This window comes from Herpailurus yagouaroundi, unplaced genomic scaffold, assembly GCF_014898765.1.
Source record: "Herpailurus yagouaroundi ecotype Mexico unplaced genomic scaffold, PumYag 28, whole genome shotgun sequence".
NCBI lineage: Eukaryota > Metazoa > Chordata > Mammalia > Carnivora > Felidae > Herpailurus > Herpailurus yagouaroundi.
This window is the reverse complement of record NW_024412376.1, coordinates 35,978,918-36,043,949: the sequence shown is the minus strand read 5'-3', so window position 1 is coordinate 36,043,949 and position 65,032 is coordinate 35,978,918. Positions and strand designations below refer to the sequence as shown.

General features: G+C 41.0%; 1 protein-coding gene across 3 annotated transcripts; it reads right to left on the bottom strand.

Moving 5' to 3' along the window:
- Positions 1-4,425: 4,425 nt before the first annotated feature.
- Positions 4,426-52,062, bottom strand: RNF175 (ring finger protein 175). Of its 3 annotated transcripts, none has more exons than XM_040472000.1 (9): positions 51,976-52,058; positions 42,362-42,399; positions 38,940-39,081; positions 24,085-24,239; positions 19,210-19,317; positions 16,209-16,329; positions 10,710-10,843; positions 7,359-7,460; positions 4,426-5,202 (listed from the first exon to the last, which is right to left on the bottom strand). In XM_040472000.1, the coding sequence occupies exons 1-9, from the start codon at positions 52,039-52,041 to the stop codon at positions 5,082-5,084; spliced, it is 987 nt and encodes a 328-aa protein (XP_040327934.1). In that variant the 5' UTR covers positions 52,042-52,058; the 3' UTR covers positions 4,426-5,081. The 3 variants fall into 3 exon arrangements, with proteins under 3 accessions (XP_040327934.1, XP_040327952.1, XP_040327942.1); XM_040472018.1 differs by having other exon boundaries at positions 38,940-39,122; positions 51,976-51,992; XM_040472008.1 differs by lacking the exon at positions 7,359-7,460 and having other exon boundaries at positions 51,976-52,062.
- Positions 52,063-65,032: the final 12,970 nt, after the last annotated feature.

The window sequence follows — 65,032 nt, the reverse complement described above, 5'->3', positions numbered from 1 at the left end:
ACAACGATGCTGTCATTCTCATTCTTCTGGAGCCCATTGAGAAAAAGACCATCCCCCAGCGTTTCTGTAAGCTGCGGAAGATAATGAACACCAAGACCTACCTGGAGTGGCCCACAGACGAAGCTCAGCAGCAAGGGTTTTGGTTAAACTTGAGAACTGCAATAAAGTCCTAGGTTCCTTCATTAAAGGCCAGTCTTGGTCTGGTGGTGGTCTTTATATCACTAGTTGTAGCTGAGTCCATTCTGACAGTTATAGGTGGACCACATAAATGCACTGTCATTTGAAGGCTTGCTTACTAAAACCACTAAAACTGTTCATATTTTGTCTAGAGTGCTGGTTCTTTTAAATGTTTTATTATTATTTTTGGGGGGGGGGGGGAGGGGCGGGGAGAGAGGGAGAGAGGATCCCAAGCAGGCTCTGTGCTGTCAGCACAGAGCCCAATGTGGGGCTCAAACTCACGAACTGTGAGATCATGACCTGAGCTGAAATCAAGACTCGGACGCTTAACTGACTGAGCTGCCCAGGTGCCTCTAGAGTGCTGTTTTATAAAAACTACCAGATTAAAAATTAAATGCTCTTGGCTTTTTATTAATCCTATGAGATGATCATGATCTGAGTCCATTATCGACATCTGAATTATCTGTAGCAATTGGTTTAGTTCATTAGGAAATAGCACGAAGGAACAGATTTCCCATGAATGTGTTGGTCAGTTTTCTGCAAGGATATTCATGCATGTCTGCAGATGGCATTCTCTACCCCACTTAGCTGTTTCCTCACTGTGTGACTGCTCTCAAGAACAAGAAGGCAAAAGGTTGGTGCACTCAGCCAAACTTGTTGCTGTTCCTAGAAAGAAGTGCCTTGAGTCCGCATTAAACTTTACAGTATGCAAAGTACCTAGATGGTGTATTTTCACATGAACTGGGTCTGTCTTTCTGGGTGTTTGATAGGTTTCTCCAGTCATAGTTACTTGAGAAAGTATATATAACACAATATACAGTAAATTGTGGCTTCCCATGAAAATTAAACTAATGAAGTACAGTTGACCTAGAACAAGGCAGGGCTTAGGGGCAGTAATGTACCCCCTCCCTCTGCACACTCAAACATCTGTGTGTGTAACTTTTGACTTCCCAAACCTTAACTACTAGTCGTCTACTGTTGATTGGAAGCCTTACTGATAACATAAGCAGCCAATTAACACACATATTGTATGTTATATATATTATTGTATGTGGTATTCTTACACTAAAGTCAGCCAGAGAAAAGAACATCTTATTAAGAAAACCATACATCTGAGCATAAGTAGACCCATGCAGTTTTAACCTGTGTTGTTCAAGGGTCAAGTGTGAATGAAATACTTAGTTTAGAAGACCACGAAGGAAGCCTCCCACATCCCTGACTCTAATCTTCCTTCAGCCTTTACCTCTGGGTGAAGTTCTGATTAGTGTCTAGTTACTCTGACTCTCGGTCCCTGTCTTCTCATCCATTTCTCCTGCAGCATCTTGCTTTTTTCTTCTGAAAAAGTCTTGTTTCTGATTCTAAAAAAGGCTCTCTTTTCCTCTGAACATTTACAAAAGCACATGTGAAGTAAGTAGATCTTTAAACAAGTATATGCCTAGCAATTCCTCAGTGTGACTCAAAAAATATTTGGTACACAATAATTTAAAAGATAGATACTACTTCCATATGTTAATTTTTATAAGCTAGAGTTAATACTACCTTGCATTTAATGCAATGAAATAAATTAAGCTAAGAACTATTTGCTGATTCGACACAAATTTCTTAAGTTGGGAACCACATGTGAAAGGAAGCTAACCTCCTCTGACCTGCTCAGTTCTTTTTTTTTTTTTTTTAATGTTTATTTATTTTGAGAGAAGGTGAGCACGGGAGGGGCAGAGAGAGAGGGCGAGAAAGAGAATCCCAAGCAGGCTCTGCACTGTCCGCACAGAGCCCCATGTGGGGCTCTGACTCACAAACTGTGAGATCATGACCCGAATAGAAATGACCGAGTAGAAATGACCTGACCTGCTTAGTTCTCAGCCAGGACTGGGTTCATGTGCTTCATTGAGCTCTGGAGTCAGAAAAACCTGGGTCAGTAGATGCGTATCTTTGGGCAAGTCACTTAACCTGTCCCCAAATATTCTCCTGCCCTTAGAATAGGAACAGTAATATCTACATCAGAGGGTATGATGTAGGTCTGAATGTACAGCAGGGTAAGTAAACCAATGAGTGCATGCCCCTTGGTTCCCACTCCCTCTGGAGGGGTGAGGGGGGCAAGAGGACCAAACCTCTGAGAACGGGAACCATGGAAGTTTGCGTCGGGTAATAGGGATGCCGGTAGTGGATGTTAGCTATTATTTTTTTCCCCAAGAAGTGATTCATCTTACAGATTATAGTTTATAAATGTATATTTTTCTCTTATGGGTACTAGCAGTGATACAAGGGACCCTGTTTGTTTTTGTTTTGTTTTTGTAGAAAAATATCCCAGAGAAATAAATTCATGAAGTGCATAGCAGATTTTAGGCCTGGGGAAACTCACAGTGTTTCTTCTCTCTCATAACAACTCCTGGGAAGTATGAAGGAGGAAACAGTAGCTAGTCTAAGAAAAAAATGGACAAATTCAGGAGAAGGAAACTTGAGATGCTACGGAAACCAAAGGCAATTATGGACTATTTGCTTTACTTCTCTATGTCCTCCATTAAGTACAATGTTAATTATCATGAGAACCAGATAAATTTAACATGGACTTGGTCTGTAGATTTAATTTCAGTAATTTAAACAGCAATAGAAATAGCTCCATGGTTAATTGCTAGATTTGAAGTAATATAAAAATAATCTTTATTTTTCTCATTGCAAATGTTAAACATGTTCACTGTAGAAATTTCGGACACGAGGTAAGAGCATAGAAAGAACGAATCCACTCTTCCCCCTTCACCTTGGGATGACCACTGGTAACTGTGTAGTGTATAGTTCTCCATAATTTTTTCAACGTATATATACATATTCAAAAAATTGGGATGAGGTTTTCAATGCCTAAACTATGAAGGGAATGGCATCTTTATTGTTTTGTGTGAGCTTGTTTAGTGATTATCCAACATTTCTGAACTCTGAGGGTCATTTAGAATTCTATGCAGACACATATGGTTTACTCTCCCTGAGTTGCAAAGGGTTCTAAAGGCTATCCTCCTGCAGCTGTTCATAAAAGATAAATGGGAAATGCATCAGAGGTCAATTTAAGGGCTCCTTTTATAGAAGAAAACACTTTAAGGTAGTGCTTTATCCAACAGTGACGTGTTTTTATTTGTCAATAGACTATAAGCTCAGGAATCTTGTTTTCTCTCCTTAATCGTTGCCCATGCCTGGTATGGAATAAGCATTGAATTAATGAAATATTTGCTGAATAGGGAAATAAATCAGAGTTCAATCTAATAATCTGGATGGTGAGTCAATCATAATACTGAAGCATTGGGAAGTTTCAAGAAGGAAAATTACCAACAGGTAGAAAAAATCTGAGTGTGAGTTTTTTCATTATGGTTGTGATAGAACTTTGAATAGCATTAAGAACATGGCCTACGTTTTTGATAGTAGGTGTGTTTCCTTCTACTTCATACAAGTATAATGTCTTCAAGTGTGCAGAGTAGATGTCTGATATGTGTGTGGTGGTCGCTGTTCAACAACTCACCAGCAATTTAAAACAAATTAATTTGGGGAGTCTATCGTTCTTGAGTTAATTCTTTTGGACAGTTCTTTCCTATTCCATTAATTTTACCCCCTCCTGCTGGATTAATTTATTCTTTCAGCAAATAATTACTGAGTGCCTATTATATCCAGCCAGTGCTCCAAGTGCTGGAGATACAACAGGGAACTAAATAGATAAAATTCTCTGCCTTCCTGGAAGGGGAGACAAACAATAACAAACAAATGTATGGTATGATTTCAGGTGTTGATAAGTGCTATGAAGAAAATAAAAGCAGAGTACAGCAACAGTGATGGTGTGTGCGCGTGTGTGTGTGCATGCGTGCATGTGAACAGAGTGGCACAAAAGAAGAGAGTGGTTTTCCTCCACTTTAATGCAACCCTTGGATGGGTCAAGTGCACTTGGCAGGCCCGGGAAACGCAGTGCAGCTCAGGCCCTTTGAATGGGCTGGGCTGTGGCACCTAGTGCTAGACATTTTGGGAATAATGCCCTGTACACAGAGGCCTTTATGGTGCCAAAGCTGCAGTAATCTCCTTGAACTGTAGATTACTTAACAACTCTGCCTACGTCCTTGAAGATGTTGAACTGGTTAGAAGATACCAGTTGTAACTAAATGTTGTATGTAAGAAGTACATTATCAGCCAAATTAGAGGTAGGATGTCCATGGCGGGTGCTAACAAATGGGCTGCATGCATCAATTAGAAAATGATCACAAGGGGAAAGATGCAAAGTGTGCTCTATTTGTTTATTCTGTTGTTCATGTTAAAACCAAACACAAACAGAGGCCAGACTTGAAAACTCCTTCAGTGGACAAAACCAGGTTAGTCATACAAGCAAAGCTTAATTTAGCTTAATTTGCGGAACAAGCAAAGCTAACTTGACCGAGATCACTTCTTGCTTACACCTCTGAAAATCATAAGCAAAACTTAAATTGTTCTCCCCAAATTGAGATGAGGTGATCACTAACCAATTCCCTTTCATTTAAGAAAATTCCCGTATTGTAACCAATCACCATGAAGAATAAACAGTCACTGCCTCCACACTATATAAGCTGCTTTATAACATATAGCGCTGAGCCTCATTCTGTGTTTTGGTCTGAGTGCTCCTGGTTTGCAAACTATCTTTTAGATGTGTGCACAATAAATTTTTACTAATTGCTACTTCACAGATTCATTGGTTTCACTTTTGGTTTTTTTCTGAACTTTTGACATTCAGCTTCTCTCTAAATTCTTTCCACATAGACAGACTGCTTAGGTAAGGCTCAGTTCTCTAAACTCTTGGGATCACCTCTGAAATTAAAAAAAAGAATATCGATATTAAGTGTAGGATCAAGGATTTAAAAATATTTCAACATGCAACACATTGCTTCTGGAGTAAGTCTGCTGTACTATTCCAGCCCTAGTGAATAATTAATGCCTTGAACTATTCCAATCACCACGGGTTGCCAGGCCACCAAATAACGAAGCCAATCCAGGATTTGTCCATATAAAAAGTGTGTGCGCTCCCAGCTAAATCTCAGTTAAGGAGGTTGCTCTATATACAGTCAAGTAGCACAAATATTCATGAATATCATTTGCAAATGTAATCAACAATGCAATGAGTATTTCCTTTCCTCTTAATTTTGTATGCTCATTTAAAAGCCCCTTATGTGATTTTTATAGCATTTGATTATCACTGTTATTTACATTACACCAAATTTCCAACAATAAAACAGATTACAATAAAATCTCAAACTATAAAACAACAAAAGGCAAGGGTCATATACTAACAGAGAAAGGAAGAGGAAGATGACGACACTGGAAACCAAGGATCATGGAAACTTCCTTAAGTGAGCCAAAACAGCCTTCGGCACTGTATTGAAAAGAAAACCATCACAGATAAGATATGCTTTTTCCGGTTTCTTTGATAAATTGTGCTAAGGGGATGTAATTAACACATAATATCTCTAATAGCAATGTTACATACATAAAGGCAAATATTCCCCAAGAAGCTTTTCTTTTTACTGACTCTCAATAAAAGGAGTACATGTAATATTCAAAAGCTTATTCTCTCAAGACTGTATGGAGTAACCGATGGTCCTTTGTTATTTAAATGAGCATTTAAGGTGACATTTATGATCATATCATCACCAACATTATAACAAAGCTGCATATATTTTAGTTTTATAGGTTGTTAACCAAAAGCAGTTCGGGACTTGGTTTCCTCCTATCAGAAGGGAACTTCAGAGAGAGCGGATGCACTGGAAGGAGGGGGGAGCATCACACACCAGAGGGAGCTGGTGGCCACAGAGGTGCTCTCTTGTTGTGGCATGGCCCTGAGACAAAAAGATGCTCCCTCCTCTGCTGCCCTAATTGCAAATCTTTCCTTGATTTGCGGTCATCAGAGAGGTGTGGGCATTGCCCCTGGCAGCCATTGTTAAAACTGTACATTCAGGGTTGGTAAAGAGTAGGAGGAGAGGGAACAAGGGAGGTGTCTCCTTCAGCACTGTAAAATTTAGGTGACTGGTACACAGAAAGTCTGGAAAGGCTGTCTCTTACGAGGAGAGACAGTACTTGGCAGGTTGATGCCAACCTCTCAATGTTTGCTGCTGAAGGTGGGGCTATGTTTCAATCCCACTTAACCCCTGGAAGAGATATACAGTAAAACCTTGGACTGTGAGTAACTTGTTCTGTGAGTGTTCCGCAAGATGAGCAAACATTTCTAATAAGTTTTAGCTTGATAAACGAGCATTGTCTTGCAATACAAGTAGTACGTGACACTGAACGTGACATGATCACAACTGAGCCAATGGTTCTTGAAATTCACTTCGATATACAAGTGGTTTGGATTACAAGCATGTTTCCAGAATGAATTATGCTTGCAAACTAAGGTTTTACCATATTATGGTCTTGAGCCAGTGGGGTTGAGGACTAAGTCTTTGTGGTCAGCTCTGGATGGGGCCACTGAGGCTTCCTGTGGCCTCAGTTGGAGAACCTTGGGGTCTATAAAAATCCTAGCTGCTGCCATAAGCTGTCTGTAGTTCCTCATTTTCTTTCAATATTATTATCACTAGGGTTTAGCCTAAGACAAGATGAGGCATGGCAAGGAATTTAAAAGACCAAATCCAGGGGGAAAATAACCTTACTCATTCTGGAAATAATAAACTATAGTATATCTTAAAAATACTTTTCTATATACTAGTTCACATTTGGGGATTTTAAAATTTCATTTCCCGTCTATATATTTATATACCCACCCACTCATCCCATCCACCCATTACCTGTCATCCAACTATCTGCCTACCTATCCATCCATCCACCCCCCACCCACCCATCCATCCATCCATCCATCATCTATTTATATAGCTATCATCTATCTATCTAATCCTTCCATGTATTTACCCATCTCTTGCAATATCCCATCACATTCCCACTAAAGCCCTTATAGTAGAATACATGGACTATAAAGAGTATAATGTATCTTTTTTGGCATTTAAATTCCTAGCCAGAGTAGTAACATAGGCACAGGGGAGAAAAGAGACTAGTAAGTCATTTTGAAATAGATACGGGAAAACAAAGCTTTCAGCTAAAACTGTAATGAAGATAATGAATATTTAGATTTAAGAATGCATTACCAGAACATTTACATAATATCTCACAACTTTTTTTTTTTTTTTAAAGGATACGGGTTACTGATCATCCTCTTCAAATCAACCTTCTCTTTGCAGTAAGGGCAAGTCTGCTTTTTACCAACTATACACCAACCTCGGATGCAGAATTCGTGAAAGCTTAAGCATCTCGTTAGGGAAGTTTCTAGATAGTAAGAGGCAAGGTCTGCTTCATGACGGCATAATGGAAATGATCCCATCTGCAGGATGAAGTAGAGGGTGAGAATGGAGGTGAGTCATGACTTGAGTGTGCACATCACTCTCAGGAAGATTCTGTAGGCCAATGGAACCCCAGGACTGTGAGCTTGCAGTCAGAGCTGTAACAGCTTTAGGAACTTGCGAGGTTTACATAGCTTCTTGGCCTTACCTGTTCTTCTTGCTGCACTAGATTCTCCCAAGAATTAAATTAGATAAAGAATATGAAAGTGCTTTTTTACAGCAATATTTAACATCGCACTGTATTAATACATCTCCTTGCCTCGCTAATTGTGCATTTCTCATAGATTTACCATAGTGTTTCCTTGTTCTATGCTTTGTGCCTTACTCATTACCTACTACGTAATCACACTTGTCTTAGGCACCTAGACAAGCTTAAGTTACTTGTAGTCATAAACCATAAGTTTATGGAGATTTCTATTAGCTTTATGAGTCTTAAGATTTTTTTGTTACTGATAAGAAGGCATTTATTTTTAATAGAATATAAACCTAATAACATTCTGAAATACTAGGCATTTATAAATTCATTTGTATATATTTCCCTGACTGGAGAGTTTGGCCCTTTGCCCCCAAAGTTGAGAGCAAACCCTGTCTTTTCCCACAATTGCTCCCATTAGAGCTCCTATCACACTGTAGCATGACATTCCATGTATATCCATGTCTCTCCTGGACCACATGAAACCTGTGGGACCAGGTCTCATTCTTCCCTGTCCTTAGCACCTGATACAGTGCCTAAGTGCCTATTTATTAAACAAATATTTGAGTGAATCACGCAAAACCAACTACTTTTGCAGATATATTTTCTCAGGTTCCACAACATTGTAGATTTGGGCAAAATGAGTAACAGTAATGAGATCCATCCTATTTATTTAGTTATTTTTACAATTGTTGATCCCAGTGTAGCTTTCTGAATCAAAATCAAACGATTTTCTGACTAGCCTGCTACATGTCCATGTGAACAGCAATGATGTAGCAGTCTCCTCCCTAATAAATGGGAGTGTAGAGCAGTCAAGACCATGTGTATAATTCCTCAATATTAGATGTGTATGTAACTAAGAGTTTCCACTATTGTACGTTTTTGGAATTGGGTCATTTTTGCAAAAGGCTTGGATTAACATAAAGTGGTGTATTATAGAAAAGATTTTAATAAAAAATTTTTTTTAATGTTTACTTTTGAGAGAGAGAGACAGCATGAGAAAGAGAGAGAGAGAGAGAGAGAGAGAGAGAGAGAGAGAGAGAGAGAGAGAATGAGTGGGAGAGGGGCAGAAAGAGGGAGACACAGAATCCATAGCAGGCTCCAGGCTTCAAGCTGTCAGCACAGAGCCTGACACAGGGCTTGAACCTATGAACCACAAGACCATGACCTGAGCCAAAGTCGGAAGCTTAACTGACTGAGCCACCCAGGTGCAACATTATAACAAAGATTTTAAACCCAAACCCCTGCAGCCCTTTATTCAAAAGGGCTGGAGTATGGCCTCATCTTCCAGATAGATATAGAGTTCAGGAGTCATAGAGCCAACATTGAAATGTCCATGTCCTCTTAATATCCTGTCTCATCTTTAAATCTTGATCCTGAAAAGTCTCCAAGCTGGCAGAGTTGCTGCAGAGCAATACTCAGATTCCTTCCCCTGCCCCACCTTGTTAATATGACTCACGTTTACCCACTCCTTGCTAATATGATTCATGCTAAAATGGGCCATTAACAGTACTCCCTGCAAAGCAAATTTAAAAGTGACTACATTTTAGATTACATATGCCCACATGCACATCAATCCCTAAGGGGTTTTAAAGGTGGGGAGAGAAAATATTTCCACTTGCAAATGGCATAAGGGGCTCTGTTCCAACACTTGAAAAGTAAATCGTATTTAAAACTAGGGCCAGACTTGGAAGGATAGTTTTTTGGGAAAGGTATCACACTGGAAAACCACCATAGAACTCCATATGGGATATTTTTGTGTTTCTTACCTTAAAATGGTAAGGCTTAAACATCAGGAGTAAGGTCTCCTATTGCATTTCAGATGCATTTACTCCATTTTTTAACTCTCAGGATTGAATAAATGGAATCTGTCCAGATTAAACAGAACCGAGTCATAGGCGCTGCACATCTAGAGTATTACTGAGTTAGGTGGGCTTCAGAGGCAAAAGACAGATGGTCTAACCACCTCATAATGCCAGAGGGTTGAACTGAGTGCAGAGCAATATTATAAAGTTGATATTGTACTATAAAATAAAGATAAATGATACCTTATTTTCCCCTATATTTAGGAGAGAATTAAAATACTAGTTGTCGGCCAACCCAAACACAACTTTGGTATCCAGAGTTACATTTTCAGGACTCTTGATCCTAGATCTTTCCATATGTTGAGGTCTTCCTCAACGGTTATTGGAATTCCCAGAGAATGCTGGTTTCCAGGCCCAGGCTTGTCTGCATCCTAACACCTAAAGATCTATCAGCCATTCAGGGCAGACCTCGCAGACAGAGGAGCCACATGGTTCAAAAACTAGATGCTCAAGTTTTGGTCCCTCCTTTTGTAGTCCGAGGTGTCCTGCTGCCTGTGACGTTATCTTCTTTCCAAGACCAGAGCTGATAGCTGGTTGACCCCTCTATCACTGTTGACACAAGTAAGTTCCTAGGATTATTTCTAGGCAAAGCAGCATACTTTGTTGTTTTCAGTCCTGTGAGATTCAGAGGCTCCACCTGGACAGTTCTGAGTTCCTCTCTGAACCTGAAACTCCACTTTTTCTCACCCCCACACCTTTCCCTCCCAGGTTCTTCTTGGCTATCTGTTCACGTACGGCTTTGCCAACTTTCCCAGCCAGTATCTTGGGCAGATGCTACATACAGCCTTTCTCTCTGGGTAGCATGAAGATTCATCTTTACAAAGGAAATCACTGGCCAAAGAGGTTCACCTCAGTTAGCGGTTCCTTAGTTAGCAGAGATTATCAGAAAGTCTCAGCAAGAGAGAAGGTGGAGGACAAGGACCTGGGGTTTGGGGATGGGAGCTAAGCAAGGCAGAGGAGATGGGGCTAGGAGGAGGGGAGGAAGGTATGAGACAGTGCTCCCTGACTTGCCATGACCAACACAGATTATTTGAAGATTGCCTCCCATCATCGGCTTGATGAAGCCCATATGGTTTCCCGTGAAAAGGATACATATGATTGCATGAGAGCTGGTAGGTGTTTTCAATGAGCCCTTCTTCATTGAGCTCCACAAGGATCTTCTGCCCACAGACGGCGCACACATTGTCTGACAAGCTCCTTGTGGGCATCCCACTGACGCTGTAGAACTGTTTGGGGGAAATGCACAGAGCACTGTTAGAAAGGAGAGCGCATACCATTCATTCTCTGAACACAGGAACACCACTTCCAGGCTTTGGGACATAGAGTCTTCACTGCGTCTTCATTGGTTTAGAACTTGAAACACTTTTCCTCCTAGGAACGCTTCAGTGTAGTTAGGGTCTCCAGGCAAAAACCCACTGAACTCCAAATGGACCCAGAGTACACTGCTAATTATAACCTCCAATTTAACCTCCCCATTGAGGAATCCTTCAAGAGGAAAGGTTTTTATCCAGGGCTGTAGTTCAGAGTCACCCAGGAAGCTTTTTAAGCTTACCTGTAGCCTAACCCTTTCTCTTATTCTGGAGACTCTGATTCACAGATCCGGAGTAAGCTCAGGCATCTCTATCATTTTTACTTCCCATGTGATGAGAGGGAGCATATAGACTAATCCCATTGGAAAGCAATGTTTTTAGAATTCTAACCTGGGATACCTGCATTTTTCCAATGCTGTGGATGAAGAGTGGTTCCAATATTGGCAGCACATTAGAATCCCTAAGAAGCTGGTTTTTACAAAATAAATATTTATTTAAATATTGTTTTATACGTAAAGGAAAGATATGAAGATAGTACCAGTTCCCATATACCATATACCCTATTTCCCCTATTATTACCATCTTACATTAGTAGGTATCTTTGTCACAATCAATGAACCAACATTGACACTTATTATGAAATAAAGTACATACTTTACCCAGATTATATTTTTAAAATTTTCTTATGTTTTATTGTATATTTGAGAGAGAGAGAGAGTGAGAGAGCGCACAAGATGGGGAGGGGCAGAGAGAGATGGAGACACAGAATCCGAAGCAGACTCCAGGCTCTGAGCTGTCAGCACAGAGCCTGACGTGGGGCTCGAACTCATGAGCAGTGAGATCATGACCTGGGCCAAAGTTGGATGCTTAACCCACTGAGCCACCCAGGTGCCCCTATTTGGATTAGATTAAAAAAAAAAAACAAAAACAACGATGTCCTCATTCTGTTCCAGAATCCAATTCAGGACACCACTTCGTTGTTATGTTTCCTTGAGCTCCTGTTGGCTGTGGTGGTTTCTCAGACTTCCCTTTTTTTCTATGACTTTGACAATTTGGGGGAGTATTTTGCGGAATATCCCTCAATGGGAATTTAGCTGATGTTTTTCTCTTGATTACAGTGAGGTTATGAGTTTTAGGAACGAAGATAACATTCTTATCACACCATAGCAAGGGTACGTCCTATCAGTCTTATCACTGTTGATTTTCACCTTGATCACCTGGTGTGATGCAGTGTCTGTCAGGTTTCTCTACTATAAAGCTACTCTTTTTTTTTTTTTTTTTTTTTTTTTTATTCCTTTCTATTTTGTACTCTTTGGAAGGAAATCATGAAGAACAGCCCATTCATAAGGAGGGGGAAGTTAAGCTCTACCTCAATATCAGTGAGTCTTCTCCAGAGAAAAGGAACTGATAGGGTGTGTATGTATGTGTATCTAGATGGGTGTTTGATCAAACAATTGAGCACCACAGCCTACCCAAGCTGACCCCCAAAAACATAACCAATAACCTTCTTAAGGTTGGAGTATCTACATAAATTATGTGGACTTCTGCATGAGAGATCTGTCTATTCTCCTCCATTCATTCATTTATTCATTCATTTATATCAACATAGACTCATGATATTTATTTTAAACATTTATTCATTTTTGAGTCAGAGACAGCATGAACAGGGGAGGGTCAGAGAGAGAGGGAGACACAGAATCGGAACCAGGCTCCAGGCTCTGAGCTGTCAGCACACAGAGCCCGACGCGGGGCTTGAACTCACAGACCGTGAGATCATGACCTGAGCCGAAGTCGGACGCTCAACCGACTGAGCCACCCAGGCGCCCCTCATGATATTTATTTTATACTTTGGGTTATAACCCAACTCTGCTGCTGCTACTATTGCTGCTACTACTACTACTACCATTACTACTACTACTACTACTACTACTATTACTACTACTTTTTTTTATTAAAAAAATTTTTTTTTCCCAACGTTTATTTATTTTTGGGACAGAGAGAGACAGAGCATGAACGGGCGAGGGGCAGAGAGAGAGGGAGACACAGAATCGGAAACAGGCTCCAGGCTCTGAGCCATCAGCCCAGAGCCCGACGCGGGGCTCAAACTCACGGACCACGAGATCGTGACCTGGCTGAAGTCGGACGCTTAACCGACTGCGCCACCCAGGCGCCCCTACTACTACTTTTACTACTACTGTCACTACTACTACGATGACTACTACTATTACTACTACTACTGTTACTGCTACTACAATGACTACTACTACTACCATTACTACTATTTGGTTGCACAGATTGTTCTAGTGTTTACCATTGGCAGCTTTTTCAGGTGGCTTCTGTGTCTCCTTGACTTATCTTCATAATTGTGGTGGGGTTTTTTGTTTGTTTGCTTGTTTTGAGCACTTCCTTAACTTCTGGCAGTACAAGGTACTCCGGGCTCATTTGTATATTCCCTGCCAAGACCTAGAATCAACCATTTCTCCAAGGAACCTTGGTTCCTTTTATTGTAGAATGGCATTAGAAAAGATATGGGCACTAGGTGTGCTCACTGCTACTGGGGTGTCATTGCTTCTGGGCTTCTTAGCTGACAGAGGAAGGAAATAGAGCTGTATATACTAACCTATGTGTATATCATAGCGATAGATGTTCCTATATGTATCCATCTATATTAAGACACATGTAATCTATATTATGCTAGACATGATCTCAGACTGATGTCTTTAACTCTTATCCTTTACTATATGGATCATTCTAGCCTTCTCTCCTTGAGTGTTAATAACCTTCTGAGGGTGAGAAACATAGCTCCTACTATGGATCATCCATTTACTGAGTTATTCAGTTGCGGAATACATGGATAGCAGTATCAGAATTGTGAACCCATAGCCCCGAGGGAAAACACTTTACAAACTAGAGTACAGTACTTATGTTCAGTTCCTTTGCTTTTAATCTTAGATCTCTATTCATTTCAAAGTTACTTAGGTCAGTGCTTTCTTCTCCTCCCTTCAGTGTGGTTATTTCATGCATTTGTAATACAGTTAGATTCTTCTGTCACAGTCTACATTCTGTCCTGGCATTCTCTCACATCCTAAATGATTTTTCGGATTTGTATACATTGTTTCACTCCTTCTGATACAAAGTACTATCGATTTTGACAAATGCATAGTGTCATGTATTTACGATTACAGTGTCATACAGAATAATTTCACTGCCCTAAAAAATTCCCTGTACTTCATCTATTCATCCCTGCTCACTCCCTAAACCCCTGGCAACCACTGATCTGTTTACCATCTCCATAGTTGTGCCCTTTCCAAAATGTCATATAAATGGAATTATATAACATGTACCCTTTTCTGACTGCCTTCTTTCAGTTAGCAACATGTATTTACAGTTCATCCATGTTTTTGCATGGCTTAATAGCTCATTCCTTTTCCTGAGGAGCTTTTAAAACAAAGCAGATGCACTGGCTCCACTCCCAGAGATTCTGACTTAATTAGTGTGGTGTGGGGCTTAGGCAGTGGTGTGAGAATGGAAATTGCTCCTCCTTTGCTTCCTCCTTACCTCTGTCACACACACACACACACACACACACACACACACACACACACTCCATCAGTTCAAGTCACTCGTGGCTGTGCCAATGGCTTGAAGCAGTGGGTTTTATATATTTGGTAGATGAAGTTAAGTTGACAGAGGATGACAAGAAGTTGAAGCCTGGTGGGGTGGGATCAGGTGAGAAGTCTCCAGAAAGTTGGCGCTTAAAAACTTGTCTTGTGAAGCTGAATCTCTTCTTCCTGGTCCACTGGAGAACAGAGGACACACAACTCTTCTCTCCCTCTCCTGTCCATAAATAAGTACAAGAGGCTTTGGGAAATTTTTAAGAAGTATGACTTCTGGCTTTTGCTGGAGGAACTAGGAGTGGAAATGCTCTCTCCTTTGCTCACCTTAAACATTATAAAAAAGGCAGTTGTCCCATAGATGACACATGGCAGGGGACTTCCAAAAGGTATCTTGTTCCAGCATTTCACCACAGAAGTCGGATTCCAGGCTATAGGAAAAGAGTAAGATAGAGCCTACGGAGATGGAGAAGGGCAGACTGGACAGGGATGAAGTCAAGGTCATGTCTACTTAGTCCTGCCCCATAAATGGAGAGAGAGAAGAACAGTCTGGAATTGCACTCCTCCCTTGCCATCCACAGTAGCTTTTCCATTTCATATCTGCTGTGTACCAAGAGGCCAGCAGAGGACAGAGACATAGAATTCCTGAAACCACTAGGTCATCCCAAAGCCCCTGGTTTGTGAGTTTTTACGAGATGCGCATGTGTCAGACATAGATGAGTGCTCCTAATATCTGAATATGAAATCCATCTAACCAGCAAGTATGTCCACTTGGAGTTTCAATCTTAAGAGAGTTTAAGAAAAAGCTATTAGGGATACTTTCTAAGTCCCAGAGACCAATATACAGTCAGAATATATTTAGCACAGTTTTTGTATCTCCGACTTCTTCTAATGCTATCTAATGATAACTGATCATTATGAGGAGTAATGATTGATTCTCAAGTGCTTTATGTGCATGAAATATGACTTTCTGTGTTAGGCACAGAATATAAAATTTAGTATAAAATATAAAATATAAAATTTTTTGTTGTTATTTAATTTTTAGTAATCTTTCAATGTGGGCAATTGGAGTATGCTAGAGATGGTTACTTCCAAATAATAATTATTTTTTTAATGTCTATTTATTTATTTATTTAGAGAGAGCATGCGTGCATGAGCGGGAGAGGGGCAGAGAGAGAGGGAGAATTCCAAGCAGGTTCCACGCTCAGTGCAGAGCTGGATGTGGGGCTTGATCTCATGATCTAGAGATCATGACTTGAGCCCATATCAAGAGTCAGTTGCTTAACCAACCGAGCCACACAGGTGCCCCCCAAATAATTATTTTATTTAAAAAGATGCCTCTGGGGGCACCTGGCTGGTTGTCAGTAGAGCATGCGACTCTTGATCTCAGGGTTGTGAGTTTGAGCCCCCACATTGGGCTAGAGATTATTTGAAAGTAAGTAAGTAAATAAATAAAACCTTATTTCCCAACAAATTTCTATAAATAGGAAGTATATTTTCTAATCAACTAGCAAAGATAATTTTTGATGCAAGGAGAATTAGGGAGCAGTTGGTCTGGGAGAACCAAAAAAAGACTTCTCTGTCTCCGAAAATGGATGCAAATGTGTAAGATGAGACCATTTCTCCATGCTCCATAAGTAGTTTCAGAGAATGAAAGCAACACTTACCCCTATAGTAGAAGCCATGTAATCCGAACAGATCTCTGCAAAATCTCTCCCCATTACGCCATAGTAGAGGCCATAGAATAAGGATACAATGCCAAAATCCATGGAATCTCTAGCCTTGATTCTATTGAAAATGACAGGGTAAGGAAATAAGAACGTGGTATATGAGGGGCTCGAGAAGGGTTGCAGCTTAGAAGAAATTTCCTGCCACAGTCTCGAACAGAAAGTTGGGAGTACTTTTTTTAACTGATTTTTTAGACTTTAATTGATTTTTTAAAGCCTCTTAAAGTCTCTAAATTCTCTTCAAATGTTACCACTCCATGGTAAGTAGGCGAAGTAATTCTTGAGAGGGTCTTTTAACTGGTGGTTTTGAAGCTGGGCTGTTCAAAGAAAGGCCTGCGCAGCTTGTAAAACTCCTCATCTCCCCCCTGCACCCCAGGCCAATTACATCAGACTCTCGGGGTGGAGCCTGTGCAGCAATATTTTTGGAAGCTCTCCAGACTCCAGGTGATTCCAGTGGGCAGCTAGCATTAAGAACTTCTTTAACGGAGTAGTGTTTCTCAGCCTTAAATATAGATTAGAATCACCTGGGGAGATTTAAGACTCTGCTGCTCTGGAGCTGTGATGTACGTGGCCTGGGGTGGGGTCTGCACAGCAGTGCTTTTTAGAAACTTCTCAGGTTGAGAATCCCTGCTATCAAGCTTAGATTTTACAGAATACTTTCAAATACTTCACTTGCCTAACAAATATTTGAGGTGGATATGATTAGCTACCTCATTTGCATTTGAAAAAATGGAGATTTAGAAAAAATGATTTGCTTAACATGACGATTGGTACAAAACAAAACCAGGGATCACACTTCAATTTTGAGGCCCTTTGCTACTATGCCATAGTGACTACGTGTCAATCAGAAAAAAAATATTTTGCAAGTTGCATCATATTTCAAATATAATAGGATTCCCCTGCATCCCATTTTAAAGAGAAACACTTCTTTAAAAAGTAATTAGCCCCTAATTTAATTTCTGAGTCTTAATCATTGCACATATGGTTTGTTATATCTCTCAACAGCTTCAAATATTAGCCCTGGGCCTGGGTAGATCTGACGGAGTCAGAAAGGGAGGGAGGAGTGGAGGAGAGCTGGTAGGTCGGTCCTGGAAACTTTTTCTAGTTGTTTCGTGCTCTGTGAATTTGAGGAGGAAATGGTCAAGGCAGAGAGTTTGTAGACTTAGAGGGTACAGCTCTTTTTGTGATGGGAACTGGGAATTCCAACGCAAGTGGTGGCTTTATCCTTTCAAGATTTGCCTGGGTATATTTGAGAATTGAGATAGTGGGGAGGAATGAAGATGATCTTCTCCCCATGTTCAGGGGAGGACTAGTTCCTTCCCAGCCTGAAGGGTTAAGTTCTTGCTATGCCTCGTTGTAGGAAAGGTCATGGTTAAGGAACTTATATCTTATGGAAAGTAGTCTTGGGACAACTGTAGGCTCAGTGATTTCATAAAATTCCTTATGAATATTTTTACATTCACTAAAATAAAGTTATATGGACAATATGCTGAAAAACAAAAGAAATCAGTGTCTTTCTATACACAGAATAATATATTAATCATAGATCTGTACAGTCACTTTCTATCCCTTTCCTGATAGAAAATGGTAAGAGCTCCTGCTGTGAAACTTTCATGAAATGCTCATAAAATCAGATTGCTACGTTGCCGTAGGAAGAGTCCTTCCTTTCAGAGCTGACACTCCATCCAATTGCCTGACCTATTTTATGAGTTGTTTGCCTTTTGATTTCTGGTAAGGTCCCAGAGGAACTTCAATGTGAGAGATATTCTGGGGAATTTTTATTTGAGCTGCTTTCCACAGCCTTGTGGTATGTCTTAAATTTCCTTTCCAGGCCACAGGTTGATTACACAGCCTTGGCTCTGCCCATGAGAACCTCGTCCACAGCACATCTCAGCAACCATTTTTTCAAGGAGCTCAGTTCTGAGTTATAATTATCCTGATTTCCTTGATTTCTCACAAGACTTTCTTGTTCTGTTATTTCCTTACCTCTCATTCAAGTTCTAAGCACTTAGTTTTGTCCTTTTCTGACTGTCCCCAGCAAAAGGGACTTCATAGGTACCAGAAACAAAATCCTAGAGCAGTGCTGATCCCGGCAATATAGAAATACAGATTGAAAAATGTCCTACTAGTCACATTAAAAAAAACCCATGAAATAATTTCACCAATACATCCCAAACACTGTATTTCAACATGTGGTCGATATAAAAATTATTTTCTCTTTTTATTTTTTTAACAGTATTTTTCAAACTTTGAAATCCAGTTTGTATCTTATAGTTCTAGAACATTTTATTTCATAGTTTAGATGCTCATAGTGACATGACCTATCGTATACTGCACTGGACAGCATAGTTCCAGAGGTTTTCAAGGAAGAAGATATATACAAGGAAATGACACTTCAGAATTTTATGGAGGGAAATTTGTAGTTCTATAAGAATTACTCTACCGCAAATGTAGGCCTGCTTTTAATGGTGATGTTCAAAATTTGCCTATCAGGTACAGATTTTTTTTTTAAAGTTTTTTGATGTTTTTATTTATTATTTTTGAGACACAGAGAAAGCATGAGCTGGGGAGGGGCAGACAGAGGGAGACAGGAACCGAAGCTGGCTTTGCACTGACAACAGAGACCCTGACGTGGGGCTCAAACCCACGAGCCTCGAGATCATGACCTGAATCAAAGTCAGACGCTTAGCCAACTGAGCCACCCAGGCGCCCCTCAAGTACAGATTTTCTTTAAAGCTTATAATTTTTTGAAAACTTTTTATTCTGTAGGGTTTCCTCTTATACTTTTCTAGTGGCATCTACTTTTCTAATGACATCTACTATAAACAATGTGTGTATGGAACATTGTAGGGCCAAATGATCCCCGATACAGAGAACTTGACCAGGTGAATATTGCAAGCAAGTGCTTGGAGATATTAATGTCTTAATTGGAGATACTTACTTGAAAAATAAATTGAATCCACACATTGTAAACATGATGGCCAAATAACCCACAACACCAAATGCATAGCTGAGTTTGTAGATTAGAAGAAACCATTTGTAGACCAATCTGTGGATGTAAAATGGGGAGAAATACAGAACATGATATTTTATCTTTTTCAAACATTGTTATAAGTCGGTTTTTAATTTCTAGAATTCTATTTATTATGTAATATAAAGAACATAAGTAGATTATATCAGCTAAACTCAATAATAATCTATGGTTTTAATATAATAACAACAAACTAAATAGTATGCACGTGCATACATATATTCATTGCAGTTTGTCTATGTTCCTCATGTTAGAGTGGTGTTCAGAGATGGTTTCTCCACCTGGAACCCTGCCTCCCCTACCCCTCCTCCCCTGCCCTAGGGTTAGCTTAGAGTGGTTTTGGCAGGAGTAGCTTAGAGTAAGCAAAAGATGAGCAGAGAAGTCAAGGCTGTGGGGCAGGGGGGAACCTCCTCCCCCAGGAGTGTTGCCTGCTACCGCTGCCTCTCCACCCCCCAGCCCAAGGACAGAGGTCCTCATTATCAGGCTCAGCCTCACCCCAACTCCTCTCCACTCACAGAGCCCCTCCCCTAGCCCTGGGATGGAATCACAAGTGTGCCACGGGCTGGTTTTCTCCTGCTATGTGGGTGGGTTCTTTGTGTATCCCAGCGCATACAGTGACCACTCTTAGCACCTTTCCTTCTTCCCACAGGGTCAGAGTAGAGAAATGGGAGATGGGGATTGAGGGCACAGGTGTAGATGATTTAGAAGGGACCTCCTTACCCTGCTTGTTTCCCTTATCCCTGGCAGTAAAAGCCCTTTGAAAACCTACAGAAAGGGCGACTGCTTCATGTCTGGGAGGATGTGGGAAGATTCATTCGTGGTGCCACAGGACAAGGTTCTGGCCGGTGGAACGAGAAGTGATGGGAGGAGAAGGAGCAGCTGGGGGACTGTCCTTGTGCCCAGAGAAAAGAAGGCGGTGGCTGGACTGCTGCTTCCAAGGGAGCTGGAGGGCAAGAGGCAGGCCGGCCTCTCAGCTCTCCCTCCACACTTTTCGGGAGCCAGGTTCCCGCCTTTATTGCACCAAATGCTTATTTTCTGTTTTTACTGATTTAATGTTTCAATGTTATTTTAAAAGATGCCCTGCTTCATTGAATTCCAGTCAGAAGGGGCCTGCTGAGGGGTGCCTGGGTGGGGCTCAGTCGGTTAAACATCGACTGGACTCTTGATCTCAGCTCAGGTCTTAATCCCAGGGTCTTGAATTCAAGCTGTCTTGAGCTCCGTGCTGGGCATGAAGAAAAAGAAAAGAGGGGGAAAAAAAAAAAAGGAGGGACCTTCTGAAACATGATGCTGTGAATGGGGTTTGTGGGCTGGCTTGAGAAACGACTTGTCATTACATCATTTTATGGTGGAAAGCTTCCCCACTTCAGGGCACTTGGTACCAGGGTTTTGTGGGCCACGCCTCCTCCTGCAGGTGTAGTCCCGCCCCATGGGGGAGGGATCGGCAGTGGGGAGTTCGGAGGGTCCAGAAACTCCGCACGGACGGCACGTGGTGGGTCAGGTCGCTCTGAGCCTAAGTCACCTCTAAAGGAGGGCAGGCGGGGCTTTGGGGATCTCTCTGCCACAGTGACTCTCGAGCCTGCCGGTCCTTCTAGGTTGCCAGTTCCTGGGAAGGCAGTTCGGATCACTGCTCAGCGCAGCCAGATGGAGGCGGAAGTTTACGTTGCTCCAAGAGGTGAGCATGGGAGGGGGGCCAGGTCCGAGAGGGCCTCCCCTTCTCCCCCACAGCACCCGCCAGCACCAGAGTCGGCTTCGGGAACTCCACACGTCCTGGACTTCTCGTACCTGCTCTGCCCCTACAGGGTCCCCTCGCAAGGTTGTGCCAGCATCACAGGTGTTTCAACTTTTTAACTGCAGGCCTTCTGTGTGTCATTAAGGCAAAACCTGCTGTTGGGAGCCAGGCGGGCGGGTGGTTCACACTCTGTCTGGTATTGGTATGATTCTGGGCTCCCCCTTCCCGTTACTGCCTGTGGGACTCTGGCCACCCTACTTAGGACTTCCTCCTATGATTGCCTCATTCATAGAGTGGGGGGATAGCACTAGCTCCTAAGGTAGTTCTGAAGATTATGTGAGATCATGTGTTAATGTTCAAAAGATCTGACACATTTAATGCTCAATATGCATATAATTATTACAGGTATGTTAGATTTTCCAAATCCCCCACCCCCAAATCCCCCTGCTTACGGGGAGTACAAGTTTCTAGAGCACTGGAGTCCAGAACTCCCTCGTTACTTAGATCACACTGGAAGGCAGAGAAACCAGGTTAGGAATTGTGTTTGTGCTTCAGAGCAGCCTCCAAAAGGAAAGCTCCGCCTGGAGTTGATGTGACCAAGCCCAGCTCTTTGTGGCGGTTTTTGAGCCTGAACTCTTTCAGGGTTTTTGAGCCTGAACCCTACTCTGTTACTCTGCCTCACAGCAAGGGCTTGGTATACTATGCGGGAGGAACACTGGTTTTTAAACTGCATTGGTTGGGGCGCCTGGGTGGCGCAGTCGGTTGAGCGTCCGACTTCAGCCAGGTCATGATCTCGCAGTCCGTGAGTTCGAGCCCCGCATCAGGCTCTGAGCTGATGGCTCGGAGCGTGGAGCCTGTTTCCGATTCTGTGTCTCCCTCTCTCTCTGCCCCTCCCCCGTTCATGCTCTGTCTCTCTCTGTCTCAAAAAAATAAATAAATGTTAAAACAAACAAACAAACAAACAAACTGCATTGGTGTGAGAGACCACTCCTCTTGGGTTTGCTTTTGCACCATGCCCGTTAGATCTGATCAGCTTAACTAGCCAGTAATGAAATCCTGTTTCCTAATGGAAAATAGCTAAGAAGTGACTTACCTATGATATGATCAAAGATCCATAAGGATCGTTAGGGCCTACTACCACTCATCAACAGGAGCTTCTTTATCCAGACTGCTTTTCTAGAAGAAATGGGGTCCTAATTAGCCTCTCCTATTGTTGTCTCTTCAAATGGTGGCTGTAGGTCTTTTTTTAAATGTTAGTGGAACGTGTTGTCTGTCAGGCTATGCTGGGGTCAGGGCTGTGCAGGCAGGAGAAGCTGAACTGTATGCCCTGTGGGCATGAGGAACAGAGGACAGGGGCCCCGCCATCTGAGACACATGAGCCATGGAGAGTAATGAGGGAGCATTTGGCTATTTCTTGTCATGAAGTTCCTCTGCATTGAATGCGCTCATGTGCACAGAAATACTGCGTTTAACTGGGGTAATTCATTCTACAGTGGAGAAGTGAACTGTTCTCTCTGAAATACAATATAGATTATATCCAGGGAATGAAAGCAAGTGCATTTTGGCTCATCCAAAATTTGGATCACTTTCACAAGTTTTAAATAACTTCCAATATTTTTTAAGAAGGAGGAAAGGTACCATATATCCATGTACAGATGGGTAAACCAGGCCATACAAAGGCTGTCTAAAGCCCCAAATCGGCCAGTTCAGGAGGTCTCCTACCACCACCTCAGAGCTCTTCCCAAATGGGATTAAATTAAAATATTAACCAGAATTCATGTATTTGAATATAAATTTTTAAATTTCATTTATTTATTTATTTATTTATTTATTTATTTATTTATTTATTTATAATAAACTCTACACCCAATATGGGGCTTGAACTCATGGCCATGACATCACTAACTGCATGCTCTTCCAACTGAGCCAGCCAGGCTCCCCTTGAATATCAATCTTTATCATTACATTGATTTATTTGACTTTTCTCACTGAATATTTTTTCTTCTCCAGAGTAGGAAAAGTTGATATCCGTCTCTCCCACTTTTTTTGAGGATTAAAAACAAACATCTGAATAGCTAAATAATCCTAAAAACATTTCACAGGAGCTTATGATTTGTTCTCCAACCAAGATCAAAATGTGACATTGTCTTATTGCCATGTAATGCCTTACACATTTTCTCTCTATCCCATTTCAGTTTTATCTAGATTTAGATTCAGATCTTATCTGCAGAACAAGGAGAGCGAAAGCAAATTTGTGGGCACATTATGAGATTATAAGCACTTTGGAATGATTTGTGGACAATATAATGGAATTATAGAAGAGGTTGGCAATGGTAGTTAAGATAAGCATTGGAATATTAAAGCCTCATTTGTTATGAGAGGAGTAAGTTGGCCATTACTTATGATTTACCCGAAATAAAATACATATATAGTTGTTAGAAATACAAACATCTAACTCTTGCTCTATTATAAAATGTGTGTGACACAACTTATGATGGAATCATACAAAATGCTGAGCTAAAAATAAATATGCAAATAGTGTTCTAGAAAGTTAAAAAAATTTTTTTAATGTTTATTTAGTTTCGAGGAAGAGAAAGAGAGACAGAGTGTGACAGGGGGAAGGGGCAGAGAGAGGGGGAGACACAGAATCCGAAGCAGGCTCCAGGCTCTGAACTATCAGCACAGAGCCCCACACAGGGTTTGAACTCACAGACTGACAGATCATGACCTGCGCCGAAGTTGGACGCTTAAGTTGGATGTTTAACGGATGGAGCCACCCAGGCGCCCCTTTGTTCTAGAAAGTTTAAACCATAGTTTGGCTTCTCTTTCTTCTGGCTGTCATTAGTATCTGAAGTAATAGATTTTACAGGTATGTCCAAATCGCCATTAAACAATGAGCATAAACAGTGGTATAGCTAATCTCCAAATAGTTTTGCTACTGAAGGGCAAAAAAAAGTGTGATGCCCCCTCCCCCATCCGGGAAAATGGAATTAAAGTATACTTCTTAATGTTTATAATAAAGAGGGTGTCAGGGAAGGAACGAGTGGGATACATACCTTGGTGTTCTCCCTGAGAGGGGTTTTCGGGTAGCTCTGAAGAGGACGTAACTGGTAATAACTGAGAACATTCCCCACATAGACAGAAACCGCCACCAGTAAAGTTTTATCGTGAAATACAGAGGGACAACCCACATCTGCAACAGTGTCACCAGCTGTCAGAAAAAATGAACAGAAAGTCTCTTTCAATGATTGAGGGCCCAGAATATCATGTCCACTATTAAATGATTCAGAAGCTACTCTGGGGGAAACCACTGTCACCATCTGGTCTATAACATGCAACTGGGTCACCATCCAGCTGTAAGCTCTTCTATACATGCTAAGTTTTGGAAGGAATTAGTATGGTGGTCTGAAAATTCAAATGGGAAATCATCCAAAACATTCATTTTTCTTTTACCTCTTTTCTCCGGGATAGTTCAGATGAAAGCAACTTTGGGCTTCAAAAGCGGTGTGGTTTTGGACAAGTGAGCCTCACTTTTGTTGTAAAATTAGGGATAACAATGCCTGCCCTTCTTGCTTACGCTGAGGTGGGGATCAAATGAGACCATGGATGGGAAAGTGCTCTGGAAACAGTACTGTAATATATGGAGCCAAGGGTCTGTTGTTGCTATCATGTACACGTGTGCAAATACATGGTGACATCAAAGGGAGGAAGTGGCATCACAGCAGCTTCTGGGACCTCTTCTGCCTGCTTCCCAGTGCACTCTGCAGGGTGAACCTTGGAGTCCCAACTGTGGGGCCCCCTCACCCTTGACTATTGGATTTGCAGCCCACCTTTTGCTTCTTGTCTTTCCTTTGCTTTTGTTTTGCCTTTTCCAGGCAAGCCAAGGTGGGGATCAAACTCTTCCCTATTCATCTGTGTGTAACTCCTTCGTGGCCTGTACCACCGACCTGAGTCCAAGTCACCTTCAGAGGGTTCTTTAAGTCGGCTGGCCCTACTCTCATGTGGCAGGAAGCAGGGTAGACTGAGCTGATGGGTTGTGAGTCAACAAGTTGATATGGTTACCATAGTGATGCTCCCATTCTTTAGACCAGGCTTAATATGCCAGCTATTACCTCTCTTGTGAAAAGACAGCCAGCAATAACCTCTGGTCTTATGTTTTAGCACATGCAGACTAACCCCCTATTACTTGCTCAGCACCAAAGTAAGAGAGGGATGGCAAAGAGGTTTTGTCTCAGGTGTGGACTTGAATTGGCAGTGGCCCCTGGCAATGCTCTGTTGAGGAGCATTCTGAGCCTGGGTCCTGGGGTAGTGGAGAGAGCATCATGATTGCTTAGTTATGTCTGCCAGTGGTGTGGAAGCAGTTGTTAGGGCATGTATTTCGTGTATTTTTCATCTGAGTATAACAAAGACTGATGTTATTGATTTGCCTTTTTCTTTCTTTCTTTCTCTTTCTTTCTTTCTTTCTTTCTTTCTTTCTTTCTTTTTCTTTCTTTCTCTCTTTTCCTTCCTTCCCTCCTTCCTTCCTTCCTTCATCTTTCTTTCTTTTCTTTCTCTTCTTTCTTTTCTTTCTTTCCTTCCTTTTCTTTCTTTCTTTCTTTCTTTCTTTCTTTCTTTCTTTCTTTCCTTCCTTCCTTCCTTCCTTCCTTCCTTCCTTCCTTCCTTCCTTCCTTCTACTTCATCTTTGTGATAAAAGGGGGCAGCTGAGGAACAAAAGCCTATGGATATAATTTTGGGTCCTTTAATAAGGTCTTGGTCATAATAGCCTTAAGGTCATAACCAAAATTATTTGATAAGACTTCAAGATGTGCATGAAAAAGACAAGGCCATAGCCGTTCCTCTTTCCACATCAAATAAGAAGACATTTCCAAGGTTTTTCATTTTTTTTATTGCTTCATCCCCATAAATGAACTGATATGAAGTCTTCTGACAGTTGCTCTAAATCTTTGGGAGAACACGAGAGTTGTTATAAAACATGCATTTGAACAAAAATACACATGGAGCCAATCTAAGGTGATTGTCTGGAGAGTGTGGGAGGAAAAATACCCTATAACCTCCCTTTTTTGTTTTCAAATTCCTGGCAGTACTTTCAAGGAATAGTATTTTTTTTTTTTTAAGTTTATTTAATTTTGAGGAAGAGAGTGTATGGGTGCGCAGTGGGGGAGGGGCAGAGAGATAGGGAGAGAGAATCCCAGGCAAGCTCCATGCTGTCAGCACAGAGTCAGGGAAGAGTATTCTTTACTCTTGCCTAAATTAGTCAGATACAAACGTGCCTTGATTCATTGAGCTTCGCGGATACCATGTTTTTACAAATTGAACGTCTGTGGCAACCTATGTCCAGCGCACCCATCACGCCATTTTTCCAACAGCATTTGCTCACTTTGTGTCTCTGTGTCATATTTTGGTAATCCTGGCAATATTTCAAGCCTTTTCATTATTATTATATTTGCTACAGTGATCTGTGATCCGTGATTGCAATTCACTGAAAGCTCAGGTGATGGTTAGTATTTTTTTTTAGCAATATTTTCTAATTAAGGTAAGTACATTGTTTTTTAGACATGAGGTGATTACACACTTAATAGACTACTGTATACTGTGAATGTAACTGTGATTTGCACTGGAACACCAAAAAGTTCATTCGACTCTCTTTATTGTGATACTTGCTTTATTGTGGTGGTCTGGAACTGAACCCACGTTATCTCAAGGGTATGCTTTTAATTGCTTTAATTTTCCATCCTACCTTGTGAGTGTGGTTATAGCTAATATGTGAGTTAGCACCTTTATTTATGAAATCAAGATAAATATATATCCAAACAGGACAAACAGCTTTACTTAAGGAAGTAGAATACTGTTCCTGAGGACCAGAGACCACATAGTAGGTAGTTAAGACTCCATTTGTGTCTACTTTAGCACTCAGCATTAGCAACTCTGACCCTCTGCTATTGCTAATAAAGGTGTACAGCCCCTTAAAAGAAAATCACACCAGAATTTTGGTCATTTATTTCCCATAGCTGATTTTGGAGATAGCAATCTATGATAAGTGATATGTTTTCTGACTTTTTTAGTTCATTATCTCTGATATTAAAAAAGGAAACAAAAAGGGCACCTGGGTGGCTCAGTCGGTTGAGCACCTGACTCTTGAAATGGGCTCAGGTCATGATCTCACAGTTCGTGGAATCAAGCCCCACGTCAGGCTCTGTGTTGACATCATTGGGCCTGCTTCAGATCCTCTCTTTCCCTCTCTCTCTCTGCCCCTTCCCTGCTTGTGCACACACATGCTTTCTCTCAAAGTAAATAAATAAACATGAAAAAAAAAAAAAAGGAAACAGACATGAACTTCATCTTGCAAAACCTGATCATCGATCTTTTGCATTTTTCATCTTTCTGTTTGAACAATTTGATTCATCTTTACATTTCCCCATAAAAATACTGAAATTTTTTGTAATAGTAAGAGTCAGTTCATTTTAATTCAGCAAAACTGCCATGCTCCTATTTTTATACTTTAGATCATAAGCTAAAATTGACAAGACTAATCCATTTCCTCAAATCCATGGAGTTATTACAATCTATAATATTTTGGAGCAATGATTGGATTATATTTTTATAATACTAGGTCTCATTGTGGAGCTATAAAAGTACAACCCATTTCTAGATGATCCCAAATTTCTCTTACTTGATGCCTGGGTTTAATTAGCAGTGCATAGCAATGTCAAATGTACAGACATCCCACTTCTTAAAAATAGGCCTTAGAGGTCAGAAACAAAGGGAAAGCAAAAGAACATTATAACATATCAGGTATGAAAATATTTGATTTCTTAACTAAGTGTATACCCAATGCCATATTTTCTCAACATGTAAGGGGAAAGGTCAGAAATTTGCATTATGAATTCAATTAATTCTATGAGGAGTCATTTTGAAATGAGGGCCACATTTCATATCAATTTAAAAGGTTATCAATTTCCAGAGCAGTTAAAACTTCTCATTTTTAATAGCAACTGCCACATATGAAATGTAGGAATTTGGTGCCTCATAAATAAACACACGAAATATGTGAAATCGAGGTGTATGCATGCGAGAGGAGGCCTGGCAGCTGGGACACATTAATAATGCCAGAGGGGTCACCATCTGGGCATGTGCATATAAAACACATCTGCATTGCTGGCGAAGGGCAGCCTGTGCATCTGTATCACATCACCAAACGTTCTCCCCACCCACACATCGTGGCAGAAGGAATTTCCTGACGAATCACATGCTGCACAAAGGTACCATGTTTTTTTCTTGTATCTATGCACATAAGGAACCTGAAAAGAACAGCAAATCAAGTCAAAACAAAGGTATCTTTTTATTTGCCTAATTATACAGAATGATGAATGGATCACACAACATGAGAGAGGGAGAGAGGGAGAAGGAGGTGGGAGGGAGGGAGGAAGTTATGTGATGCTCATTTCCTTTGCACTGCAAATCCCAAAGTGTTTGCAGCCATTTGTACATGTGTCTGTGTGTGTTTGTATAGGTGGAGGTGGAGCAGGAGCAGGGAGATGCCAGAGGTCAGCAGGAAATTCCCATGTAAATAAAGGACTCCAGGAAGTACTGTTGCTATGATTAGCACACAGGCAGTGAAGGGAAGTATGGATATAAACAAGTAAACGTTGGGAACTTTGGCATGTGGAGGGCTATTAGAAATTCACTTGGTCCTTATTTCTAGTTCCAAATCAATTCAGACTGTTGATTTTGCTCTTTGAATTCTTAAAGGAGATTGTGCCATGCAGTGTTAGGTATGTATGTGACTATGCATGTATTTGTGTGTTGCCTCACTTTAAAAAGATCTGAGCGGGCCTAAGGCTTTACTGGTACAGTAATATGTTCTAGTGTTTCACGGCTATTAATAGGCAGGAAGTTGATTTAAATAGAGCAATGTTTCAATCTGTAGCAAATTATTTGCCTGTGTGTTGAGGCAAGTTAACAGTGTGCCTGAAACCCAAATTCTTTGTATGTAGTCATCAGGCCTTCTCTTGATTTGAAGGGAGGTAAAAGGAATCTTTTTTGGCACCTTCCCCCCATTTCCTTCAGATATGAGAAATAGGGATATATCAAAGAAGGTGGAGAGGCCGGTGTTGAATGAAATTTTATTTTTTTAATTAAATTCTGTTTAAAAATGCTGTTAAAAGCGTTTGGAAATAATTTCGTTTTGAAGCTCTGCCATGTCTACAACATATCAACAGCATCAGTTGAAAAGAGAAAAATTCAAATATCCAGATGCTCTGTCTATATTTTACTAACCATATGACTATTTGGGAACACCCAGGTATTTAGTAGTAGTCCGAACAAAATAAGAATTTTCCACTTTCTGTCTATTTTCTCTCTTCACTTTTTGACATCACCTTGGAGCAGGTGATGTTATATTTTCAGACTTTGTTTTCTAAATAACATGGCTCCTTTGCTTTAGGTATTTATAATAAGCCGCTCTGATGTCCACAGCTCCTACAGACCACGGAACAGAATCTAAGATTAAATGATCACTTCAGAATATAGACATATTTGTTAAAAGCTGTACTCTGAAAATATCTTGAGCTTTTGGATTAGTGCCCTCACCTCTGAAGCACATGATCCAAAATATGCATGCAATAATGTGAAAATAGGGGCGCCTGGGTGGCTCAGCTGGTTAAGCATCCGACTTCGGCTCAGGCCATGATCTCAAGGTTCATGGGGGGTTGAGCCCCACATCGGGTTCTGCACTGACAGTATGGACCCTGCTTGTGATGCTCTCTGTCTCCCTTTCTCTCTGCCCCTCCCCTGTGCTCTCTCTCTCTTTCACCCTCTAAAAAATAAATAAAAACTTAAAAAAATGAAATAAAGTGAAAATAATGCTATTTTATATATAATATATAATACCCTCAGGGTGTAAATAAATAAGTAAACTGGCTCCCACCTTCTGCCATCTATGTACTTAATTGTTCCATCCCAGTAACATACAGAGCAATATCAGAATTGTTAACCTGCACTCCCATAGGACAGTTTTACCAACTAGGTACAGTGCTCATTTACAGTGTCTATTGCCTTAATCTTACAGATTCCTCTGATTTCCAAAGGTATGTAGCATCTGATTCTTCAGATGCTGATTTCATCAGTGAAACCATCTGGGCTTGGAGCTTTCTTTGGTAGAAAGATATTAATTATTGGCTGAATTAAAAAATAGATATAGGCCAGAGGCAGGATATATGGGGTAACTTAAATGGGTAAAGCTAGTCAAAGGGTACAAACTTCCAAACTTCTAGTTATAAGATAAAGAAGTCTTGGGGATGTAATATACATTATGGTCACTATAGTTAACAATAATGTGTTGTATATTTGAAAGTTGCTAAGACAGAAAATCTTGAAAGTTCTCATCACACACGCAAAATTATAACCATGTGTGGTGATGATGGATGTTAACTAAACTCACTGTGGTAATAATTTCACATCATATGCATAAATCAAATCATTATATTGTACACCTAAAATTAATGCAGTGTTACATATCAATTATATCTGAATAAAAAATAGAAATAGGCCTATTCAGGTTATTTATTTCTCCTTTTTTGAGTTTTGATATAGTTTGTGTCTTTCAAAGAATTAGTCTATTTCATTATGGTTATCCAGATTTGTGGACATAATATTCCTATTTTCTTTTTATGTCCATAGGATCAATAATGATGTCCCCTCTTTCTTTTCTGATATAGGAATTTGTGTCCTCTTATTTTTTTGGTTAGCTGGCTAGAGCTTTATAAACTTTACTGATCTTTTTCAAAAAAGTTTCTCAGTTTTTGGTTTCACTGAGTTTCTCTATTGATTTACTGTTTTTTAATTTAATTGCTTTCTGCCCTAATTTTTAAAATTACTTTTCCTCTGATTGCTGTAAATTTAAATTACTCCTTTCCCTAGTTTCCTAAAGTAGGTGCTTAATTTACTGATTTTAGATCTTTCTTCTTTTCTAATATATGCATTCAATGCTATAAAATTTCCCTCTAAGCATTGCCTTTCCTGCATCCCGCAAATTTTGATATGTTGTATTTTCATTTTCACTTAGTTCAACTAATTTTTTAGTTTCTCTTAAGTACTTCTCTTTGACTCATGTGCTATTTAATCTCTAAATATTTTGGGATTTTGTTCAACTATCTTTCTGTTATGGATTTCTAATTTAATTTTTGTGGTCTGAGAGCATACTTTGTATAATTTCAATTTTTTAAAAAAATTTTTGGTGTGTTTTAGGCCCTGAATGTGGTCTATGTTGGAGAATGATCTATGTGAGCCTAAGAAGAATGTGCACTCTTCTGTTGTTAGATGTATTCTATAAACATCAATTAGTGCAGGTTGATGAATGGTGCTGTTCAGGTCAACTCTATCCTTACTAATATTCTGCTTTCTTGATCTATCAACTACTGAAGGAGGGTGTTGAAATCTCTAACTAAACAATGGATTTGTCCATTTCTCCTTGTAGTTCAATCAGTTTTTGCCTTGTATATGTTGATGCTTCCTGTTAGGCATATACACGTTAAGAATCGTTATGTCCTTTTGGGGGGGGTCTCGGTGGCTCAGTCAGTTAGCATCAGAGTCCCAATTTTGGCTCAGGGCATGATCTCATGGTCATGAACTCATGCTTGTGAGATTAAGCCCCACATTGAGCCCAAGTCAGGCTCCACTATGGGTGTGAAGCCTCCTTAAGATTCTCTCTCTGCCCCTCCCCTACTTATACTCTCTCTAAAAAAAAAAAAAAAAAAAAAAAAAAAAAAGAGTTGTTATGTCCTTTTAAATAACTGAATCTTGGGGCGCATGGGTGGCTCAGTCGGCTGAGCCTCCGACTTTGGCTCAGGTCATGATGTCATTGTTTGTGAGTTCGAGCTCCATGTTGGGCTCTGTGCTCACAGCTCAGAGCCTAGAGCCTGCTTAAGATTCTGTCCCCCTCTCTCTGCCCCTCCTCCACTTGCGCTCTCTTCCTCTCTCTCAAAAATAAACATCAAAAAAAAATTTAAATAACTGAATCTTTTGTCATTATGTAATGCCTCTTTTTCTCCCTGATAATTACATCTTTATTCTTATAAGTGGAGTTTTTTGTCAACAACATATAATTGCGTCTTGTTTTTTGTTTTGTTTTGTTTTTTATTCATGGTGACAATCTCTGTCTTTTAATTGGTGTATTTAGACCATTCATATTTGATTACTGATATAGTTGGATTAATATCTACCACATTTGTAACTTCTCTGTTGCATAGTGTTTGTTTCTTTTCCTCTCTGCCTTCTTCCTTTTTTAGACTCTTTGGCTTTAAGTGAGAATTTTATGATTCTATTTTCTCTACTCTATTAGTATATTAATTATATATTTTTTCATTTTTTTATGTTTTTGGTAAGGCTTCTGGTCAATAGTAGGCTATTAGTAGTTATGGTCTTGGAAAGTCAAAAGTTATATGCAGGTTTTCAACTGTGTGTGTGGGGGGGGTGGGGGGGGTGGGCAGCATCCCTAACCCTCCTGTTGTTCAAGGGTCAACTGTAGATTGTTACTATTACTGCTTTGAATGAAGAGTTATCTATTAGGTTAAGAATCAGAAAGAAAAGGATTTATTTTATCTTCATTTACTCCTTCTCTGACACTCTTCCATTATCTATGTAGACTTGAGTTTCTGACCTATACAATTTTCCTTCTTTCTGAAGAACTTCTTTTAACATTTCTTGTAGGTCATGTCTCCTGGTGATGAATTCCCTAATCTTTTTGTTTGAGAGAGAAAGTATTTCACTTTCACTTTTGAAGGATAATTTCTCTGGATTTAGAATTCTAGATTGGTGGATTTTTCTTTGAATGCTTTAAATATTTCACTCTATTCTTTTCTTGCATATATGGTTTAAGAAGAAGAATCTGATGAAATTCTTGTTCCTCAGTAGGTAGGGTGTTTTTCTCCCTCTGGCTGTTTTTGAATTTTCCCTTTGTCTTTCTGCAGTATGAATTTGATATGTCCAGGTATAGATTTCTTGGTATTTGTTCTGCTTCTTCTCTGAGTGTCTTAGGTCTGTGGTTTGGTGTTTGTCATTAATTAAACAAAAATTCTTGACCGTTAGCCCTTCAAATATTTCTTCAGCAGCTTTATTTCTTTCTTCATTTTGGTATTCCAATATGTGTATATTATGTTTTTTGAAATTGTTCTATGGTTCTTGAATATTCTTGTTTTTTTAAATTCTTTTTTTCTCTTTGCATTTCAATAATATTATTGAATTTTATTGAATATTGAATTATTGAATATTATTATTATATTCAATAATATTATCTTCAAGCTCACTGATTCTTTTCTCAACCACATGTACTTTATTGATAAGCCTACTGAAGGCATTTTTCATTTCTGTTTCAGTTTTCTTTTTACTTTAAGAATTTATTTTTTTCATGGACTTTCCACCTCTTTGCTTGCATCACTTATCTGTTCTTGCATGTTACCTACTTTTTCCATTAGAGCTCTTAGCATCTTAACCATAGTTACTTTAAATTCCTAGTGTGATGATTCCCAAATCACTGCAATGTCTGGGTCCGGTTCTGATGCTTGCTTTGTCTCTTCAGACTGTTTCATTCTCCTTTTAGCATGACTTTTAAATTTTGGTTGAAAGGCAAACATAATGTGTGGGGTAAAAGAACTGAGATAAATAAATCTTTTGTGTTAATTTGCCTGGGGGTTGGGCTGTGATTAATGTTTGCTGTAGGTATCAGAGGCTTGGATTTCCACTAGTATACTTGTTTCTCTCTCTCTCTGTCTTTGAGCTTCCATCAAAACTCCTTCTTGTATAGCCTCTGAGGCTTGCAGCTCTTTCAGCTATAATCCACTGTTATACTGGACACCTGCGATGTGGTGGTAAGGCAGGCGGACAGTGCAGGTATTCTATTCTGTGATTAAGTCTCAGTGCTTTTGTGGGCCTCTGTCTCTGTGCCACGATCTTTACAAGTGTCTTTAAACTTTTAGTTTTTCCTTTGGATGAGACAGGAAGGCTAGAGGGGGCTGGAGTGGGTAATTTCTCTTCCCCCATACTGGAGAAGGCTCTGATTTCCATTGCTGTGTCTCTGTGATGGAGAACACTGTGGGTCTAGTTCAGAATGATTACTTTTCCCCTCCCTCGGCCAGAAGCACAAAGGTTTTTTTTTGTTGTTGTTGTTTGTTTGTTTGTTTGTTTGTTTTCCCCCTTGGCACTACACCATGGGAATCTGGTGGCGTTCCTGGAGCTGGAAACCTAAAATACTATGAGGAAGTCCCTAAGACTGTGGCCGCCAACAGTTTCTCTCTCACACTAGTCTAAACTCCACTTCCAGCAATTCTTTGAAGTCACTCCTTACGTGTTTCTAACCATTGTGCGGCTCTTGGAGCTTCTGCTCCCAGTCAGGAGATCTCCACTGTGATTCCCTGCATTCCCCCGTCTTTCCAGATTTTGGCTGGTGGTTTTCCCACTAACCTTAATTCTCTGATAGATCCGAGAAAACTTATTGACGTTCAGTCTGTCTAGGTGTTTCTTGTGGTAAGATGGGGGTGATGACTTTCAAGCTTTTTACCTGTCAGAGCTACAACCAAAACTCATTCCTATTTTTAAAAATTCCATCACTTGAAATATCAGGAAATGGAGGCTCACTGTGGTTAAATGCGTGGCTGAATTCTTGTAACTAACTCCTAAGCAGGTACTCTTCCCTTTACCATCCTGCCTCTGGTTGCTATTAACACATCTCACAAAACCAGCCTGGGGAACAGTGTGTGGGCAAAGCATATGGCAGAGCAGAGGGTGTGGCAGGAGAAGCAGGTGCACTGCTTTGGAAAAAAACAATACATTGAGATCTTGTAACAGAGAGTGCACATTAACAGCTGAGTATTAGCTTTAGGTTTACAAAAGGGTTCAGAAAAGGATTCTTTTATTAATAAACTGCTTTCACTGTGTGTGATTGAAAATTTTAAACTATTATATATTATATCAATATCTTTTGAATGCATTCAGAGTTCAACTCATGGTACTGAACACTCACTACGTATCAGTCACTGTGCTAGAAGTTCTCAGGGGGAAATGTTTTTGAATTCTAGTAACTTTGGAGATAGGTTCCCACCTTCAGTGTTTCCATTTTGCAGATTAGGAAAGCATGGTGCAGAGAATATTTAAGGAGCTTATCCTTGACATGAAAAAAAAACCCCAAAAAACTAGTGAGGTTGGATTCTAGTCTCCACTCTGCAACTAGTTAGTTATATAACCCTGACTGAGTTTTTTAATTCCTCTGAACTGTATTTCACAAAGGGGATAAAAAATAATTGTCTTCTGGAGTAATTTAGATAATGTATAAAAAAACACTTATCACAACTTAATAATAACTAATTTATATGTAAATATTTATATATAGTAATTTATATACAAATCTGTTACTATAGGAATTATAATTAAAATGTTATAAATAATAATGTTACTAATAAACTGATAGAGATTATAAAATTGAATAATAGAAATAAACTGTATTATATGGCCCCTCGTAGAAAAGAGGCAAGAACTTCATGAATCTTATAAATATGTTCAAAACTCTCTGTAGTTCTGCTAGATGTCACATGATCTTAGATGCCAAGAGAAACAATGTAAAAGTTAGGTTTTCCCTGGATGATAAGGCTGTTCAATTCAACATTTGTGGAAACATGTCCTTATCAAATTCCATCCCAAAGATGTTAAATTGAGGGGTGCCTGGATGACTCAGTCAGTTGAGTGTCCAACTCTTCTTGATTTCAGCTCACGTCATGATCTCATAGTTTCGTGAGTTGGAGCCCCACATCGGGCTCTGCACTGGCAGCTCAGAGGCCTGCCTGGGACTCTCCCTCTCTCTCTCTGCCCCTCCCCCATTCTCTCTGTCTCTGTCAAAATAAATAAAAATAAACTTTCAAAACAAAAGATGTTAAATTGAAGAGTATGTCAGGTGCAGGGTTTTTTTGATACAGTTCATGCAGAGTACAATAAGAAAGCTGGAAACTAGTGCTGGAATCAGCTATTATTGCTCTGGAAACCATTTCCAAATTCAATGGTTACAGATTTCACCACGAGTTCCTGAAATGGCTGTGTTCTGATGACTGGCTCTGGCAGTGAACTCTTTAGAAGAAATGCAAAGTATGGGGCAAATCTGAGGCAGCAGTATGGGAAAGATCAGCCTCACATGCTGGCTCTCAACTTGAGCCAAAGATTGTCAACAGAGACATGCAGGGAAAAGGGGCTACTCCACCCATTCCTTTGGGACAATGCATAATATAGATTGACCAGTGGGCAAAGACGTAGGAAATATTCTAGAGGGTAACCGTGATTATGAGCTAATCTAGCAGAGTCCCAATAGAGCTACCATGAGACCAAAATCTGTCCTTGACCACTGTGGGCTATCTTCATTTGGGTTCCCGGCTTTGTTAAAGTGCCAGGCAGGATCACTCTAACAGAAGCCACTGGGGTGCCTGAGTGGCTTAGTCGGTTAGGCATCTGACTTGGGCTCATGTCATGATCTCACAGTTCATGAATTTGATCCCTGTGTTGGGCTCTGTGCTGACAGCTCAGAGCCTGGAGCCTGCTTCGGATTCTGTGTCTCCCTCTCTCTCTGCCCCTCCCCCACTCACACTCTGTCTCTGTCTCTCAAAAAATGAATGTTAAAAAAAAAATTAAAAAAAGAGAGGCCACTATCACAGTCATCTGGTCACCTCCAAGGGGATCCTTAGGACCACAGAACCCCTCTTGGTAGCCATAAAATAGAGGACCTGTGTGATAGAAGAACACAGAAACAGCAACTTTGGGGAGAAGTGGGGTGACTAAGGGAGTCCAGTTGTTGGTGAAGGATGGGGTGCAAGTGAAAGTAACAAGCCTGGAAGTTATTCCAGGCAGCACAGCTTATGTAGTGAGCAATAAGAAACAATTTGGGAAGAACCCTCCAGCTAACCAACAGTTGTTGAGCTCAAGGATGTCTGCCTGGGACCAGTGTAGCCTGATTCATTAAGGGTTAGAACCTCCAATGGCAACAAGTCCTTCAAGTGGCCTCTGATCCATGGGCAGGTATATCTGTGGCTAGGTAGAGCCATTGTGTGAGCTCCACATTGACTGATGTGGTGATACACATCTTCAGAGAGTTGACAAACGGGCAATTTCTTCAAATACAAGACAAGGACATAGTCTTTTTTGGGATAAGCCGCCTCGAAAGTCATCAAATAAAAATGGTGTTGGAGTAGTGGGGTATAATGCAGGTCAGGTGGCTCATAAGGCATTTCCTTTCAAGGGCAGGGGGTTTTCTATGCAAAATCTGTACTTATGTTGCCATGGAAACTGGACATGTTTTAAAATATCTAATCCAGAGATAATTATCAGTTATAAAGGAATTATGGAACAGGGCTATGAATGGTTTCCTTAAGAATTCAGGTTTCTTCTTACTTAAGGACTCCAGAGATTCTGTATATTAGGTTATTTCCATTTTGCAGATAAGAAAACCATGGTTAACATATATTATGGAGGTTTTCTTTTGTATAAGTGAATAACTAATGAAAGTTTATTCTAGTCTTTTTCTTTTAAAAACAATTTGTTCAAGTGCAATATAGAGGATGTTTATTAAAAATTTTTTTAAATGTTTATTTTTGAGAGAGAGAGGGGAGAGAAAGAGAGAGAGAGAATGAATGAGTGGGGGAGGGACAGAGAGAGCGGGGACAGAGGATCTGAAGCGGGCTCTGCGCTGACAGAGAGCCTGAGGAGGGGCTTGAACTCCTGAACCTCTAGATCATGACCTGAGCCAAAGTCGGACATTTAACTGACTGAAACACCCAGGCGCCCCAGGGGATGTTTATTTTAATTGACAAGACAGCACTGGCATGGCAGCAAATGTGTTTGCTTAAAAAAAAAAAAAAAAAAAAAAGGATGTCCCTTTCTAAATAAAATGTTCAAATTGTCTAAACTTAAACAGTATGCAGAATTCAAAAGGGAATAATTTTTGTGATGGTTAAAAATGAAATACAATAAAATACTGGTCTAAGCCAGCATTTCATACATCACAGATAAGTCTTCTTATACAGTGACAAGTCCAAGACCCAGAACCATGTAGTGTTAATTGAGGACTTTCTTCCTGTGCAACATACTCAAATCTAAATGACTGATTCTCAAATGTGGTCTCAGACCAGTAGCATCAGCACCACCGGAGAACTTGTTAGACATGCAAATTCTTGGGCCCCTATTCAATCCAGGACTTTGGGGGTGGGACCAGGAAATCTGATTAACAAACCGATTCACCTCTCCAGGTGATTCTGATGCACCTTAAAATTTGAGAACCACTGCTCTTAAACATTGCAGTAGGAAGGTCTCAGGTCCAACATGGCCTGAGCTACGATTCTGAGCCCATGAGATGGCAAAGTTCCAGGGGACTTTGCTCGAGTGGGATTAGTGTATGAAAATGGGATCAAACTCTACTGATGAGGTCAGTGCAATGTTGGCATCAACACATTCCCATAGATATGCAAATTATCAATGCCAAGAGAGTTTATTTCTCAAAGTTAGCCTCAATCTTCTGTTTCTGCTATTCCAATTCCTCCTTTTCCTAGGGCATTGGCAGAAGTTGCTATTGCTAAAGGAAAATTGGTTTACTTAGACCAGGGATTCTTGGTCTTGTTACTATTGACATTTTATCGCGAAGAGCTGTCCTGTGCACGTTTAGTGGCCTCCGTGGCCTCTACCCACTACAAGCCAGAAGTAATTCCCATCCTCCTCTCCCTTCCCACTAAGGCGTGACAATCAAAAATGTTTCCAGATGTTGCCAAGTATCGCCTGGGGGCAAGACTACACCTCGTTGAGAACCACTGACTGAAACCAAAGCATTTCCTTCAAGGGAGGGATGTGGCAGGAAGAACAGGATTCCAGAAGTCCCCCTGGGGCAACTCACATTGTAGGACCGGCCATGCCTCTGTCTCCACTGTACCAGCACTATCTGGGCGATGACCAGTGCGCAGAGGAAGATCAAGATCATCTCCACGTGCATGGACTCATGGCCCCGGTGCATCTTGTACATCCTTTCCTGCTGCAGGCTGGAACCAGCAAATGAGGTCATCTGAAAAAGGCCTCAACCCTTGCACAGTATATTTAGGAAAAAAAAAAAGTTTGGGCTCATAGAAAGCAATTGGAGGTTTCAAATGTAGGGGGTTTTAAGCTTTGATTATAGTTTTCCTGGTTGTTTTTTTAAATTAAAAACAATTTTTTTTAATTTTTCCTTTTCTCCCAGGCTTGAGGAGGGGGCAATGGAGAGGAGGAACCTGAGTTCATCAGGGATACTGATTCCTCTCAGCCCTTAGCTTGCCTGTGTGGTTTTGGCCTCAGCCTTGTCCTTTCAAGTTAAGGGATGGGGCTGAAAAAATCACTGATGGGCTCTGGACAGACCTGCATACCAGTCCCATCGCCACACAGACTTGTGAAAGTGACTCATCCTCTCTGCAGCTCAGTTGCCCCCTTGCAAACTTAAAATAATGGCCCCTCGGTACTTCACAAGATTGTTCTCGAACTGCAAACCCCATGTTATTTTATTTGTTCTTAAATAAGGAATAATAATTATTATTAGATTATAATAAACTATGTAATATATTATATAACATATAATCTATAGATTATTATTAGATTAAATAATATGAAATTTCCATTTTCGAAAGTCAAAATAGTAAAATATGGTAATTTCAAGTAATTTTTAATATTTTGAAGTAAAAGGATATCCTGCAGATGGTGCTAATGGAGAGAATGTTATCCAAAGGCCTCCAGAAAACTCCTGAGTGAGCCGTATAATTTTTTTTTTTTTTTCATTATAAGGAGAAAGAGGAAGCCTAAGTATTATCTTAGGCGGGCATATTTAGATGATGGCTGAATGTTTCAGTTTTTAGTTGGACTCTTGGTTTTGCATAACGGTAGAGAAAACACTGTAACAGTATGTCATCTGGTTTAACTTCCTATAGCAGAAGTGGCTTCAAAGAAAGCTTACAGCAGTGGATCTTGATGTTGCTGTAAATTGGAAATCACTGGGGAGTTTTAAAAGTCTCAATGTCCAAGCTGTGGCCAGATCAATTAAATGACCATTTCTGTGTGCTATGGGCTGAACTGTGGGCTTCCCCACATTCATATGTTAAAGTCCTACCCCCCCTTCCCCACCAGTTACCTTAGAAGGTGACTGTATTTGGAGATAGGAACTTTAAGGAATAAGGTTAAATGCTGTCACTGGGTGGGGCCTAATCCAATCTGACTGGTGTCCTTAGAAGGAGATCCGTTATAAACTCACACAGAGGGAAAACCATATGAAGATGCAGTGAGAAGGCAGCCATCTGCAAGCCAAGGAGAAGTGTCAGGAGAACCCAAATGTGCTGACACCTTGATCTGGGACTTCTTGCCCCCAGAACTGTGAGGAAGTAAATTTCTGTTTAAACCACCTGGTCTGTGGTACTTGTTATGGTAGTTCAAGTTCCCAATGTGATTTTAAGATGCAGCCAAGATTGAGAATCACTGGGCTAGAGGAAGAGAGAGCAGTCCAGGGTCAAGATTAGGGCAACAGGGAAAATTATGAATGTTGCCAATCAAGTACTTTATAAATAGTGGTTAGCATTATCTTTCATCCCCAGTGGGGCACCATGAGTCACAAAATCTCTTGAAGTTTCTTTCCACTTATGACTAGATACGGTGTGAATTTAGTGTGCACATCAGAAAACACTGCAGAGCTGTGTCTGGGTGGCTCCGTTAAGCGTCTCTTGATTTCGGCTCAGGTCGTGATCTCAGAGTTTTGTGAGTTTGAACCCCGAGTCAGGCTCTGTGCTGACAGTGTGGAGCCTGCTTGGGATTCTCTCTCTTTCTCTCCCCCCCCCCCCCCACTCATGCTCTCTCAAAATAAATAAATAAACTTAAAGAAAACCCCACAAACACTGCAGGGTAATACTCTGTGCCATAAGATTGTAGCCTTTTAAAGGCACCACCCCTTGGGTATGTGGGTTGGGTTCTTCCCCCTTTACTAATAATTTATTTTTAAACATTTTTTAATATTTATTTATATTGAGAGAGAGAGAGCAGGGGAGGGGCAGAGAGAGAAAGAATCCCAAGCAGGCTATACTGCCAGCAGAGAGCCTGATGCAGGGCTTGAACTCACACGAAACATGAGATCATGACCTGAGCCCAAATCAAGAGTTGGACGCTTAACCTTATGGGAATGAGCCATCCAGGAGCCCCTTTACCATAACTTCTACAGCTACTCTAACGAGTAGAGAAGTACTAGATGCCTCAGAAAAGGGCACTGAGGGTGCCCCCTGCTGGAGAACGTGTAGAAATGATCCTGTAGAGCCTAGTAAATCTTACCTGAGGTCAGCCTCTTTGAGATGGAATCTTAGAACGTTAATGCTGGAAGGTACATTAGACGTACTGAAACCCCTACACTCATCAAATGAAGAAGATGAAGTCCCTATCAGGTAAACAACCTGAATAAAATTACATTGGTAATAGTCTTTGTGTTGGAAGTGAACTTAAGAAACACAAATGATTTCCAGAAGCTCATTAAAAAATACACTTGCTCCTCTGAAGAAATGGAAGTGAAGAAAAATAAAGGGGTACAAGAACTTATAGTTTTTACAGGCACAACAGCAAAATAACTATTTAATATTCTATTTAATGAAAAGACTTTCAACTTAGGCCATGTAGATAGCAGAGTGAATTTATCATCAGCCTAAAATAAGACTTGCATGGATATAAAACAAAATATGCTTTGTGACATTCATCTATTATATATATAATTATATATAATGAAAACACTCATTATATCATTATAGATAATGAAAACATCTCAAAATAACCTATGTGGATGTACTTTGAAGGTATCAAGTAGTATGCAAATGTAATAAGTATTTCCTATTTTGATTAGGAATACATTCATAATTGATTACCATAATGCAAAAAAGGAGGAACTTTTCATTTTTCATTTTTTTTGGTGCCCACAGGGCCCTACTGGCCCCATAGTAAGTACCAGAACACAGGAGAAATAGCATATAAAGAAAACCAGATGTATCTTGTGCCCTATAATAAATACTAACTTGACACTGTCCTATGTTGAAGGACATATAAACCCAGCTTTGTGGGACTGCATGAATCACACTGTAGGAAACAGATGAAATCCTTGCGGTTTGGTTTATCCTATCTTTGTGCATGCATGCTAAACTAAACCAACTTCTGTGCCCCGAGAAATTTACAAATAAATGATGGCTTTGTTTGATTTCTCAAACTGTTAAGGTGGAAATGTAATTTTTAGTTAAAATGTAAGTTTAAACAATTAAAAAAATTCTAATCACTTACTTCCATTCATCATCCGCAGAAAGCTTTGTGTGAGAGATCTGAAAAAAACAAAAAGAGCCCTTCTCAAAACTTCTTCATTTTTTCAGCTTGTATTTTACAGCATTACATGGGAAACTCAAGCCATGAAAAACAGTGATGTTTCCTAGTACTACAATAACTTAGGATGAAAACCCTAATAGAATATTTGCTTACTGAACTAAGACACACACACACACACACCAAAAGAGTAATTAAGTTACTGTTAATAAATATTTGATTCTGTTCCTGTCGGAGAATCAGATGAGCCTCCATTCCTGTAGTTTATTTGGCAATTCAGTCGAGGTTGTAGACAGTGGCCTCCCAATAAGCAGTGTCCCCTTGGCTTTTGGGATATGATATGTAAATCCTGTTGCTGGTGTCTTAAATGATGCCAATGAGTAAATATCACCAAGTTCAAGGTTTAAAATTTTTTTTTTTAACGTTTATTTATTTTTTTGGGACAGAGAGAGACAGAGCATGAACGGGGGAGGGGCAGAGAGAGAGGGAGACACAGAATCAGAAACAAGCTCCAGGCTCTGAGCCATCAGCCCAGAGCCCGACGCGGGGCTCGAACTCACGGACCGCGAGATCGTGACCTGGCTGAAGTCGGACGCTTAACCGACTGCGCCACCCAGGCGCCCCAAGTTCAAGGTTTTAGAGACCGAGCTGACCAGAGGCTCGACTTGTTTGGGGCATCTTTTGTGTCCTCCTGTTAATTTAATTTAAAGCCTGGCCCCAGGGAAGAGGGTAATCTGGCCTTGCCCTTGCAGACTGAGCTTGAGAACACAGAGACCAGGAAGTGTTCTCGAATGACCTACAGATTGTAGGTACATGCTGCCTTCCCTTGATCACTACTAATCTATTACATTTGGTCATTTGAAACCTTTAAGGCAATCTTTGGAACAACATAATCTTAAACTTTCATGGAGAGCACAGACAGCTTAATCCCTAGTCCTATACGTTAAAAGCTAAAATCCCCAATGACAGCAAAGAAGGGAATGCAAATAAGACATTTGTTACACAAATCTGATATTAAGTAGGTGTTTTTTCTATATGTTTTATTCAAATGGCACCAGCAAATCTGACACATGGAATAAAAAAATAATGCCATCCATTCAATCTAGGATTTCTCTGACTTGGGGTAAACAGGTTTCATAATAAAATCTGTGCTTCTGCCACAAGATTGAGGGGTTCCCTTAGAAGAGAGAATAACACAGCTAAGTACAGGCTTAGGCAGTATTTGCACAATGCCAGGACTTGCCAGATAATGCCAGGAAGGAGGATAATGCCAGGAAAGAGGAAATGGGTGAAGTAGCAGGTGATGCTGGCAGCTTCCCTATGGTTCCCTGCTTCTGGGTGATCCCATCAGGTGGTCCCTGATATTCAAATGGTGGTCAAAACAACTGGAGAGCCTCAGGAGGTCCACTGAGAGGGCTAGTTGAATCTTTAGACCCCAGGGTTTCCCCAGCCCCATCTTCTCTTAGGCAAAGTGAGGTATCTGGCTTGGGGCTGGGCTGGGGCAGGCAGAGACAGTAGGGGGAAAAGGCACAGTGCTTGTGCATTCACTCCAGCCCTGGATGTGTCCATTTACTGTGCCTCTCTCTCCCACAACCCTTCACCCCACATTTGGGGCCAACAGGGAGTCAATGGAGCACAATCACTTTATTACTGTGGGCAGAGGACCCTGGGTGCCTATGGGCTGGGGGTTGGGGGTTGGGACACATGGGGTGGGTTGGGAGGTGGCCCTTGCACTCTCCTGCTTCTGGCTATCCCCCCATTGCAGGGCTGAGGGCAAGAAGCAGCATCCCTGGGGTTGGGGAGAATAAGGCCCTCTGAGCACTGGGATCTTCCAGGAGCATGAGGACATTACTGCTCATTGCTGAGCTCCTGCCTACCACCTGCCAGGAGAGTCCACCATTGGTTTCTGAAAACAGCTGAAAGTTGTTGCCTCTGGGGAGTGAAAATCAAGAATGGGGAAGATGGAGTGGTGATGGGGTCCCACTTAAGTCTTGTAGAACTCTTTGACTCTTTAAATTGTGGATATACAGAATTTTAATAAAAATTAACATGAAAAAGAAAACATTTCCATAAGACAGTTTTCATTTAAAAGTATGACAAGGAACTCCAATGATACAAACGTTATTCCTCTTAAGTTGCTGAGTTCCCTACATCTTGTATCCTGATCTTTTGCCTTTGTTTCTCTCTTCTTTTCAGCTTCATTATTTTCCATAATATTATCTTCTATATCACTGATTTGCTGCTCTGCTTCATTCATCCTCACCATCATGGCATTCATTTGAGATTGCATCTTGGTTATAGCATTTTTAATTTCAGCCTGACTAGATTTTAGTTCTTTTATCTCTGCAGAAAAGGACTCTCTGGTGTCTTCTATGCCTTTTTCAACCCCAGTTAGAATTCTTATAATCGTGGCTTTAAATTCTAGTTGAGACATCTTAATTATATCTGTGTTGATTAAATCCCTTGCCATCATTTCTTCCTGTTCTTTCTTTTGGGGTGAATTCCTCTGTCTTGTAATTTTGGAGGAAGAAAAAATAATGAAATAAAATAAAAATAAAATAGAAAACAAACATTAAATAAAGGAAGCTAGATCCTCACTATGTTTTGGTTTGATAGTTAAAAGAAGCTTGATAGAAGAGAGAAAAAAGAGAAAAGAAAAAACATTAAAAGAAGAAATTAAAAATTAAAAAAATTAAATAATTAAATAGAATAAAATAAAAGAATAAAATTAAAAATTTGCTCTTTCTGTATTTAAGAAAAAAAATAAAGAAAAAAACCCAACATAAACAAAAACAGAAGCAAAGAAAATGAATAAACAAATGAACAAACAAAAAGAAACCCAAATGAAGCTCAATCCAGTTTCCCACAGAACTGAAACTCTGCAGCACAAAATGATCCATATACTAAGTGGGTGGAAGAGATCTGTGCTTGTCTTCTGGGGGAGAGACCTGCTGCTCTGCTTCTCAGGCTGATTTTTCCTAGTGGAGATGATACAGTACTCTATGTGGAAAACCCAAAAGACCACCAAAAAATTGCTAGAATTGATCCATGAATTCAGCAAAGTCACAGTATATAAAATCAATGTCTAGAAATCTGTTGTATTTCTATATACCAATAATGAAGCAGCAGAAAGAGAAATCAAGGAATTGATCCATTTATAACTGTACCAAAAACCATATGATACCTAGAAATAAACCTAACCAGAGGTAAACGATCTGTATGCTAAAAACTATAGAAAGCTTATGAAAGAAATTGAAGAAGACACAAAAAAATGGAAAAACATTTCATGCTCACGGATGGGAGGAAGAAACTTTTTTAAAAAAATATTTACTTATTTATGGGGGGGAGGGGCAGAGAGAGAGAGAGGGAGTGAATCTTAAGCAGGCTCCATGCTCAGTGCAGAGCCAGACACAGGGCTCAATCCCACGACTGTGAGATCATGACCTGCGCCAAAATCAAGAGTCGGACGCCTAACTGACTGAGCCATACAGGTAGGTGTCCCAAGAACAAACACTGTTAAAATGTCCATACCACCCAAAGCAATCTACACATTCAACGCAGTCCCTATCAAAATAACACCATCATTCTTTATAGAGGTAGAAAAAAGTACTCTAAAATTTGTATGGAACCAGAAAAGACTTTGAATAGCCAAAGTAATGTTGAAAAAGAAAACCAAAGCTGGAAGCAATCACAATCCCGGACTTCAAGCTGTATTACAAAGCTGTAATCATCAAGATGGTATGGTACTGGCACAAGAACAAACACATAGATCAATGGAACAGAATAGAGAACTCAGAAATGGACCCACAACTATATGGCCAACTAATCTTTGACAAAGCAGGAAAGAACATCCAATGGAAAAAAGATAGTCTCTGCAGCAAATGGTTCTGGGAAAACTGGACAGCAACATGCAAAAGATTCATTTTTTCTTACACTATACAATAAATTCAAAATGGATGAAAGACCTTAATGTAAGACAGGAAACCATCAAAATCCTAGAGGAGAACACAGGCAGCAACTTCTTTGACCTTGGCTGCGGCAACTTCTTACTAGACATGTCTTTGGAGGCAAGGGAGACAAAAGTAAAAATGAACTACTGGGAACTTATCAAGATAAAAAGCTTCTGCACAGTGAAGGAAACAATCAACAAAACTAAAAGGCAACCAACAGAATGGGAGAAGATATTTGCAAATGACATATCTCATAAAAGGTTAGTATCCAAAATCTATAGAGAACTTACCAAACTCAACACCCAAAAAACAAATAATCCAGTGAAAAAATGGGAAGACATGAATAGACACTTTTTCAAAGAAAACATCTAGCTGGCTAATAGACACATGAAAAGATGCTCAACATCACTTATCATCACGGCAATACAAAAAAAAAACAACAAACCACCATGAGATACCACCTCACACACGTCAGAACGGCTAAAATTAACAACTCAGGCAACAACAGATGTTGGCGAAGATGCAGAGAAAGGCGAACCCTTTGGCACTGTTGGTGGAAATGCAAACTGGTGCAACCACTCTGGAAAACAGTATGGAGGTTCCTCTAAAAGTTAAAAATAGAGCTACCCTATGACCCAACAATTGTACTACTATTTATCCAAAGGATACAAAAATGCTGATTTGAAGGGGCATATGCACCCCAATGTTTATAGCAGCGCTATTAACAATTGCCAAATTATGGAAAGAGCCCAAATGTCCATTGACTGATGAATGGAAAAAGATGTGGTATATGTATACAATGGAATATCCCTTGGTGATGAAAAAGAATGAAATCTTGCCATTTGCAACCACGTGGATGAACTAGAGTGTATGATGCTAAGTGACATAAGTTAGTCAGAGAAAGACAAATATCATATGATTTCACTCAAATGTGGGACTTAAGAAACAAAACAGATGAACATAGGGGAAGGGAAGGAAAAATAAAATAAGATAAAAACAGACAGAGAGGCAAACCATAAGAGACTCTTAATATAGAGAATGAACAGGGTTGCTGGAGGGGAGGTGAGTGGGGGGATGGGCTTAAATGGGTGATGGGCATTAAGGAGGGCACTTCTTGGGATGACCATTGGGTGTTATATGTAAGTGATGAATAACTAAATTCTACCACTACTGCACTATATGTTAACTAGTGCTGATGAGGAAAACTGGCCTTCTCATGCCCTTCAGGTGTGTTGTGTACATTAAAACAGTTTCTCCAGAAAGAAATTTGGCAAGGCATGTCAAAATCTAAAGTGTTTGTTTATTCTATGTAGAATAGTGTAAGAATAATCTCTCACAAAATGAAGAGACAAATACACAGGGAAAGATGACACAGGTGTTTACATAGTTTTATTTATAATATTGAGAAATTGGCAACAATCTATGTGTCAACCCATGGGGGATTGGTTAATGAGTTATGATATATCCATAACAAAGGAAATCAATTGGCTCTTTAAAATGATCATGCAGATCCATATTTATTGACATAGAAATATTTCCATGACATATTTTAAGAGAAAAAGCATGCTTTGAAAACAGTTGTATAAAATATAAGCCTATTAATGTAAATATACAGTTACATAGAATAAAGAAACATCCAGAAGAAAGAAATATCCAGAGCAGTCACCAAAATGCTAACAGGAATGATCCATGGGTGCTGGTGTGTATTGGAATATTTACTCCTTTTTTATATTTGTCCATATTGGATATATTCTGCATGAACATATGTCATTTAAATTTTTTTTTTTTGGATGTTTATTTTTGAGAGAGAGAGCACAAGCAGGGGAGTGGCAAAGAGAGGGAGGGAGACACAGAACCCAAAGCAGGCTCCAGGCTCCAAGTTGTCAGCATAGAGCCCAACACAGGTCTTGAACCCACGACTCCAGAGATAATGACCTGAGCCGAAGTCGGATGCTTAACCGACTGAGCCACCCATGTGTCCCTGAATATATGTCACTTAAAAAAGAATTGAAGATGTCATTTTGATTCTGCTTCTCCTTTCCCCTCCCTCCTTGTCTATCAATTGCCAAGTCTTTTTTCCCTGCAGGACATTCCTGTTTACCTCTCTTCCCCTTTAACTCCCTTCTGAGCTTCAGATTCTTGTATCCAAATGCCTTCTACGTATCTCCACTTGGATGTCCCTCAGACACACAAGCTCAAGCTGCCCCAAACTGAGCATAGTAATTTCCCTCCAACCTGGTTCCATCCCAGTGCCCCCCTCTCACTCAGTAGCTCTACATCCCACCTAACCAGTTGTTCAAAACAGAAATATGGGATGCCATTCTTGACCTTAATCCTCCACTTCCAACCCAGTACCCTCCTGCAGACCTTACCCAAATACTTGGCGAACCACTTCTTTCCACCTCAATGGCCTCTACGCCTACCATTATTCCTTCATTCAACAAACATCTATTGATTACATCCTGGGTACCAGGCACTGGGGTAAGAGCTGCCATACCATAAAGGTGAATAAGACATACAAGTTTCCTGTCCTCATGAATTGGGCCTTGTGCTCTAGAGAAAGTGTGGACAATAAACAAGTAAAGAAAACAATGACCTAATGTGGTAAATTCTATGAAGCAGCTAAACAGAATGTGTGATAAAGAATAACCAGCACGGGGAGAGGCTGTTACTCGTTAGACTGGTTGGCAAGGCCTCCCTGGGCCTGAGGACGGATCCAACCTGGTGCGCAGAGGGTTCTCTTCTTCCAGGGGGGCTCCTACCTCCACTCCTTTTCTCCCTTCAAACAGTGAGGATGATCCAATGAAAAGCAAACTGATCACATTTGTTTGGCCACTCAAAACACAAGTGGCTGCCCTTGTCACTAACACAGCTCCTGTGGCCCTTTCCAGCTTCTTTTCTTTCCACTTCCCCTGCACAGCCTCTGCTCCAGCCAAGCAGAACTTTTCTGTCCCCTGAATGCTTTTCCTCCACCTTTTTTTTTTTTTTTTTTGCTTTTCAAACCCCCTTTGGGGATGCCCTGGACTCTGCTTCCTCCAAGAGCCTTTTGGGTTAGGCCTCTCCAGTGGGTCCATTGTCCACTGAACATTGTTACCCCATGGCATGGTCATCGGTGATTTATTACTTGTCTTACTCCCCCACTGAATACTCCCTGTCTGGTAGCATCGCACACTCAATCAATACACAGTTGACTTTTGAACAATGCAGGGGTTAGGAGCACCAATCCCCCCACAGTCAAAAATCTGTGTCAAACTTTTGACTCCCTGGGACTTTACTACTAATAGCCTACTGTTGACTAGAAGCCTGAGCAATAACATAAATAGCCGATCAACACATATTCTGGATGTTATATGTATTGTATACTGTATTCTCACAAGAAAGTAAGGTAGAGAAAAACATGTTATTAAGAAAATCGTAAGGAAAAATGCATTTGGAGTACTGCCCTGTAAATAATCTGTAAGTGGATCTGTGCAGTTCAATCCTGTGCTGTTAAAGGGCTAACTGTATTTGAAAACTGCCTCCCTCTCAGTGCCAGCCCTCATCATTTCTTACCTCAGCTGCTGCCTCCAAATTAGTTTCCCCACTTTCAACTCTTCACAAAAATCCATCTGTTAGAGAAATATCGCTAAAATGAGTGGCAAAACCAGAACAGTAAACTCAAACTACTGCTATCCCTGGGACGTATGTGAGCAGGAGCTAAGGATGTTAGGCTTGGAGAGCTGTGCTCAGTGATATGGAATCCATATCACTGGGCAAGGACAAAGCTTCCACGGATGGAGCGGTAGGGAGGGGCTGTGTCTGGCCTTCTCCAAGGTAGAGAACAGTGTTGAGGCAGAGATGGGTCCTCTGGGGAAATCAAAGCCTGCAAAGCAGGCCTCAGACAAGCAGAAAAGAGAACTGCCGAGTCCATGCTGTCTACTCTCTTGCACCCTAACTTTGAGGAGTCTCAGGAGCACATAGGGTGTAGCTGGCTTCCTAGGCCACAGGGAGAAGGAGGATGGGGAATAGGGAGGGGGTGTTTGGCACAAAGAGGTACACAGGGAGCTGGGCAGACTAGAGTCCCAGATCATGAGGTTATATGTTTATTATTTATTCACTTATTTGTCCAATAAACATTTCCCGAGGCCTTGCCATTTGCCAGACTCTGTGCTTCGTTCTGGAAGTACAGCAGCCAGCAAAGCAGAACAAGGGGGGGATTAAGGGACAAGCTCTGAGTTGCTCCCAGGACAGAGTTAACAGGGGACCACACCTCCTGAGGGCAGTGGGCAAGGCAGCTATGGCACCCTTAAGGGAGAGCAAACATCAGCTGCAGAAGTGACTCTGCCAGTCTTCTGCCCTTCCCAGCACGCAGACTTCTTCGTCCATAACGCTCTGTGAACGATCTGATCTGGGTTTGAAACCAGCAAGTAAGTCATGGAGTTCCCTTATAGCTTCCCCATGTTAGAGAATAAATCTCCAATGCATAGCATGATACAAAACTTGCCATAACCCAGCTTTCTCTTCCTACAAGCCTTCATGAACCCTGGATTTCTGCCAGGGTCATAGTGAATATCCACTCCCACCCCCACCTTTCTCCATGGTCATCTCCCACCCCCCACCCCCCAATTTTTTTTCACCTCCAAGTAATTTGGTATTCCCATTTCCTGCATGGAGAATTCTCATTTCCTCTCATGGCCACATGGAATCTCACCCATCCCCCTGAGGCCCAGCTGAAAAGCCCAGCCACCCCCATTCGCCCAGTCAGCCTTGCCCACCCTCCCTACCAGAAGCAATTCCTCGCTTCCTAGAAATCCTACAAAACTTCACTTGAACAGTAATTTCTTTGGGGACAGTAATTTCTTCCTACCCTCTATGAGTTATTTTGTCCTTGTTATACTGGGATGTGAGTTCCCAGAGGAAAGGTCTACCTCTAACTGTATCCCCCGTATCCCAGGAGGAGCACAGTTCCTGCTATGTGATCATGGCCTAAGAATCATCTATAAATGAAAAATAGTAGTGACGGGGTTTGAAATCACCATGGGAAACCTAGAGGGGATAGCTAGCCTACAGATTCTCAAAGCTTGAGCATCAGCACCTCCTGGGAAATAGTCTGACTTGCAAAATGATGAGGCATTATCCCAGAGGTCAAGAATTCAAAACCCTGGGGGCAGAGTCCAACCATCTGCTTTTTACCTAGCTTTCAGAGTGATTCTGATGCTCGCTGCAGTTTGAGAACCATACAGTCAAGCCTGATGTACACCCAGCACCCTTCGGCTGTCCTCTTCCTTCACCTGGGCCCTGGGGCTTCTGTCGGGGAGCTGGAAGGAGAGAGGGGCAACCAGTACTGAAAGCAGGGAATGGACAGGGATGAGTCGGATAAAGCTCATTCTGGAGGAGACAGAGTGGGGGAGGCGGGGTAAGGGAGGGGAAAACGAGGAGTAGGGGATGAGAAGGGAGAGGAGCGGGAGAGGGAGAGAGAAATGGAGAGGAGTTCGGCTCCCGTGGGAGGCGACGTCACGAGCACCTGCCAGAAAGGTCATCCGTGCCGCGGCGGGCGACTCGGAGACCAGTCCGTGCGGCCACCCAGCCCCCGCGTGAGCCTAGGCACCCTGGCCCCGTGTCCCCCCGCCTGCGCCCGGCGCCCGGTACCTGCTCGTGCTGGGGAGGCGCCTCCAGCGCCGGTGCCGCCTCGCGCACCGCGGCCCCCGCGGCCATGCCTCCGCCGCGGCGGCTCCAGCGCTCCGCGGGCCGGGGAGGGTCTCCGGGAGGCCGCTGGGGGACGCCCTTTCCGGCGCGAGCGCCGGGTGCCGTCTGAGCCTGCGGCGGCCCCGCCCCGGGCCGTGCGCCTCCCCTCCGCCCTGCGCCCGAGTCCCACCCTCCTCCTAGCTGAGGAGACCCTTTGGGGATCTTCCCCTCTACAGACAAGCAGTGGTCGGCCATCGCGGCTCGTACAACAACCTGCGCCCGGCCCTGTGGGCTGGATAGGGGCCGGCGGTTTTATCACCAGGACGCAGGGCTGGAGGCCGGCTCGGAAGTAGGTAGGAAGAGATGTGGGGCGTACGGAGAGTGAGAAATGGAGGTGAGAGAGGGAGCGAGGGGTCGTTTTCTCCTCCGCCCTTTTCCTCAGAAGCCTTCACCCGAAGGCGGGAGTTCAGGTGGCTGTCCAAATCTTGGGAGACCAGGAGCCAGCTACACCCTATGTGTTCCCGAGACTCCTCAACTTCTGTTGCATCTCCAGTGGCGTTCCTGTCCCAGGGCCCATAGCCCCTTCTTTCCTCTTATCTGCAGTTTTAATAATTTGGACAGGTCCCTGGTGAAGTCACACCTAGCACCTCCAAAGATGATGGCGGGGGGGGGGGGGGGGGGAGCGGGAAGAGAGAAGATGGAGCCTCTAGGCCGGGGTGCATTTCCCCCTGGGAAATCATTCCCAGCTTGCCTTTGTCCCCTCCACCTTCAGGGGTGTTCTCCTTGACCTCAGCAATAGGCCTGAGCCTGCACTTACGGCCCAGAAAAGGCTGGAACATTTGGGGAAGCTTTTAGGAATGCATTGGTGTTAATGGAGGGCAATAGACAAAAAGGGAACAGGTAAGTAGGCAGTCTGACTTACAAAATATGGCTTACTCCATTCCAGTTTGTGATGGCTCATAGTTTTCAACACCTACACGGAGGTACCCGTGGAAGCTGCTGGACACATCTCTGCCATGGTGGCCCTGCCACCTAGCAGAGTGTAGACACACACATGCAGGACAGTTAGTTGTGTTTCCTGTTCCAAGTACTGTGCTCTGTGGTAACGCATTCAGTTTTCACAACAAGGTCACAAGGTGGGTGGTGTTATTATCTCCATTTTACATGAGAACATTGAAGCACGAGAGGTGCAGAAGTTAGCCCAAGTTCCAAAACTAGTAGGTTAGGTACAGTGGGAATTTGCCTTTTGGATTCAAGGGTGGATAGGAGGGCTCAACTATGATTCAGGACCTGGGGACCAGTCAGAAAGCTATTGCTATAGTTCCAGTGAAAGACAGCAATGGCCTTGGTGGTGTGTGTGAGTGTGTGTCGGGGTGGGATGGAAAGGGGACGGAGAGATGTGGATGGAGCCAGATTTCGTTACCAGAATCTATAAGACTTACTGATCCTCTAGGATCCTGCCTGGCATTTGGGCAGAGGGTGCTGAGAATGGGAATACTCAAAGAGCAGGAGATTTCTGGGTATAAAGATGATGAGTTCATTTAGACATGTTGCCTTCCTGCCTAGCTCTTGGCCTGTCTTCATGTGGCAAAGGCCATTTTTCTCTCCAGTCCAGGATGTCCTCGAATTCATCTGGATTCCTCTAAGTCAGCCATCTGCCCTCCCCAAGCCCCTGTAAAAGGTCCAGATGGAAATAGAATTTCCCTATCCTGTAAACTCTGGCCCATTATCATTACCTAAGTTTTGGCTCCCTGATAGGAGATTCTCTTCCTTGGTTGCTTGACACCAGAAATGTCTGCATATTTCGCTGGAGACACAGGTAAGCACAAAGGGAATTCTCTTCCTTCTGATTTCAGCTCAACAGCCATCAGAGACTAAAACTCAAAAAGTTCATTTCTTCTCCACTGGTGGTAATGGACTTACTCTACTCCACTCTATCATGCCTGGTTCCTTTAGTGACCCATTTCCAGATATAGGACCGATATCTTGTTTCCCAGAAAGGTAACCACTGCTTTCTGGAGTGGTGCACCTAACCAAAGTTAATTACTTTGCAACCCTGTTTTCCAGAGCAAATGCTTGGCAACTGACTCTCATAAATCCTGGAATCGACGAACAGCATTCCTGTCGCTTAGTGCTAATCTCTTCAGCATATGAGCTGTAGTTCGCGCATCCTTCTGTCATCTCTTGACCTAGAGCCCTGAGGTGATTGTAATGATGCACTGAAGAAAATAAGCTGATGTCATAAAGGTGTTTCAAAAACCAGGTGGATTCAAGAAGAGGTGGATTCAAGAAGAGTTAGAAAATACTAAAATTAGCGTTAGTATTGTGTCTGGTGCAGGAATAGAGAAATAGACCCATGGAACAGAATAGAGAGCCCCCAAACAGACACATGCGTTTACAGGAAGCTACTTTTATGACAGGAGTTGACAAATCAGCAGGGAAAGGATGGACAATTAGTAATTAGCTTGCTATGCCAAGACAGAACAGGTGGTTTAAAAAGCAAAAGGTAAGAAGACAATTAAAAAAAATATCTTTGTCACCCCAAGGTGGTAAAAATATATTAAACAAAACTCAGAAACAACAAATCATAAAGGAAAAGGTTAGTCAATTAGTCTATGTTAAAAATTTTTAATTTCTGTACAATAAAAAGTTGACATTAAAAAGCAGCAAGCCGGGGCGCCTGGGTGGCGCAGTCGGTTAAGCGTCCGACTTCAGCCAGGTCACGATCTCGCGGTCCGGAGTTCGAGCCCCGCGTCGGGCTCTGGGCTGATGGCTCAGAGCCTGGAGCCTGTTTCCGATTCTGTGTCTCCCTCTCTCTCTGCCCCTCCCCCGTTCATGCGCTGTCTCACTCTGTCCCAAAAAATAAATAAATGTTGAAAAAAAAAATTAAAAAAAAAAAAAAAAAGCAGCAAGCCATGGACCGAGGGAATGTATTTGCATATATCTAGCTGTCAAAGAATTAGTGCTCAGGAAAAGATAGAACTGTTAGAAATTAATTTTTAAAAAGTGTAAATCAATAGAATGTGGGCAAGGAGTACAAACCAATTTTAAGAAATAAAATTACGAGATGTTTTTGTAACTTTAAGGGAATTAATTTTTACATTTATGTATATGCGAGTTAATCTAAAATGCATACTTCACAGGAACGCCTTGTATATTTTAAATTACTTATTGCAAAGTGCCTGCCTTCAGCCTTCCTACCCACTTTCTGACCAGCACTCATTGATTTTTCCCCTTTCTGCTATCCTTCCCAGGACAACTGAACTGCCCTAGGCTGATGGTGCCACCTACTGGTTAGATCTTACAGAAGTCTGCTCTATTGTCTTACAAAGGGGTCTTTTTCAAGGAACTTTCTTTTTCGATTTTCTCCTTTCCTCTTTTCTCATGTCTTTTTTCATATTTACAGATAAAAATATATAGTTGATCCTTAGCCTCCCAGCTAGAATGAGTGATTTCAAATGTCTGTAACCAGGTGTGGTACTGGTCACATGGGGTAGGGTGGTAGAGGGAGACAGTCCAAACAACTGTGGGGCCTCCCTGCCATGAAGGAGGTGGCAGTCTTACAGTCAGTCTAACCGGGGGTAGGATGTCAAATTCAAACCATCCAGGCGATGGGAGTATCTGAGAGAGTTTGATCTCAGAAATCAGTGTGAAAGAGGCACCAAAAGCTCTCCGCTTCTGTGATCCCTGGGGTTGGGGCAGACTGGGTCATAAATGGGGGTAATGGTTTCTTTTTTTTTTTTTTTAATTTTTTTTTCAACGTTTATTTATTTTTGGGACAGAGAGAGACAGAGCATGAAGGGGAGAGGGGCAGAGAGAGAGGGAGTCACAGAATCGGAAGCAGGCTCCAGGCTCTGAGCCATCAGCCCAGAGCCTGATGCGGGGCTCGAACTCACGGACCGCGAGATCGTGACCTGGCTGAAGTCGGACGCTTAACCGACTGCGCCACCCAGGCGCCCCATTTTTTTATTTTTTTATTTAAAAAAAAATTTTTTTTTTGGGGGGGGTAATGGTTTCTAAAAGGAGAGGGACACTGAAGCTAGGTCCTATCTTGGTTGCTGAAATGGCTGCATAGAGACACTCCGGCTAACTCTTTTTCAGTCACCCCCACCAGCTAACCCCTCTTGGGTGCTAGGTTGGCCTTCAGGTGCAGATACTAGCCTCTTAGAATTGGTAGAAATCTTGCAAGCTAGTCTGATTCCCAGTTGCTAGGGTTCCTGACTACAGCCCCAGTTGCCCTGGCCTCTCGGCCTTCCTGGATAGACCTTTTCATCCTTTAATTAAATCTTCCTTTGCTTAAACACTACCCCTCAAGATAAATGAAAGAGCCTCAACATTATTGCTTATCTCATTCTTTAATTATTAGTATTCTAATATTATTGACCACTATTCTTTTTTTTTGGCTGAAATGTACAGAGTCTAGCTATATTATGATTATGTGGAGTTTTGTGAGCTGGCTTGGGCCCGCATCACCATTTATAACATCGCTTCTTTGGGAAAGTGCATTCTGCCTTTCAAACTACGGCCTTCCAAATGCACATTTGGAACACAATCCGTGTGTGAGCTGGGAGCCCTGTTCCCAATGTCTGTTGGCCCAGGGCAGCCCCACAACCAAATGACATGTGGTTTAAGGTTCCTGTCACAGCCGGTTCATTTAAGTCATGTTAGCTGGAGCTTAATTCAGATTCTCAGGTTTCTGGTTCAGTAGGAATAGGGGGGGCAGCAGAGTCACAGTGTTCAGACAACAGCTTGTGTGGGGCTCCCCGCTTTCTATAGAGGCATGGCACATTCCTGCTTTTCCGTGGTTTACCCTGTAGGTTTTAGGACTGCGCCTCTTCTGAAGGCAAGCTTTTTAGTTCTGTTGAACAATTGATCTTAAAAAGAAGAACTCCTTTTAAAAACCAACTAGGCTTTCAAGCTCAGAAGTTCAGCTAGGGTCATTCTCATTTATTGAGTTCAGGGGCCCTCTCAGTAGGAGGGAAAACCACATTTAAATCCTTGATGGGGCTCCTTGCCTTCCCCTCTCCTTGTTTTCCTTTCCCGGTGCCTGCTTGCAGAAGTCTCATCTTTAGTAAGTTAGAAGCCAGACAGTCGGGCCAGGCAAACCAGTCTCCACTGTCCTAACTGTAAAAGGAGTTAACATTTATCAAACACCCACAGTGTGCCAGACACGGGGCTGAGCATGTTATGTATCTGATATCATTTAATCCTCAGAATGAGCCCCAGTGACAGGTGTTACTGCCCACATTTTACAGGTGAAGACATTTAAGTTAAAGAAATGAATTGCTTTATCTAAGAACGTATAGTAGCAACCACTGCTCCGTTGGCTCCCTGACCCCTGGGTTGTGTGGGAGGCCACTGCTTGGGGGGTAGGGGAGCGGGGCAGAAAACTTGGTCCTGGAGTGGAAGCTGTGTTTGTCATCTCCGGATGAGACCAGGGCCTTGCCCTCCCAATTCCTACACCTCAGGTTAATTGCCAAGATCACATTGCACCTCTGTTCTGCAAAAGTCACATTCTCACAGCAGAAAAATACTAATGTGCCTCTTTTCTCTTGACTTTAGAGATTTGTCCTACTTGGGGGCTTGAAACAGATCAGTTATAGAAGCAATAACAAGTAGACACAGATTTGTTTTGCTGGAGTATAAAGCCTTCCAGTGAGTATAAACCCTCCTGGCCTTACACTCCCATTTCCAGTGATTGTGCTTGTGCCCCAGGCCTCTTCCTGGCTTATGGAGGGAGAGTGAGGACAGGAGTTAGCCCATTACCTGCAGACATCCATTAGTCTAGGAAGAAGGGGCTGCTGTCACTGTGGCCACAGACTTTTGCCATCTACCCATAACAGGACCATTGAGATCTCTGTACGTCGATTTGGATACAAACTTAAAATGCAAAAAGAAGCTTAAATTGTGCCCTTAACATAATTCCATGCAGTGCATATACTACTATATTTTGTTTTGTTTTAATATTTATTTATTTATTTATTTATTTATTTATTTATTTATTTTTATTTAGAGAGCAGAGGAGGGGCAGAGAGAGACAGAGAATCCCAGGCAGGCTCTGCAGCTGTCAGCACAGAGCCCAACACAGGGCTTGAACCCATGGACTATGGGATGATGACCTGAGCTGAAATCAAGAGTTGGACACTTAACTGACTGATCCACCCAGGCACCCCAACTACTATTTATTTTATAATGTGTCATTGTTAATCAGAAGGGGGACACACTTTTACCAACTCTTAGAGATGCTGAGATGTGGTTAGGAGAAGGAAAGCAGTGTATAGGGTAAGGCCTGAGTCTGTTCCATTCTACCTGTTCTTGCTTCTTATAATGAATGAGCATAAATTTTGGTGTTTAGCCACGTAACTCTAAAAATATGTGGCATCCATGAGTGTTGGAGATGAGTTGCTTTTCTAATGTATTCTATAAATGCAGTAATCCTGGCACACTATATAAATAGTTGAAATAGTGCACGCATGGAAATAAAACACGTATCTATTTATTTTTTTACTTTATTTTAGAATATCAGAAAAATGGAATATCGGTGTTTTTGATGTTTGTTGTTGATGTCAATTTTTCTTTGGGAAGGATTTCAATTATTCTAAGTTACCAAATGGTTATAAACAGAAATTTCGTGCTGGGCATGTTGTCTAATGCCTTTTGAAAATTTAATATTTTGGCATAAGATTGTATATGTTTAATTTTTACACTAGACACATTTTGCTCTGGTCTCAAAAGAAGGAAAGTTTTAGAAGCCATCCTGGATACAATAGTTAGAGGGTAATTTAGGGAAGTTAGACTTTACTAGTTTAAGATTTTCTGAATCTTACAAATATCCATAAAGGTGGTCATAGTTTGGGGGACAACTTTAGGTGAACAACTCAAAGGAAGTTTTGCCCTATTAGGAACGTGGAGAAGGACATTGTGTGGTCTCAATTCACTGTAATACTTGAATTGGGTCCTGCCTATACTACTGGCTCTCTAGAGTTTTTTGGAGAGAGGGTCTTTATTTTTTCACCTTAGTTACTATTGTAAAAAAATTAAAAAAAAATTTTTTTTAAATGTTTTTATTTATTTTTGAGACAGAGAAAGACAGAGCATGAGCAGGGTAGGGGCAGAGAGAGAGGAAGACATAAATTTGAAGCAGGCGCCAGGCTCTGAGCTGTCAGCACAGAGCCCAATGCGGGGCTCGAGCTCACAGACTGTGAGATCATGACCTGAGCTGAAGTCAGATGCTTAACTGACTGAGCCACCCAGGCTCCCCTAAAAAAATTTTTCTTTAATGTTTATTTATTTTTGAGAGAGAGACAGAGAGAGACAGAGACAGAGCATGAGCAGGGAAGAGGCAGAGAGAGAGGGAGACACAGAATCTAAAGCAGGCTCCAGGCTCTGAGCTGTTAGCACAGAGCCTGACACGGGGCTCAAACCCAGAGCTGTGAGATCATGACCTGAGCTGAAGTTGGACGCTTAACCGACTGAGCCAACCAGGCGCCCCTCCCCTTAGTTGCTATTATGTTCATATTCAAAGTATACATTTATGGCTTTATTAATAGTGAAATGAGAGTGAAAAATCTTTTGCTAATATGTCATCTGAGTGAAGAATCATCAAAGAGAATAGTTGGAGCTGGTAACAGAAGCATGAAAATCCTGATCATTTACTGGGCTTGGGGTAGGTTGATCATCTTTGCTTTTTAAATGGCCTGAGGACTGGAGGGGACACCAGCCCATGAAAAATACTGCCAGTAAGAGATATTCATGAATGGGGGAAAAGTTTGTGGAAGGTGAAGTTAAATTTGGTTTAACATGGTTGCTTTTGAAGCATCTCTAGGCCATGCAGGCAGAGTTGTCCAGAGACAAACTCACTCGAGAAGAAAATTAGGGATAGAGAGAGAGATTTGGTGCTTGACAGTGGTGAACTCTATAGGAGTGAGTAAGGGTGTCCAGAAAGCCTGTATCGTGAGAAAGGAAGGAGGTCCAGGAGTATAGTTGACATGACAACAGGATTTATAATCAAACAAATTTGGTTTCAAGACTCAACTATAACACATTCGTGTATGACCTTTAAGCCTTGAGGCATCTGACTTTTTAAATTTTTTTTAACAGTTACTCAGAGACAGAGACAGAGTACAAGCAGGGGAGGGGCAGAGAGAGAGGGGGAGACACAGGATTCAAAGCAGGCTCTAGGCTCCGAGCTGTCAGCACAGAGCCCGACTCGGGATTCGAGCCCATGAACTGTGAGATCACGACCTGAGCCAAAGTCAGATGCTTGACCAACTGAGCCACCCAGGTGCCCTGGGACATCTGACATTTTTCGCTAACAGGCTTGGGATATAATTCACATACCATACAATTTGCCATGAATCAAAGTGTATGAATCAGTGGTTTTTAGTATATTCACAAAACAAGCAATTGCCACTGCTATCTAATTCCAGAACATTTCATCACCCCAAAAGAAACTCATTCATTAGCAGACACTCTCCATTTCCCGCTTCCTCCATCCCCTAGCAACCACTGATCTGTCTGTGTAGATTTTACTGTTGTGGATGCTTCATATAAATGAAATCATAGAATATGTGGCCTTTGTGTGTCTGGCTTCTTTCAGTTAGCATGACATTTTTGAGGTTGATCTATGTTGTAGTAGGTATCAGCACTTCATTCCTTATTATGACTGAATAATACTCCTTTAGATGGTTATACTACGTTTTGTCTATATATTGTCTGTGTATTATTATTAATATAATATATAATATATTATATATATTATTTATTATATTATATATTATATTTCTAAATTATATATAAATTTATGTATATAAATATATAAATTATATATATTTGTATATAATATATATCATATATATATAATATAAAAGTAGTTTTGTGGATATATGTTCTCAGTTCTCTTTGAGTATATGTTTAGGAGTGCTGTTGCTGGGTCATATAGTAACCCTATGTTTAAGATTTTGAGGAACTGTCAAGCTGTTTTCCAAGTCAGCTGTACTATTTACAACCCACCAGCAATGTATGAGGGTTCTGAGTTTTCCACATCTTCACCAACAGTTGTCATTATCTGACTAATAGATTGTAGCCATTCTAGGTGGTATGGAGTGTATCTCACTGTGACTTTGATTTATATTCCCTAATGACTGATAACGTTGAACATCTTTTTCATGTGATTATTGGCCATTTGTATATCTTCTTTGAAGAAATGTCTAGATCCTTTGCCCATTTTAAGATTGGGTCACAAGTCTTCTTATTGTTGAGTTTTAAGAGTTATTTGTATATTCTGGATACCAGTTAACTTACCAGCTGTATGATTTGCAAAGATTTCCTCCCATTCTACTTTCTTTTTATTAATTTTTTCAATTAATTATGAAACATGCTTGGAAGCACAAAAGTTCTAAAAGTATCTATTTTTTCTTTTATATGTCTGCTTTTGGTATCATGTGTGAAACAAATCATCACCTAATCTTAGGCAGTAGAGATTTATTCCCATGTTTTTTTTTTCTAAGAGTTTTATAGTTTTTGTTCTTACTGGGAGATCTTTGATCTATTTTGAGTTAATTTTTGTATGTGGTATGAGATAGAGGTCCAACTTCATTCTTTTGCATGCTGATACCCAGTTGTCCTTTCTTCATTTGCTGAAAAGACTACTCTTTCCCCTTTGAATTATTACCTTGGTTGCACTTGTCATAAATCATTTGCATAAATATAATGGTTTATTTCTAGACTCTCAATTCTGTTCCTTTGATCTATGTGTCTGTCTGTCCTTGTACTAGTACTACACTGTCTTGATTACTGTAGCTTTGTATTAAGTTTTGAAAGTCTTCCAATTTTATTTTTGTTGTCTAAGGCTGTCTTAGCTATTTTTGACGCCTTACATTTTCATAAGAGTTTTAGAGTCAGCTTGTCAAGTTTTGCAAAAAAAAAAAAAGCATCTGGAATATTGATAAGGATTGTATTGAATCTATAAACCAATTTGGGGGTAATATTGCTGTATTAGCAATATTAAGTCTTCCAATTCATGAACATGGGATCTTTTTATTTAGTTCTTTAATTTATTTCAATGATGTTTTGTAATTTTCAGTGTACAAATCTTGCATTTTGTTGCATTTATTCCAAAGTGCTTTATTGTTTTTAATTCTATGGTAAATGGAATTGTTTTCTTTCTTTTTTCTATTAATTTTTTTAATGTTTATTATATTTGAGAGAGAGAGAGAGTGAAACAGAGTGCGAGTGGAAGAGGGGTAGAGAGAGAGGGAGACACAGAATCCGAAGCAGGCTTCAGGCTCTGAGCTGTCAGCACAGAGCCCAATGTGGGGCTTGAACTCACGAGCTGTAAGATCGTGACCTGAGCCAAAGTCGGAGACTCAACGCTCCAGGCACCCCTGGAATCGTTTTCTTAATTTTATTTTTGAATTGTTTAATACTAGAGTATAGACATATAGTTTATTTTGTATGTTGAACTTGGATCCTGTAGTCTTGCTGAACTCATTTATTAGTTCTAATAGTTTTTTAGTGGATTCCTTAGGACTTTCTACATACAAGGTCATGTCATCTATGAGTAGAGGTAGTTGCTTTACTTCTTCCTTTCCAATCTGGATTCTTGTGTTCTCTCTCCCTTTCTTTCTCTCCCCTCCACACCTGCCTCCTCCCCTCTTTCTTCTTCTCTCCTTTCCTGATCTCTTCCCTCCTTTTTCCTCTCCTCCCTGTTCTCTCTTCTCTCCTTCCCTTCCCTCCTTTCTTCACTCTCCATGCCCCTCCCCCCACCATTTCTTTCCTTAGGCATTCTCAAGTGCTTACCTGTTATCTTTTGATATGATCATGATCATGTGGTTTTTGTGCTTTGTGCTATTAATATAGTGTATTACATAGATTGATTTTCTCATGTTAAACCAAGTCAGCATTCCTGGGATGAATCCCACTTGGTCATGGTATAATTCTTTCAATATGCTGCTGGATTGTTGAGGTTTTTTGCATCTATATTCATAAAATGTATTGGCCAGTAGTCTTCTTTGCTCGTAATTTCTTGTGATTGTCTGGTTATAGTAATCACGGTACTGCTGGCCTCACAGAATGAACTGGGAAGTGTTTCCTTCTCTTCTATGTTTTGGATGAGTTTGTGAGTGACTGATGTTAATTTTTAAAATATTTGTTAGTGGGGTGCCTGGGTGGCTCAGGAGGTTGAGCATCCAAATTCATCTCAGGTCATGATCTCGCGGTTCGTGAGTTTGAGCCCTGCATCAGGCTCTGTGCTGACAGATCAGAGCCTGGAGCCTGCTTCCAGTTCTGGGTCTCCCTCTCTCTCTGCCCCTCCCCTGTTTGTGCTCTGTCTCTCTCACTTTCTTTCAAAAATAAACATTTAAAAAAGTAAAATACTTTTTAGAATTCATAAGTGAAACCCTCTGGGCTGGAGCTTTTCTTTGTGGGATTTTTTTTTTCTAACTAATAATTCAGTGTCTTTACTTGTTACAGGTCTGTTTAGATTTTCTATTTGCTCTTGAGTCCGCTTTCGTATTTTGTATATTTCTAGGAATTTGTCAGTTTTGCTTAGGTTGTCTAATTTGTTGGCCTAAAACTCTTCATAGTATTCCCTTACAATTCTTTACCTTCTGTGAGTTGGTAGTAATATTCCTTTTTCACTCCTGGTTTTAGTGATTTAGATCTTTTCCCTTTTTATTTAGGTCAGTCTAGCTAAATTTTTGTCAGTTTTGGTGATTTTCTTAAACAATCAGCTTTTATTTTCTCTATTGTTTTTCTGTGCTCAATTTTATCTGCTCTAATCTGTATAATTTCCCATTTGCTTTTTTTGGGCCTTGTTTGCTCTTATTTTTTTAAAGATGGAAGGTTAAATTAGTGAATTGAGCTCTTTCTCCTTTAAACGTTTTTTTTTTTTTTTTTTCATATTTATTTATTTTGAGAGAGAGAGAGAGAACAAACGGGAGGGGCAGACAGGGAGCAAGAGAATTGCAAGCAGGTTCCATGCTGTCAGCACTGAGTGCAATGCGGGGCTCTAACCTATGAACCATGAGATCATGACCTGAGCCAAAATCAAGAGTCAGATGCTTAACTGACTGAGCCACCCAGTTGCCCCAGATCTTTCTAATTTTTTAATGTAGACTTTACAGCTGTTTCCCTCTGAGCATTGCTTTAGCTGCATCCATTTGTTTTTAGTACATCGAGATTTAGTTTTCATTCACCTAAATTTCAAACACATTTAGGAATGTGTTGTTTAATTTTCACATATTTGTGAATTTCCCAAGTTTCCTTCTGTGATTTATTTCTAGTTTTGTTTCATCATTGTTAGAGAACATACTTAGCATGATTTGGGTCCTTTTGAATGTATTGAGGCTTGCTATACGGCTTAACACATGGTCTTCCCTGGAGAATGTTTTCTGTGCAGTTGGGTGGTGAGCTCAAGGATTTCAGGGCTGATCAAGGAAAGACAGGAACATGAGATGGCAGTATTGCACAATAATATTGGGCCCTATTTTGCTGGGGTTATAAGAGAGGGGAAGTCTCTCCCAGCAGGCGGCTAAAAGGGGAAGAGGGAAAGGGAACTCTCAGGGAAGAGGGGAATGGAGGGGGGGCTTATGTATTTAGAGGATGTCATTCAGCAGGAAGTGGGGAGTATCTGAGTCAGAGAGCACCAAAGGGCATCAGCGGTTTGAGGTATTTTATGGCCACAAGGTTTGTGGCTAGCAGATATTTGGTGTAGTTTTGCAGGGTATGCAAAACAAGCGGGTTATAAATGGCTAAAAATATGATTATTTTGGTTATGTTGAAAGCAATTGGATATGTAAGAATTTGAGTTTGGCTTTGAGCTGATGGTGCCAACTTGCTGTGAAAAAGAGTAAACAACACAAGGGCCAACATACAGGGGCCATCTTGGCTCATGTATATAACAACTGGAGAAAAATGTGTATTCTACTGTTGTTTGGTCAATTGTTCTATAGATGTCTGTTAGGTATAGTTGGCTTTAGTGTTGTCCAAATCTTCTGTTTCCTTCTTGAACTTCTGAGTA

Bases quoted from the DNA above. Each gene is read 5' to 3' on its own strand.
- RNF175 (XM_040472000.1), bottom strand. From the start codon at position 52,041: ATGGCCGCGGGGGCCGCGGTGCGCGAGGCGGCACCGGCGCTGGAGGCG. The intron at 42,400-51,975 runs GTACCGGGCGCC...TGTTTTTTTCAG, and splicing joins CGCCTCCCCAGCACGAGCAG to ATCTCTCACACAAAGCTTTC. The intron at 19,318-24,084 runs GTATGTATCCCA...TTACATCCACAG, and splicing joins CTCTCAGGGAGAACACCAAG to ATTGGTCTACAAATGGTTTC.